The sequence below is a fragment of the Cetorhinus maximus genome, chromosome 11 (assembly GCF_964194155.1).
Source record: "Cetorhinus maximus chromosome 11, sCetMax3.hap1.1, whole genome shotgun sequence".
Classification (NCBI taxonomy): Eukaryota; Metazoa; Chordata; class Chondrichthyes; order Lamniformes; family Cetorhinidae; genus Cetorhinus; species Cetorhinus maximus.
Genome location: NC_135889.1, coordinates 110,521,417 through 110,593,505, shown reverse-complemented (window position 1 = coordinate 110,593,505; position 72,089 = coordinate 110,521,417). Strand labels below are relative to the sequence as shown.

At 41.9% G+C, this 72,089-nt stretch overlaps 1 protein-coding gene across 4 annotated transcripts; it reads left to right on the top strand.

The window, feature by feature from the left end:
• The first annotated feature begins 15,241 nt into the window (after nt 1–15,241).
• mrasa (muscle RAS oncogene homolog a) lies at nt 15,242–68,098 on the top strand. 4 transcript variants are annotated; one of them, XM_078552600.1, is made up of 6 exons: nt 15,242–15,506; nt 26,740–26,945; nt 46,755–46,908; nt 57,327–57,426; nt 62,160–62,239; nt 64,708–68,098. In XM_078552600.1, exons 2-6 carry the CDS (start codon nt 26,753–26,755, stop codon nt 64,802–64,804), a joined length of 624 nt encoding a protein of 207 aa, XP_078408726.1. In that variant the 5' UTR covers nt 15,242–15,506; nt 26,740–26,752; the 3' UTR covers nt 64,805–68,098. The 4 variants fall into 4 exon arrangements, with proteins under 4 accessions (XP_078408726.1, XP_078408725.1, XP_078408727.1 ...); XM_078552599.1 differs by having other exon boundaries at nt 15,471–16,003; XM_078552601.1 differs by lacking the exon at nt 15,242–15,506 and adding an exon at nt 26,124–26,537.
• The last annotated feature ends 3,991 nt before the right edge of the window (nt 68,099–72,089 follow it).

The following is a 72,089-nucleotide window of genomic DNA, read 5'->3' as shown; positions in this document are numbered from 1 at the left end:
ACATTGTAACTGCAAAACAGTTTCTGTTACTATGTTCAGAGGAGCATGCAATTAAAGTGGAAGAATTAACACAGAAAAAAGAAATGGGAAAACAAACTTTATTTGACGGAATTCTTATTTGCAGAGGTGTTTTTGCCTGGAAGTTACTTGAGGTGAATGGAGCTAGCTACATTTTTCTGCAATTACATTGGTCATGTCTTGAAATGTTTGTTTTAGTCTTGTACAGATAGGTGTATCTAATCTGGACTAGTATAGCTAACAGCCTGTCAATTATGTCTGTGTTAAGCCCTACTTTAGTATGCTGTTTCTAGGGGAAGATATATTCTGTTCTTCAAAGAATCATTGAAGTCTACAGTATAGAAGGAAATAATTCAGCTCACTGTGCCTGTGTTGGCTCTTTGACAGAGCAAGTCTAAACTAATCCCACACTACCTCACAATCATCCTGCATCTTTCTCTGCTCCAAATACTTATCCCAATTTTTCCAAGAAGCAATAGTCTCTGCCTCAACAGCTCCCTGTGGCAAATTATTTAATACCCCAACAATAAGTTGCATAACGAAAATTCCTCTTCACTCTAGTATTGATTATTTTAAATTAATGGCCCTTTATCACCAACTCCCCAACTGGTCTTTCCATTTTTATTTTATCACAACATCTTATAATATTAAAAAATGCTATTTAATCTCCTCTTAGCTTCCTCTGCCACAGTGGAACTAGTCCCAGTATGTCCAGTCTCTGTTCATAACTACAGTTTCCCATCTCTGCTGAATTACCAAGGTATTTACAGGCTATCAGCCCATGTTGACATTTAAGCTCTACATGAGCCTACTCCCATCCAAGTTCATTGAACCTTATCAATATATTCCTCTTCCCCTGAAATGTATCTATGCCATTCACGTCACACTGTTCCATGTTGCAGTAAATTCTACAAATGAACCACTCTCTGAGGAAAGAAGATTCTCCTGAGTTCCCTATTAGATTTAGCAGTGACTATCTTATGTTTATGGCCCGGAGTTCTTGTCTTAACCCTTTCATCTTCTTCAAGACCTCCATCAGGTCACCCCTCAGCTTTCTCTTTTCTAGTGGAATATTCTCTTTGCTGTCATGGGCTTTTTTCCATAACAGGATGTCCAAATCTATAATTTGCTTGAGACCTAACCAATGTTTTGTATAAACTCAACATCATCATTTCTTTACTCTTACATTCAATGCCCCTATTTATAACCAAAATTTTTTTTTTGGCCTTTTTTAATGGCCTTATTTATATCCACCCTTACTTGCATGGCACTAAATGCTTGAATCCCTGGATCTTTCTGTTCATCCATGCCCTACGGTGTCTTTCCATTATGTGTTTACTCAACTCTTTGTTTTTCCACCAAAATATTTTAGCCCCGACTTCCTCCAAGAGCACAATTGGGAAATTATGCCTGAGCAGTGTCCAATTACCTGAGGTGAAATTGTGCCCAGGTTTCTGCACAAGCTAATTTACATTCAACTGAATGCTCAAACTCTCACAAATCAGTGGAGTTTATTTCTTTATTCTTTCAGGAAGGGGCATCGCTGACAAGGCCAGCATTTGTTCCCAATCCCTAATTGCCCTTGAACTGAGTGGCTTCCTAGGCGCCTTCAGAAGTCGGTTAAGAGCCGGCCACATTGCTGTTGGTCTGGAGTCACATGTAGGACCAGGTAAGGACAGCAGATTTCCTTCCCTAAAGGACATTAGTAAACCAGATGGGTTTTTGCAACAATCAATGATAGTTTCATGTTTTTTTTTTCCCCAAATCCACATTTTTTTTACTAATTGAACATAAATTCCATCCATTTGGGAATTGAAACCATGTCCCCAGAGCATTAGCCTGTGAAATACTAGCCCAGTGACATCACCACTACGCCACCGTCTCCCCTAAATCAACCCACGTAATTGATTTGTGATTGGAACAGGGCCAATTCAGCCTATTTGTACTATCATGGGGTAGTAGAAAAGGTGAGTTGAAAAAATAGCCTCAGTCAGTATGAGGCTGCAGACTACAAAGTAAGCAGCACTTATTGGCCAGGATTCTCCCCTCGGCGATTTGGGGGCGGGGCCCGCTCGCCGAGGGGAAAATGACGCGGAATGAGGAATCCCCGACGTCACCCCAGGCCATTTAAATCTTAAGGAAGGCGGGTGGCCAGTGAAATCAGCTGTCTGCCGGCCGACCTGTCAATGCGAAAAAGCGCACTCTGACAGTTGGGGATTCCCTCCCCACCCGGAACAGGAAGAGCTATGCGCTTCCTGTCGGGGATGCCGCTGGGCTGGGCCTTAATTGGCCCGCTCACTCAAAATGGCAGCGGGGCCCGTTTTGGCGGCGGGGTTCGGCTGTCCCACCTGCCAGCCAAGGGCTAAATTCTGCCCATCATCTCTGTCACAGTAATTTTATACCCAGAAGGAAATAACAGTTCGGGCTAGTACCGTTAGGCCAGGATTATCCAGTCGTTGGACAGGCTCGGCGGGAGCGAGCAGGAGTCACCACGAATCGGACTGCCGCCTGTGGTCAGGCCGCCACCACCATTTCACGCTGACTGGCCAGTTAACGGTGTGAATCACGTGCTGCAGCGCTCAGCGCTGCCTGTGTGGGGGAGGGGGAAGGCGAGCGCAGGCACGGGGGGTGCGCCTAGTAAAAGCTCCCTGAGAAACAGAGCTGCCTCAGGGAGCTGAAGCTTTTCGAAAATAAAAAAAGAAGGAATTTTAAAATGCTAATAACATGCCCCCCTCGTGTCACATGGGGCAGCAATATGTCACAAATTGGTTTGAAAATTATTTTTTTTTTAAAAAACCATTCATCAAAACCTCATCCCGCCCCGTGGATGAGGTTTCGCAAAAAATCCAAAGACCGCTTGGCCTTTTCGCCCACCCGCCCACCATGAGGCTGGACAGGCAACGCAAAATTTCATTTAATTAGATCTTTAATGGCCTTGACAGGCCTGTTCAATTGTCGGCGGGCGCGCCACCCACTGACCGAAATACGGTGCGAGCGCGCGATGACATCAGGACGCTCGCCCGGCGTCATCGCGTGTCATTTCACGCTCGTTCGGGTTGGGCGCGCACCCGCCTGACTAGCGCAATATTCTGCCCTTATTTCCTAGTTTTTACTGGTGTTTCATTTTAAGGTATACAAGACCAGTTTGGAACAGTATTCTTATTTCCCGGTTTTTACTGTTTTTTTTCCCTACTGAGCAGTGACTAATTTAAATCAGCGTATGAAGTATCTTTTAACCTTTTCCTCCCTGCAGAGGAATAGCCAGAAAATGAGCCAAACGTTCATGATTTTTTTTTTAAGGTATGTGATTTCTATAACTGCGAGGTAGTTGGCGTTGTTAATTCAATGTCATCCAGCTGATTCGCATTGGATTCATGTCATCACCAGAGACTGTGCACCCGAGAATGCGGATACAGTGAGTTAATAAACATCCTGAACAAGTGCAATTGGAGGAGACCATGTTTCAGTGGTGGGGCAGTGGCCAATTTTGTAGGTGGGGGCATGTTTGGGTACAGGGTTCAATAAATGTTCTTAAAAACATCATGGATTCTTGGGTGCATTTTTTTTAATTCATTTATGGAATGTGGGCTTCACTAGCTAGGCCAGCATTTATTGCCCATCCCTAATTTCCCTTGAGAAGGTGGTAGTGAGCTGCCTTCTTGAACCCCTGGAGTCCATGTGGTGCAGGCACACCCACTGTGCTGTTAGGGAAGGAGTTCCAGGATTTCGACCCTGTGTCAGTGAAGGAACGGCGATATATTTCCAAGTCAGGATGGTGAATGGCTTGGAGGGGAATTACTTTAGTTACTGAGAAGTCGCGAATGGTGCTGAACATTGTGCAATCATCAGCAAACTTCTGACCTTATGTTGGAAGAACGGTCATTGATGCAACAGCAGAAGGTGGTTGGGCCGAGGACATTACCCTGAGGAACTCCTGCAGTGATGTCCTGGAACTGAGACGATTGACCTCCAACAACCACAACCACCTTCCTTTGTGCTAAGTATGACTCCAATCAGCAGAGAGTTTTCCCCCTGATCCCCATTGACTCCAGTTTTGCTAGTGCTCCTTTGTGCCACATTCAGTCAAATGCTGCCTTGCTCTCAAGGACAGTCACTCTCACCTCAGCTCTTATGTCCATGTTTGAACCAAGGCTGTAATGAGGTCAGGAACTGAGTGGCCCTGGCGGAACCCAAATTGGGTGTCAATGAGCAGGTTATTGCTAAGCAAGTGCCACCTGATAGCACTGTTGATGACCCCTTCCATCACTTTACCACAGCTCAGTTGAAAATATTCTGCTTCTAAGGATGTGAGTATATGATCTAGGCTGACACTTTAATTTAATATTGAGGAGATACTGCATTATGAGAGGCAGTGTCCTTTAGAACAGATGCTGAATGCAGGCCACGTCAGTCATGGCAATGAATATAAAAGAAACTGTGGGACTGCACTTCAGTCCTGATGATTTGATTTTCTTTGTACTAAGAAGTACCCAGTAGCTTGAATTAAGAAGCTTAAATAACACAGGAAATAAGCATTTCAGAGCATAAGAAATAGGAACAGGAGTAGAAATTAGGTATAAAAATATTTAATTATTGGATCATTTGAACTAAGTGATCTATGGTATTAAAAGGGCAGTAGATGCATAGATACAATATTCGCTAAGGATTGAAATCAAGGAGTACTGATTCAAAGTTATTTTTTTTGGACTGGAGGAAAGTATACTGTGGTGTTCCCCAAGAGTTGGTAGTAAGATCACTGACTTTTTGGTATATATTAATGGCCTGGACTTCCTGATGGCATGAAACTCAGAACTGTAATAAATAGTGAGGAGGCTAGTAACAGACTTCAGAAAGTCATAAAGACACTGCTGAAATGGGCAGACACTTGGCAGATGAAATTTAATGCAGAGAAGCGTGAAGTAATTCATTTTTTGGTAGGAAGAATGAGCAGAGACAGTATAAACTAAATGGTACGATTTAAAAAGGGTTGCAGGAACAGAGACCTGGGGATGCATGGACACAAATCTTTGAAGGAGACAGGACAAGTTGAGAGGGTTGTTAAAAATCCATGCAGAATCCTTGACGTTTATGACACCGGTTAGGCCCCAGCTGAAGTATTAGAACCAGCTCTGGGCATCACGACTTAGAAAGGATGCCAATGTCTTGGAGATGGTGCAGAGGAGATTTACTGTAGTACCAGGGATGTGAGGCTTCAGTAGGGGATACTGGAGAAGCTGTGATTGTTCTCCTTACAGCAGAGAGGGCCAATGGGAGATTAAACAGAAGTGCTCAAAATCATGAATGGCTTTGATAGAATAAATAGGAAGAAACCGTTTGCAGGAGCAGCATGACTGGTAACCAGAGGGCACAGATTTAAGGCAATTGACAAATGATCAAACCAAAGATGACACGAGGACAAAATATCTTATGAAGTGATATGATCTGGAGTACACAGCCTGAAAGGTTGGTGGGAACAGATTAAATTGGAACTTCCAAAAGGAAATTGGATAAAGACTGGAAAGGGAAAAATTTGAAGGGCTGTAGGGAAAGAGCTTCAGAGTGGAACTAATTGGGTAGCGCTTACAAAGCACAAACACAGTCACAATGAGATGAGTGGCCTCATTCTGTCCTGTATCATTCCACGATTCTTTAAAAGGAGTAGATTGTATTCAAAAAGCGGTTAAATCAACTGGTGTATTGGTCAACATTCTCCCTTCACTCAATTATACCAAAATAACTAGTCATTCGTTAGCTAACATTTCATTGGATATTTTCTTCAAAACTAACACCACATAAATAATACAAAAATATCAGTTTGAATTTTCTAGTTATGTATATTTTCATGCTCAACAGATTATAACAAATCTGTTATTACATTCACAGTCGAGACTCGGAATTCCTTTGGAAATATAATATTGTACTTGATAAAATATTCTGTTACTTTGGTTAGACTGATTAAAATGAATTAACAAAATGAAAGATAGACTTGCATTTATTTTGCATCTTTCATGACTCCAGGGTATCCCAAAGTGCTAAATAGTTGTTAATAGTATGTTGAAAGTGTAGTTATTGTTGTAATGTGGGAAACACAGCAGTCCATTTCCAGCTCCCACAAACAGCAATGAAATAGGTGATCAGATCATCTGTTTTAGCTGTTGGTTAAGAGATAATCATCGTTCAAGGCACAGTGAGAACGCCTCAGGTGAACTGCTCTACTCTTCTAAGAAATAGCATGTTGGGGTATTTATATCCACCTGCATGGGCAGATAGGCCCTAGATTTAACATCACATCTGAAAGACAGTTAACTGAGGAAAAATCCAAATTGAATTATCAGGCAAGAAACCAGGTGTTAATGCTTCAAAAACATGCAGGACTGGTCAAAGGGCTTGACTAGATCGGTTACTGATTCCAGGCAGTGAGGTTAACAGTGATTGGCCATCTCCTTACAAAAACTAATAACTATGTCTACAGCAACAACAACTTACATTTATATGGCACCTTTAACTTAGTAAAACACCTCCAGACTATTCGCAGAAGCTTTATTAAACAAACTTTGGCACTGAGCCACATGTGGAGTTTTTAGAACAGTTGACCAAAAGCATGGTCAAAGAGGTAGGTTTTAAGAAATGCCTTAAAGGAGGGGCGAGAGAAACGGAGAGGCACAGACACAGAATTACAGGGCTTAGGGACTTCATAGCTGAAAGCATGGTGGCCAATGATGGTGCAAAAAGAAAGGGATGCACAAGAAGCCAAAATAGGAGGAGCACAGAAATCTTGGATGGCTCTAGATGGCATTCTGTATTGTCTTCCCTTTTAAAAATACTGCTACCCAAAGCCACTCGTTGGTCTGTCAATTCAAAGAGAATATAACAGATTTTTCCTACACTTCAAAGCTCTGCTGCAATCATATAATCCTATAGGCTTCCTCTCAGTCATCCAGTTCTGACATGAAACAGAGCCTATTTTTCTAATCTTTCCTCATTGCCCACTCTCTGATGTTGAGGACTGGTTGGCCTTGTGGCTTTTCTCTGAACTAACTTCAGGGTTCGAATGCTCCTCTTCTAACTTGGTTATGAAACCAGGCCACAATATTCAAGCTGTGGTCAGGCTCAGACTCCTTTATAATTTTAGTGTACCCTCGTCAAACTTATATTACACTGGTCTGATAAAATGTTTCAATATTATGTTTGTTTTGTTCATGAGGGCTGCTATTTCAGAATCTAGACTGCTTGGTGAATACAATGCCTTTTTTTATGTTCACTGCGGCTGGGTCAAATTCCTGAAACTCAACAGGACTATGGGAGCGTCTTTGCCATAAACACTGCTGTTATCAGTTTAAGAAGAAGGCCCACAGCCACTTTTTCAGGGAAACTAGGGATGGACAATAAACGCAGCTGTTCCAACGATAGCCGCATCTTTAATATAACGTTTTAAAGAGGCCCAGATTTGGATGCAGTGCGAAAACCAATTCCTTCACATCATCAAGCCTCTGTGCTTGCCATCAGAAGTTCCAGTCAGTTCATTTGGAATTTATAGAATTTCCCGTCAAATTTTTGTGGTTCCATGCATCCAGAATATTCTCCTGTCATGGTAGCTTGGAAAGGAAAGACTGGGAGAAGGCATTGTTCACTCAGTTACCTACGCAAAATACAATGGGCTTAAACAAGAGGCCTCGTTAGCTGAATGGCTCAGCCAGAAACTGCCCTGTCACATGACCGAGACTTGAGCTGTTTGAATTGCTTTAGCCACGCAGCTTTTGGGTTCTATCTTCAGTTGCTGTTTAACCTGAGAAGAGATAACAGGACTCCAGGCCAAAGCAGCCTGCCTCTGAACTCCATCTCTCTCAAAGCCTGGTCTCCAGAAGAATTCTGTATTTCGCCTGCAAAGTGAACTAAATCCCAGAATACTTTGCTGCATCTTCACCTGCCTCAGCCTTCTACCGAGCTCCTAGGAAAATTATCAGGACTTCTGCAGAACAAAGCCAACTGAGGGAGAGACGATGGCGTAGTGGTATTGGCGCTGAACCAGCAATCCAGAGACCCAGGATAATGTTCTGGGATCCTGGGTTTGAATCCTGCCATAACAGATTGTGGAATTTGAATTCATTGAAAAAAAAAAATCTGTAATTAAAAGTCTAGTGATGACCATTGTTGGTTGTTGTAAAAACCCATCTGGTCCACTAATGTCCTTTAGGGAAGGAAATCTGCTGTCTTTACCTGGTCCGGCCTACATGTGACTCCATTCTCACACAAATGTGGTTGACTTTTAAATGCCTCTGAACACAGGCAATTTGGGATGGGCAATAAATGCTTGCCTAGCCAGTGATGCCCACATCCCATGAATGAATTAAGAAAAACTGTCCTTGGACAGTCACTTACTGGACTCACATGAAACAATAATTCTTCTTTTTCCCGTGGTCTTTGCCCTGTTCCTCTTTCTTTTCCTTATCCCTCTTTTGTTGTTTGAGTATAGCGGGGTCATGTAGCGACACCCGTCCCCTGCATTTTGAGTGTGCATAAAGTAAACTATCCCTCTGATTTTACCCTAACTCGAATTTGCTGTTGGGTTATTAATAGAGGATTGGGTCACTCCAAAACTGAGGGGATGGGGAAAATATGCCATCACTTATAAAGGTGGAAATTCAAAATCTAAAACATCTTTCTGTTTATGGACAGGTGGTGAGAGGAGAAATCAGGGCTGTTTAAATTGAACCCCTTCCTGTCCATAACACAACAAATTAGACCCAATGGACATCAACAGTGTTACAACAGGTATACCCAGGAATATACCTAAAAACTAAGTGAGCTCATAAAAACTGTTCAAGGTCACCCATAATCACCATGTAAAGCTGAGAGCCTATCATTATGTATTATATGCCCTGCATAATTTTTCTATATATTGGGCTGAATTTTAACCTACAAGATTGGTCGGGTGGAGGGGTTAAAGTCTGAAATGTCTGTTTTCTGACCCAAACCCATGCATTTCTGGCTTTAATTGATGCTGCAAGTTGGGTGGACAGCCTACTCGATCCAAAGAGGTGGGTTGCAACTTCAAATATGATACTAATGTTATGAGCCTCAGTGACCTTAACATTTTCGATATCAAATACTGTTGATTTCATTCACATGAGGATTTGATGGATCCAGGTGGTAAATGCCTTTGCATCTACCTCCTGCATCCAGATTCCTGCCCGAGAAGCCTGTGTGATTGGACATCCCTGCGCAACAATACCACCCCCCTAGAGCTCCAATCCCCCTTTCTTACCAGTTCTGGTCTCCAATCACGCCCCCACCCCCAACCCTGAGGAATATCACCCATTCTCAAGGCCTCTGATCTCCACCTCAGGCCTCCAATTCCTCCCTGCCCCTGGCCCAACATGAGACCTCCAACCCTCCACACTTCCCATCCCCCAAGCTTGGCAGCTCACCTGATCATCCCAGCCTATTCCTCAATCCCCGATTGAATCCCCACTCCTCTCTCTGATGAATCTCCCCCTACCTCCTCATCCCCAGTCAGCATGTAGCTCCCACACACCCCATTTATTCCTGGTACCAAATTGCCTGCTGCTGTGGCCTTCACTGACCAGCTGTCTGCCTGCCTGGAGGACCAGCTTATCAATCCAGCTGGCCTCTGGACAGGGAACCGCTCAGTTTAAACTCCACCACATGTGGAGGAATCCCAAATTGCAGGGTCCCCAAAAAGTTCTAACCAACCTGCTATCTGCGCTCCCAGCTATGTAAAAATTCCCCCTATCAGCCTGGATTTTCACTGAGTCAGGATGACTCGGGAGCCCTTTAAAAATGGTGGGCTGGTCTTGATTCTAGGATTCTCGACCCTATTCCCAGGCTGTCAGATTTTCAGGAGTGCATTTAAAGGGTGCAGGCTGGCTCCTGTCAAAAATCCACACCCAGCGCTCCCGACCTGGCCGGCTCCATTGCAGAGATAGGAATATTCTACTCCTTCGCAATTTTCATGGAGTCGGGCCAGGTTTTTAAAGAGTTGTAGTTCACAGTCTCTCAGGGGAGTCGTGAGCCCTAGTCTGCATGAGGGAGCCTTTTAAAGGGTGAGTTCAAAAGGCCCTATTCATGCCCCTATGCCAAACTCTGCCCTTCCACCTACCCTATCCAGCCCCTCATGCACCCAATGCCAAGCCATGGACTTCACTGTCCATTGACCCACTACACACTGTCTAGAACCCTGTAGTGATAGTAGGATGTGTAAAAAGAATCTTTGTAAAAAAAAAAGTAATTCATTCATATGTTGAAAAAAGTCACTTCACTACAAGCTAATAACAGTATCAATCATCCAGTCCCTTTAAAGTACTAATAAAAAATACCACAATCCCTTGAAACCACTTAATGTTTCGTAAAACAAAATTGTGAAATTGACAGCTGGGATCAGAGATCCTGAGCTGTCAATCAAATAAAGTTTTTGCTGGGGCTCTGGTATTTTAGCATTCTAATCATTGTCTGGGCTCTCAGCCAAGCATATATTTTAAGGTTTGGCTGAGAGCCCAAGCATCCATTAAGCTTGTTGAAACAGCCATGCCCCCAGAGAAAACATTGTTTGATTGACAGTTCAGGGTCTCTGATTTCTGCTGTCAATTTCACAATGTTTGTTTACACCAGGTTAAGTGATTTCAAGGGTTTGTGGTTTTTGTGATTGATACTTTAAAGGATCTGGGTGATAGATACTTTTATTATTTTGTAGTGAAATTACTTTTCAACAGAGGAGAAAGTTATGAATGAATTACTATTTTTCAAAGTTTCTTCTACACATCCTACTGTCACTACAGGGTTCATTGGTTATAGACAGTGCATAGTGGGTCATTGAGAATGGAAATGTCATAGCTTGGCATGGGGGTGGGGTCATAGGTGGGTGGAATAGGGGGGCATAGGTATTGAGTGGAGGGCATGAGGTGGCCTGGATGGAGTTTGGGGAGTGTTTGGAGGATGAGGGGGATGTGAAGGGTGAGGGCTGGAGGCCTCTGTGTTTTTATTTTAACTGGAACATGGTCCCATGGCACTGAGGTGGGCTTCATAAATGGTCTGCTTCCACGCCCGGCAGCCCCTGCCGCTGCCTCCAAACTTTTTTCCGGGTAGGCTGGTCCGACTCCAGCCTGCACCCGCTCCCAGGCAATGGAGATCCCGCCTTTGAGGGTACTTCCTCTCAAGACAGGCAGGCTAACCAGGGGGATTTTCTCAACTCCCACTACCCGCCTCCAGGATGAAAGTCCAGGTCATTAACTCTATGACGAGGTCTTGAGGGCGAGGCGGTGGCATAATGGCATCATGGTTATTGTCACTGACTAGTATTCCACAGACCCAGGGTAATTCTCTGGGGACCCAGATTCATATCCCACCATGGCAGATGATGGAATTTGGATCCAATAAGAAAATCTGGAATTCAAAGATTAGATTGAGAGAGTGCAGAGAAGATTTACTAGGATGTTGCCGGGTCTTAAGGAGTTGAGTTACAGGGAAAGATTAAACAGGTTAGGACTTTATTCCTTGGAGCGTAGAAGAATGAGGGGAGATATGATAGAAGTTTACAAAATTATGAGGGGTATAGACAGAGTAAATGCGAGTAGGCTCTTTCCACTTAGATTAGGAGAAATAAACACAAGAGGACATGGCTTTAGGGTGAAAGGGAAAAGGTTTAGGGGGAACATTAGGGGTAACTTCTTCACTCAGAGAGTGGTGAGAGTGTGGAACGAGCTACCATCTGACGTGGTAAATGCGGGCTCACTCTTAAGTTTTAAGAATAAATTAGATAGATACATGGATGGGAGAGCTCTGGAGGGTTATGGACTAGGTGCAGGTCAATGGGACTAGCGGAATAATATTTCGGCACAGACTAGAAGGGCCGAATGGCCTGTTTTCTGTGCTGTAGTGTTCTATGGTTCTAAAGTCTAATGATGACCATAAGACCATTGCCGATTGTTGTTAAAAACCCCATCTGGTTCACTAATGCCCTTTAGGGAGGGAAATCTGCAATCCTTACCTGGTCTGGCCTATGTGCGACTCCAGACACACAGCAATGTGGTTGACTCTTAAATGGGATGGGCAATAAATGCTGGCCTAGCCAGCGACACCCACACCCCATGAACAAATTTTTTAAAAATGTACAAAAAACTCTGGCATTGTAATCAGATGATTTAGTTAGACCTTGGAGGGAGGGAGAAGGGAGGATTTTCCCCATGTGCGATGACTCATAAAATCAGGAATGCCTTTTCCTTTGCCATTAATAATAATCAGATTAAGTGTTCCTACCTGGTTTAAAATGTATGCTGGGATCAATTTGAAAGCAATGTAGTGTAAACAGTTCACTATATTTGGATTGCTTTAGTTATAGCATACATCCCAATCCATCAATTGAACTCATTCTTTATTCTAACTTATCTCTCCCACCATGTAAAACAAAATATTTAAATGTGTATTGGCATGTAGTATTTGATGTATTTATGCAACCATGCAGCATTTACCTTGTACAAATGTGTAAACATTAAAGTGTGTGCAACTGGAAATGGTGTAGCACTATTCAATGCAGTTGGACTTTGACACCAGATTAATGGTATTTATGCATTACAGAACTGTTTCTTGATGGCATTCTGCACCAATGCCTCAGGGAAACAACAGTATTTATTTTGGTGGCTGCCACAGACTTTGGAACAATAGGGAAGTAAGATCTGGAAAGGTCAGTAAGAGCTATAGCTTTAAGTTGGTCCATTCAGCCCGCCAGCGGTCAGAGAACATGCCTGCCTCTGCTTGCAACTTTTATATTGCTGTTGAAATGGTGCCCACAAATAGGATACAAGATGCTGATTTTCAGACAACAACTTGCATTTATATGGCGTCTTTAACCTTTAATCTAGTGAAACATTTCAAGGTGCTTTACAGGAGCACCATCAGAGAAAACATAATACCAAGCCACATAAGGAGGTATTAGGGCAGGTGACCAAAAGCATCTTTAAATTGCATCTTAAAAGAAGAATAGAGAGGTCACAACGAAGTTCAAGGAGGAAAATTCACAGTTTAGGAGCAATGAGCAAACAGCCCCCAATGTTGTGGATAAAGGAATCGAGGATTCACAAGAGGCCAGAATTGGAGGAATGCAGAGCTCTCGGGTGAAGGAGGTTGTGCTAACTGGCAGTGGTGGCAACGGAGGCAGCTATACCTCGATTCGAGGGTGATGTCTATTCAAGGTCCCAAGTTTCTGCCATGGGTGTGTCTGTCATGTGAATGAACAGACAGATTCTCGATCTGCACATCTTTGGGCACAGGATGTCCCATGAAATGGTGGGATCTGGAGTACAGGATTTGCTTTTCTTTTTTTTCCTTTCTCTGCCACCACTCTGCCTCATCATTAAGACGTTTTGACCCAAAGTGTGATGCAGCTTGATGGACAAGTTGTCGCCATTTTGAACGATTGGTAGCAAGCTCCTCCCGGTCATTAATGTCAATGCTGCCACACTTCATGGAGAGCTTCAGGGTATCTTTGAAGCATTTTCTTTGCCCTCCTTTAGAACATTGGCCATTTGAGAGTTGAGTAAACAGGGCCTGGCAAGGGAGATGGTTTTCAGCCATCTGCACATAGTCCCAATTCATCGAAATTGATCTTGCAGGAGTTTTGCCTGAATGTTTATGGAGCTTACTTCAAGAAGTTTGTTCCATAGACCACTTGTTTGATGGTCTTCCCATTGAATCTGGAGGATGCAGAAGTGTTGCTGATGGAATTTCTCTAGCATTCTTATGTCAAAGGTTATACTAATACACTAACGTAAAACTTTGTCCAATTTAATGTAAAGAATCTCTATTGCTATAAGTTGTCCGTTCCAGCTGTATCCAGGATTTCAAGGGTATATTGTCCCCCCATCTAATTCAACATGCTTTCTGTAAGAGCCCTATATTTTTGGATCATACTTTTCAACAACTATCCCTTGAACAAATTGTTCAATACAAATAAGCAATTTGTTGGATGCTACTATGTTTTGCTTGTTTGCCTCAAATGAATGTAAATGAGATGTATGTCAGAGGCACCAAAAGGATGATGAAAGCTTAGCCATAATAACAATAACCCTATCTCTCTGTTAATCTGCAAAAAGGGAGCCATTTTCTCTGTACTTATCATGATGAACAATTTCACTACTGGAGGATGGAGCACTTTTTTATCCTGTGTCAGCGCTACTAAGTGAGGTACAGTGTGGGTTACGTTGGTTTGTTCCAAACCAGCGGCAGTCTAGCAGTATATGCAAAAAGCCTTCAGTTGATCATCTCGATGAACTGTAAATGGGGAAAGACAACATATGTTACCTTGTTTTTGCTCTTCAACACTGAGATCACTAAGTGCAGCATGATTGCTTTGCATTCCACAAGCTGTTTGCCATGTTGCACTCAACAGCCCATTACACCCTACTCCTTTTTAATTTCATTTATGTTGTCTGTGTGTGCTCATCAAAGTGAAGGAAAGACAGTGAACTTTTTCATTATCAACATCCAAGATCAACATCGAAATACTCCCAGGTCAGGCAAAGCACTGTCAAATGTAGATTACCTCTACACAATGCATATTAACCACAACCTCCCTCAGAAGTGCATGCCCTACTGCACCAGCATGACATTTCATGACCTACACGAGCCACCATGGTCTTCTTCAGAATATTAAATATATTTCAATTAATGAGTGCCATTTCTAAAAAGGGTGCTTTGAGAATGTGTTGTGGTGACAATAGTCGCACGTGATGCTGCCATAAACTACCCATTAATAGAAGGCTGCTTAGAATCATAAGAAAATATAACGAAAGACGATTTGATCCACCAAACCTATTGATTCCACAGGCCAGTTTACATAAAGTGCAGCGCAGATTCACCAGATTGGGAGTAAATTATGAAGACATGTTGCATATATAGGGCTTGTATTCCCTTAAGTATAGAAGGTTGGAGGGCGATTTGTCAAATGCACCCTAGGATGGAAGTGAGAGTATTGAAGCTAGGAACACTGTTAGCACAATATTATTTTATTTGTAAAAGAGATTAATTTAGTGCAGGCAGATAGACCGAATCTATTTTTTCCCCCGCTGGGTCTATTAAATCTTGGGCGAATATTAAGAGTAGTTTTAATCAAATGACACAAACACACACATATAAGGGAAATAAAGTCCCAATACGTTCAAACCCAGCCTTAAGGGTGAGAACAGGAACTACCAACAACGCTTGCGTACTTGGGACTTTATAAGTTCCAGCAACTGTTATGGTTTCAAGAGCTTTCCTTTGTAAAGGGGAGCAGAGAGGGGGGAGGGAAGGGGACTGCGGCGTGCGATCATTGTTCATTTGAAAGTATAATGGAAGTACAGAAAGAAAGAGAGAGAGGGGAAACTTCTCGACAACAGTTCCTGTGAAAGAATCATTGTGAGCCGAGTGGCACAAACCAAACAGCTCCCTCTCTCTCAGTCCACCTGACTGCGCTCTGGATCAGTCCATTTTCAAGTGTGAGTCTGGCGGTGTCAGCAGAAAGCCGAAGTGGGAAGGCGAGAGAGCGGCGGTGGAGAGAGCTACTCACTAAGGCGAAGGCGAGGGTTTCGCCTTTCCGATCCTCTCCTGACCCCCGGGGCTGCGGGCGTCCCTTTATTTTCAGACTCACTCACTACAGCAGCGCTCCTGTACCCTGCCCTTCTATTTTTAGCATCAGCTGTTGGAATATAAGGCATGGATTAGAGTACAAAGTCAGGGCAGGTTTGTGCAGTAATCAGGGTGAGAAGAAGGAAGGAAGGTCTCCTTTATGATAAAGGGGAAGCAGGGACATTCACAGCGGCTACACTTTTAGTGGCAGAGTAGATCACTGTTGGAGATCAGTGTGTGTGTGAATGGCAGGGGGGTCGGTAAGGGACTAGCCCTCGGGTAGAGGGTGGGGGGTACTCATTACAGTCTTGACATGTTGGCCAGTACCGTGTAGAAAGAGGCAGCGACAGCAACAGCGACTTGAGGGGTAAGTTACTGGGCAGGAACCCAGACTTGCCTTGTTAATTTTGCGTCAGTTTTGGATTTAAACCTTTTCTGCGGTTTTTATGTCTTAACTTTGCCCCCTTCGCCTCGCTTTCCCTCCCCCCACCCCCCAACGCTATTTCATGTCCTAAGTAACAATCTTTCACTGGAACCCTCCTCTCCCTTTCACAGCTGTCTGTTGTCAAATGCAATTCAGACATATTGTGTAATAACTCGAGATATTGTACAGTTTCAAAGCTTAATGCCCAGGGTGCATTTGACTTAATGTGACGTGCTGCCTTACAATCTATTTAATTCAAAATTGTGCATTTCAATTTTGTGGAACTTTTCCGAGGAACGATAGTGCCTTGAGTTTTAATTGCAGGACTTTTTGATTATTGATATTTTTTGTGCCTTTTGCCTTTTAACTATAATAATTAAGGTAACTTGTTCTAAGTAACAAATCAGCTGAGTTGTGAGAGGATGGCTGATTTTATGGAAGCTGGTACACTTTTAATTTCTGGCTGTTATAATATCAATCAGTTCTCAGGCCTCTGCTTTCAGGCTTCACTGAAACAGCAATGTAGTTTTTCACTTAATATTTTTGTGACTATTTAATTATTTTTTTTTTGGTGAGCTCTAAACTTCATTGCAGTTGGCTGCTTACCAAGTCCGCCAACCTCCACCCCCCCCCCCCCCCCCCCCAAAAAAAGGCCGAAGGACACTGAGATCATTGGCTGGTTCACGTTGAATTTGAAAGAGCTGTTTAAAATTTACGCTGAGAAAGTAACCCTACACCAGCACTTAAAAGCAATTTGGGTGTTAGATTTATTTTTCACAGGGTGGCTGTCACTGTGTACAATGGAGAACCACCACTGAGTTGTTGTGCAATGATCCAATATGCTTTCTGGTCTTTTCATAACACTGAGAGAGAGAGAGGGGTAGATATAGGGAATTACCAAATTGTAGTGACATTGTCAGGCATGGGGTGGGAACCTACCCAGGAAATGGGACTGTCACAGTAGTAAAAACTATAAAATGAAACAGCACTTTTTGATATGTACTGCAAGTGTGGTTAATGTAAAAATGAGTACAAGAGAGTGAAATAATCTTGGGGTTCAGATAACTGACCTGAGTAGCACAGGATTAATCTCATGGTTAATGATGTTCTGAACCCCTTGATTAGATGATTGTCTTGTAATTCACTTATGCAGTTATCATCAATTCAAGCTTCCCATTCTTTCTGGCAATTATAGTGTAGGTAGGAGAGAGAGGTTACAATTAGGTTAACTTCAATCAAGAGGAATTAACCCAGTTCTAAATTAGGTCAGAGAACAGTAATAGAGCAATTGAATATTTGATTGATTTTAAGTTGTGCTAATATAATAGTTAACCAGCACTTGAAACAGTATTATGCCATGTTCAACAGTTTCCTACCGTTGGACCACTTAATTATTGTTTTTCCTGAATTTTTTTTTAACCAGCCATTTCGAGGTATTTGAAGGTTAGTATATACATATACTACATTTTGTTTCCATTTTGTGTAACTGTCATTTAGAAGTTAATGAAGTATATTCTCAATCAGACCCATGCCGCCTTAGCTCCTATTTTTGTATCTTTTGTTTTGAAAGAGAAAAGTAGTATTTTTAAGCCTTGTTTAAATATATTGCAGCATTCTAGAACATTACATTTTCTTGTGATGCAGTATGTATTAAATTAGTCTTTCTCGACAGTCTGTCCTGATTCCCTAAGTGAAATTTAACAAGTCAAACAGTATAACTGTACTTCTGAATTAATCTATGCACTGTGTTATCACTTTCTCCTATGCAAAGGGCCAACACAAAGGAGTGAAGAAATAATTTGCATATAACTAAGCTTGAATGCACCATACCAGAACCAGTTTAAATCCACCACTTTAGTGCTCTATCTACGATAAATTTGCTTTCTGTTGAAAGTTTTCCTTTATACAGGATGGCCTGCCCCTATTATGTGGGTTTGGATGTGACTGCTGATAGAAATCAGTGATTCGCTGGCCTTGGCTCTCTGAAACCAGGCCGCACTAGTTAAGGGGTTTTGGGAGCATCTCTTCAAACTCGGGTTTCTGAATATTAACGTTGTAGCATTTTCTTTTTAACAAAGGAAAATTCTGATCCGCGAGACAAAATGTGAGATTGTTGACAATTTAGTTTTTATGTGGAGAAGAGCAGGAAACTGTCCTTTTCCGAGAATTGTTGTAAGGATGTTGATTGTGGGGGGCGGCGGAGTGGTGGGGGGGGTCAGTGTAGCTTCAGCAGTTATTTTTGCCTATATATTTTTTTTAAATCTAAAGCTGCTTTCTCAGTAGCTTGTAAGATCATTTTGGGTCATTGTGCTTTCCCTACCCTCCAGGGTAACTATCATTTTTTTTTTAAAAGCTCTTAACTATTATAAGAAATTCTCTTCTTTTTAAACATGGTGCTGTGAATCACATCAGACATGGAATGAAGCTTCAAGGCTGATGTGAATCCTCAGCTGTTTCATAACATGAGTTGTTTTTGCTTGACCAGTGTCAGATTTCGCTGTTCAAAACTATGACAGAGTGTTGAGTCATTGAGAGCTAAAGCATACAGTATATATGTACAGAGGCTTAACAAAATAATGGAACAATAGTCCAGAAAGAAAAACAATAGTTGCATTGTTCAGCAAGAAACAATCTTATTGAACAAATTCCAGTGTCCTTCAGTGTCTGCTGAGTTTCTGTGCGTTCAAAAGTTCTGCAAATGCTGTGCATCCCCTTGACTAATACAATTGTCAAATGAAAGGCTAGCTAATTCAATGCTGATCTTGCCCGTGCAACAAGCAAGCAAAACACTGCAGATGCTGGAAATCAGAAATCGAATCAGAAAATGCTGAAAATACTCAGCAGGTCAGGCAGCATCTGTATGGAGAGAAAGAGTTAACGTGACCCTTCATCAGACCCCAGCCTTACGTGAAGTCAATAGTACACCAACCAAGAATGTGAGGCTCAGCTGGCTCCAATTTTTTTTAAAAAAGAATGCAGGGGATTTAAGTTAATTCTAATGAAAATGGAATTGAGTTTATTAATGTTGAAACAGCTTTGTTTATTAATGTAGAGACACAAGATTGTGTATCCTGGTTGCTCTTTGTATCTTATGTGCAAGAATTTATTTTAATTAAATCAAAATAAGCAGAGCTAAAAAAAAATGTTAGTGCACGTTGAGGTGACAAACTGATTTGACAGTTTTATAATCCTTCTGTTTGGTTGCTTGGTCAGAACATCAAGATATAACTTCCCAAATTTAGTGATTGTGAGAGATTCTTCGGAGCTTCGGGCTCGATGCATTCCTGTAGAGCTCTGATTTTCCTTTCTGTAGTCGCCCCAGGTTTGCTTTTTTGTTGTCCAGCCTTTGAGTATATGGCCTTTGGGTGCTATACTAAACAGGAAACTTAAGTAATTATGAAACCATAGAAAATAATGGCTTCCATTTTTGGATTTAATTCATATTTTGATCTTGAGATGCCTAAACCCCTGAATGCGACCAATCCACCAGTTCCCCAAAACAATGGCAGACCAATTCCCACCATCGCATTAATTTTTTTCTCCCTCCAAGAGTCCTCCTGATCTGACGTCTCCTAAATGTTTAAGATTGTGCCTATTAAATCAATGGTATTTCTTTGGTCTGTTGCTGAAAGGAGAAACAATCTAAGAATGAATTTGGTACACTGGAGTTTCTAGTGGACTAGATTCTAAATCTAAACTTCACCACCACTTCTCCAGTGGTAATGTCACTGGACTAGTTATCCAAATGCCCAGGCTAATGCTCTGGGACTGTAGGTTTGAATTCCACCACAGCTGCTGGTAGAGTTTAAATTCAATTGATTTATTTTTTTAAATCTGGAATCGGAAGCTAGTCTCTTGACTATTGTTGATTGTCATAAAAACCCATCTGGTTCACTAATGTCCTTTAGGGAAGGTAATCTTCTGTCCTTGCCTGGACTGGCCTACATGTGAGTCCAGACCAATCTGCAATGTCATTGACTCTCTTAACTGCCCTTTGAAATGGCCTAGCAAGCCACTCAGTTCAAAGGCAATTAAGGATGGGCAACAAATGCTGGCCTCGCCAGCGATGCCCTCATCCTATGAAAGAATACATTTTAAAAAAACATCCTGTTTCCTCCATCTTTTAAAACCTACCTCTCTTTTCTGTCAACAAATATTTGGTCTTCTGTTGTATTATCTCTTTATTTGTCATAGTATCAACATTTTGTCTTGTGAAGTGCCTTGGGACATATTTTATTACATTAAAGGCACTTAATAAATGCAAGTTGGAGTGTGTGAAGTTGGCTCTAGTGTGTGTTGGTACTGTGCCCCTGGAATCCAGGAAAATCTCACTGGATATTTGCCTTTTTGGTAGGATGCTATTTCTGACTATTACCCGAGGTACTGACGTTGTGCTCCTTTGCTGTCCCCTTTTGAATTACGCTGATCTTATATTAAACATCGTTGCTGAGAAAAGCTGAAGCATTGCACAAAACTCCCAAATTGGCCAAATCAACAGTATTGGTTTTATGGGCTCTGCAAAGTGCCAATCTAAATTCCAACCTCTCAGTGCGTTACAGGTAGATATTCACTGGCTGTATTTATAAAGGTGGGCTTGATTACGTAACTGTTGTATTCAACTTAGCACTCTTGATGTGTAACAGGTCTTTTCCACCTACACATTTTAAAATGTTGTACCTCTTCAAATTGGTGAAGCAGTGCCTGTTGGTGGTTAAGCATGTGTCACAGTAATGATGTTCTTGCTGGTCCTATGAGATTTTTAAAAATATTCATTCATGGGATGTGGGCGCTGGTTAGGCCAGCATTTATTGCCAATCCCTAAATGACCTTGAGAAGGTGGTAGTGAGCTACCTTCTTGAACTGCTGAAGTCCATGTGGTGTAGCCCAGAAGGGAAATACAGTAAAAACAGGAAATAAGAGTACTGGTCCAAACTGTTTTTCTCTTTCTGGGAGATACAACCACAGTGCTGTTAGGGCGGGAGTTCCAGGATTTTGACCCAGCGACAGACAAGTCAGGATGGTGAGTGGCTTGGAGGGGAATGTCCAGGTGGTAGTGTTCCCATGTGTCTGCTGCTCTTAGTGAAGAGTGAAGAGCTATGGACTTGTAGCACTGAACTGTGTTATACAGAGGATGAGGAGTGAGATCATTCTGGAATTTTAAACATGATGGTAAATTTTAAGGCATTAGGGGAAATGGAAGCCATTGCAGATCAGTATGGACATTGACGATGGACCGAGTGGGGATGGTGCAGAATGGGTTCAGGCTGCGGAGTTTTGGATGAATTGAGGTTTGTGGAAGATGGGTCAGGAGGTTGTCACCTTCAGATTCCATTACTCCAACAACAACAACAACAAGGGTAAAGGCTTAATAACAGATAGGTGGAGCATGCAATATTAGAAGCTGGAAGTAGATGATCTTTGGAATGGAGATGATATGAGGTAGGGAACTTCACCAAGGATCAAATGGGACATCTAGATTGGTTCAGAATGGGCAAGTGTTTGGGAGGAGGAGGGAGTCCCCATGTAACAGTCAAAATCACCGATAAATAATTCCATATTTAATTAATTTAGTATTTTAAAGCATTTCTCCTTAGATTCAAGCTATTGAACTACAGAGATTGAACTATGCTAATGTGCATATCACCTTAATTATAGAATTGAAGTGCAGAAGGAGGTTTTATGGATCTTGGTACCCATACAAGATCTCTGAAAGAACTCTTCACTTAGTCATATTCCCCTGCCGTTTTCCCTGGATCCTTCAAATCTTTCAAATATTTACCCACTTCCATTTTAGAAGCTACTGTAGATTTTGCTTCCTCTATCTGTTTATGGTCAGAAATTCCACATCCTAACTGTTAAGCCACCGTCTATTTATCTTACCAAAAGCCCTCTTCGTTCAGCTGCTCTAGTGGAAAGAGCCTCAGTTTCTCGTGTCTTTCTTCATAATTAAAGTCTCTTGTCTCTGGTAAATTTCCTTTCCATGCCCTTGACATTCTTCCAAAAGAAGGTACTTGAAGCTGAACACAATATTCTATCTGTGGCATTAAAATTATGTGTATAGCTTTAGTATTCCATCCTTACTTTAGTATCTGTGCTAAAACCCAGGATGGCATATATCTTATTTGCCTTATTTAGCAACTTTCCTTCTCTCTTTCACAGATCTGAATATCCAAGCCCCTAAAATCATGATTTTTAACCTTTGGCAGGTTTGAGCCATGCAGAGTGCTCCTTGAACTCCTCGCCATGAGGCCTGAGCCATTTTAACTTCTGGGCCCCATTTGTCAATTCTGATTATGCTGTCTCCCACGCAAAGCCAGCAGGCCTGATGGTCTGTGTTGGCGGGAAGGAGGTCAATGCCGCTGGGTCCCAAGGGAATATCCCACTGCACAAGTTAAAGTGCTGGGACTGGGGGTTTCTGAAGAGCTGCCAGCGGTGGGAGGAAGGGAGTGGGAAGGGGCTGTAGCCGAGGATTCCTTTTGGGGCCTGGTAAGATTACATGGTGACTCACAGGGAATCCTCACAAAAAATATCAACGTGCCTTGTTGGCCTCTTCTGGCTATTCTGACCTTTTTTAAGTTAAAATTGTGGCATGGCATCAGTCATCTCATCGGACTACGACTTTGGAATTTTGATTAGGCCCCCCACCTACCACACAGCTAGAATCCCGGCAGTTAAAATAGCAGGAGCGCAGCTGCTATAGGCTTTTTAAAATGCTCATCCTTTCATAAGATGTGGTTGTCACTGGCAAGGCCAACATTTGTTGCCCATCCCTAATTGCCCTAGAGAACCTGGTGACAGGTCACCTTTTTGAATCACTGCAGTCTGTGGTATAAGGACACCCATAGTGCTGTTAGGGAGTTTCTGGATTTTGACCCAGGGACAGTGAAGGAATGGCAATATTGTTCCAAATCAGGATGGTGTGTGGCTTGAGAGGAACTTGCAGGTGGTGGTGTTCCCATGCACCTGCTGCCCTTGTCCTCCTAGGTAGTAGAGTTCATGGGTTTGGAAGGTGTTGTTGAAGGAACCTTGGTGAGTTGCTGCAGTGCATCTTGTAGATGGTACCCACTGCTGCTACTGTGTGTTGGTGGTGGAGTGAGGGAATGTGAGAGATGTGGAATGGGTGCCAATCAAGCAGGCTGTTTTGGCCTGGATGGTGTCGAGCTGGAGTGTTGTTGAAACCAAGCTTATCCAAGCAAGTGGAGAGTATTCCATCACACTCCTGACTTGTGCCTTGTAGATGGTGAACAGGCTTTGGGGAGTCAGGAGGTGAGTTAACTCACCACAGAATTCCCAGTCTCTGACTTGGTCTTGTAGCCACAGTATTTATCAAATAGCTGGTCCAGCCTGACTCATTTTAAATGCCCCATATTCCCAGCAGCTGGGTTAAAATCAAGCTTTGAATCTAATCTCTCTGCTCTTTTTACATTTTTTTTTGCTATTATATTCCTTATTTCTACATTGGTTTAAAATTTTCTGGTTGTGCCCCCCTACATTCAAATTTATTGAAAAGTGCAATGCTTTTGACATTAAGTGAAGAAGGACCATTGCTATTCATGTCCATCTTGTTTGAAAAAACATTTGTTAACTATTACTCTGTCTCTTGACCAACTTCCTATTGATGCTGATGCATTCCCTTTAATGCCATGTACAATTTAATTATAAGCCTCTATAAATATATGTATCCTTATCAGACACCTTTTCAAAATTCATACACAACTCAATTTGCACTTCCTTTATCGTTCTTCTCTCATGAATTGCAGTTCTTTCCTCAAAGAACTTAAATAAATTTGTCAGCAGCAACATGTCATTTACAAACCTGTGTTAACTAACCTTTGTTAACCTATGCCTTTCTAGGTGAGTATTTTTTTGATGTGTATTATAGTCACTTACCCATTACTGATGTTGGGTTGAAGAGTTGAATATTGTGGCGCTAGATTTTCCAGGTTGGACAATGAGGTGTAACCAATTTTTATAATGAATCAAATTACCTGAGAAACTTTACATCAAGGGGAGGGAGTGAATGTTGTGTTGCAGGCTGAGATAGTAAATCAATGAGCAAAGTAAATCAATTAAAACGTGATGTCGCATATAATGGAGACTTATCAGGGTTAGTGTATAATGGGTTCCAGTAGGCGCTGAATAGTGAAGACCAGAATGGTTACTTATTTCTCCATTCTTATCCATGGAACTTTGTCTTATGCTTTTGAATGTAAAAGAATCTTGCACTTGAATCCATTGTACACACTATTATAAAACCCTTCAGAAATGCCACATGCATGACCTCTGATTGATGGTATAGTTTCTCCTCAGCAAGTTCCCCCCTCTGAATGAATTCCCTAATCACAGCTGGCTGAGCCAGAGGGAGGGCAAAGTTGATGTATACCAATTTGTATGCCACTTGGTGGAACTGGCAACTTGTTCTTGAGAACAAATCCCCCTTGCTGCCAAGTCGGTGAGTTGCGAGATTTAATGAGGTAGAGAAAAGGGACTTGTAAAGTGAGGAAAGAAATGAAGACGTGACCTCATTGGCATTTGGTGAAAATTGCTTGTAACAACTGGGAGAACCAGGAACTAGTGTGACCAACTCCTATGGAACTTGAAACTTTAGGAGCAATTGGTGGTGCAGAGTTGCTGCATTAATTCTTTTTTTCCCTATTGCAAAGTATCTTCCAATTACACACTTGGATCATTAGCGCGTAGTATCTGCATGCTTACTTCAGTTAACGAAGCAAAGATTGGAAAGGAGAGAAAAGTGATCAAAAGTTTTTCTTTAAAAGTAGATTCTTAATTCAGTAAATCCTAACATGAGCTGCAATCATGGGCCTCCTATATAACCTGCATTGTTAATGGATCTCTTGTTATAGAGAAGCCGTACAACACAGCCATCTGCATAGCACAATTTCTGCCCAGCTCACAAAGACACTATTATACTAAAGTTATCCAGTGTACTTCAGACTCCTCAGTAATACTTGTGTTTCTCTCAGTCTGCCAATTTTCACTAGACCCATGAATGTGACTCTGTGAAGCTTCTGAAGTGCTCTAGTTTGTGTAAGGTTTTTTTTTCAAGCATTAATTTTAGATTACTGCCTAATGCTGAAAAGTGTAGATGTGTTGTTGGTATTTAATGGCATTGAGCAATTCCAAAGAAATTTGCTCATTGAACTGTTTTTTGAGTCCCGTATACCCCAAACACTGCATAATTCCTCAAAATGTTTTCAAAAGCGTACAGTTAAGCCTGTCAACGATCACTCGTTACCAGCAGCAGTCACTTGGCTTTTAAAAAGGGAACTGCTTTGTGTGCAATCCTTAAATGCTCAAGTGGATTTGCAATCTGTCTGAATCACAAGGCACAAATATTACCCCTAACACTTCCTTAATATCAGTAACTCTGTACATTTTCTCATGTCCAGAAATGGCTGAACAGAATTTCATAGTTTGATAGTTAAATATTTTCCCAATATTCCTGTCTCCAAAAGCTGAATGCTTTCCAAAATCTATACATTGCCATCAGGAGAAGGTAAGTTATGAATTTCTGGAGATATCTTCTCCTAGTTTAGTGGCATCAGTTGCTCCCTCAAGTGGTTCAAGCATCTTGCTTTTATGGCTGTTGATTCTGACTGCCTGATATCTACTTGTGCAATAGTGTGACTCAAGTGTGTAACAATGGAACTTCCTTGTGACTCGAAGTGGGAAAGGGTAGCCAAAATCTTATTGAAAGCTTTTAGGGAGAGTCTGAACATACAACCTATGAATTAGGAGTAGAAATAGGCCATTGGGTCCCTTGAGCCTGCTCCATCATTCAATAAGATCATGGCTGGCCTGATTGTGGCCTCAACTTCACATTCCACCTACTGCCGATAACCTTCTACTCCCTTGTTAGTCAAGAATCTATCTACCTTTGCTTTTATAAATGTTGAATGACCCTGCCTCCACTGCACTCTGGGGAACAGCTCCAAAGACACTCAAACCTCAGAAAATAATTCTTCTTATCTCTGTCTTAAATGGGAGACCCTTTATTTTTAAACAGTGTCGCCTAGTTCTAGTAAAGTGGAAGAGAGAGGTAGAGAATCATAGTGGTTTAGGGAAGAAATCCCAGAGCCTGCAGCCAAGGCCGCTGAAGGAATGGCAATGCTCAGGCTAAGGGAAGAGGGTAGGCAACTGGCTGAAGCCCAATGAGTTCAGTGGGAGTTTGTTGTAGATTATAATTGGGTAGGGTAAGGATATGGATGATTGAAACATCAGGATGAAAACCTTTTCTTAAAAAAAAATTGAGAAGTTGGAAGGTAGAAAGATGGAGCGGTTTGAGTATGGAATTCTAGAGTTTAAGGCCTAGGCAGCTGAAAGCATAGCTGCCAAATCTGGAGCAGTGAAAACTGGGGGAATGTGCAAGAGGCCAAAATTTGGAGGAGCAGAGATATCTCAGTGGGTTGAAGAACTGGATGAGCTTGCAGAGGTGGGCAAGGGCGAGGCCATGGAGGTATAAGAATGAGAATTAAACAATTTTAGATGAACATGTATCATCTTGTATCTCCCCTTTTTAGCATCTTTATTTTCCCTTTGCCTTTCCCAATGTTTGAACCCTTCAGCATTGTAAAGAAACTGCCTTTAGCAATATCCTTTATAGTTTTAAAAAAAACAGTTATGAGTTTAACACTGTTCTGTCCCTTTTTATGTTGCAGGTTAAATTAAGACATGGCAACAAGTGCGGTTCCAAGTGACAACCTCCCCACGTACAAACTTGTGGTGGTGGGAGACGGTGGTGTTGGAAAAAGTGCTCTCACCATCCAATTCTTCCAAAAGATTTTTGTGCCAGATTATGATCCGACAATTGAAGACTCTTACTTGAAACACACAGAAATCGATGGACAGTGGGCCATCCTGGATGGTAAGTTTAGTCGGAGGGATTATATATTTATCCAACTCTTAAAGTGCAGTTTTCTACTTTACTGAAAGGCTAGTGATATATTGATATGGGATGGAGCCTTGTATTCTGTACAGCAAAAGCTTTTTGTTAATATTTTAACTTATTTTCTATAAACTTATTTTTCATATGGCTTATTTCCAGACCTTTACCCAAAAGATACTGTGTGTCAAAAAATTGTAGTGGACGGACATAATGGGTCAATGAGCTTCTGGCAGAGAAATTGTTTGAAGATTTGTTCTATTGTTTTCGTCGCTGAAGCGGGTCAATCTGCTTTTGCCCGTTGCAATATTTTCTGTTTCGATTTCAAAGCATTTAGTGTTTTTCTTTTTGCCTCCAGTATTACCAGTAATGACTGCCCCATGCACTCTTCTGTAATGCTGTGATCTAGAATTGTGCCAGCAGATGTGCTTTGGATGATATTTCTTTTTGCAATCAGAGGAAATTATATCCCTTCTGTTTGAGACATCTTCTCATTTTCTCAATCATATCCTTGCTGTAGGTGTTTAAAAAGGTTGTACATTAGATTTAATGTCTTTTTTTTCCTCGACATTGCAGCTATTTCTGTAAGTAAAAAATACAATTTTTCCCCCTCCCCACAAAACCCATATCAATTATTGTTGGTTGCTAAGATACAGAGCAAATAAGAATTGTTAGCTTTTTTTTTTTTACTGCCTATTTAAAACCCCAGGTTATATCAGGTATTTTTATAGGTTCAATTTTTGCAACAACTTAGAAACAGGCACATGAGTAGTCCATTCGGCCCCTCGAGCCTGCTCCACCACTCAAACAGATCACGGCTGATCATGTATCTCTTGCGCCATTTTTCCCACTATCCCCATATCCCTTCATGTCATTAGTTTCCAGACTTTGATTATGTTAAAAGATGCTATATAAATACAAGGCCCAAGGCACTTCACAGAAGAGTTTTAAGACAAATTAGACACTGAACCACATAAGGCGATATTAGGGCAGGTGGTCAAAGGTTTGGTCAAAGAGTTAGGTTTTAAGTAGCACCTTAAAGGAGGAAAGAGAGGAGGAGAGGCTTAGGTAGGATATTCCAGAGCTTAGGGCCTACATAAAAGCAGGAATGTAATGCTGGAACTGTGTAAACTGTATAATGCTGGTTAGGCCACAGCTGGAATTTTGTGTACAGTTCTGGTCACCACATTACAGGAAGGACATAATTGCTCTGGAGAGAGTGCAGAGGAGATTTACAAGAATGTTGCCAGGGCTTGAAAATTGCAGCTATGAGGAAGGATTGGATAGGCTGGGGTTGTTTTCCTTGGAACTGAGGAGGCAACCTGATTGAGGTGTACAAGATCATGACGGGTTTAGATAGAGTAGACAGGGATGCCCTGTTTACCCTAGCAGCGGGGTCAACCACCAGGAAGCACACATTTAAGGTGATTGGTAGAAGGATTAGAGGGGACATGATGAAAAACTTCTTCACCCAGAGGGTGGTGGGTGTTTGAAATTCACTGCCTGGTTTGATGGTGTAAGCAGAAACTCTCAACTCATTTAATAGGTACATGGATCTGCACTAAAGTGCTGTAACTTGCAAGGCTATGGATGGGGTGCTGGAAAGTAGGATTAGAATGGAGAGCTAGTTTTTTATTTATTCTTTTTCAGCTGGCACAGATACAATGGGCTGAAAGGCCTCTTTCTGTGCCGTAACTTTCCTGTGGTAACTTAAGGTGCAGCCGCCAGTATTGGAGCAATTGAAGTCTGATATGTTCAAGAAGCCAGAATAAGAGGAGTGCAGATATTTTGGAGAGTTGTGGGGCTGAAGGAGATTACAGACGTAGGGAGGGTCATGTCTATGGAGGGATTTGAAAACCAGGATGAGAACAAGGATGATTTTGAAATCAAGGCATTTGTTAACCAGGAGCCAATGTGGATCAGCAAGCACAAGGATAATGCGTGAATGGGACTTTGTGCGAATTAGGACACTGGCACAGAGATTTGAATGACCTTGAGTTCACAGATGGTAGAATGTGGGAAGCTGACCAAGAATGCATTGGAATAGTCTAGAGGTAATGAAGCATGAGGGTTTCAGCAGCAGATAAGTCAGCACAGGAGCAATGTTAGAGGTGCAAATAGGTGATCTTAGTGAGGGCACAGTTGTGGTCAGAAGCTCATCTCGAGGACAAATTTGACACCAAGTTTGTGAACAGCCTGGTTCGGCCTCAGACGGTTTCCAGGGAGAGGGATGAATGCCAAACTTCAAAGGGAACTACAATTTATATTGCATGACAAAAGGGGTGCTGATTGGTTGAGATATTATCATGGCAAATGCACAAGGGAGCTATTGTCTCCCATGCTTGTTGATTGTACAAAATGGTACAATGTCTAGACATACTCCTTTTGCTTGCAGGACAGGTCCCTGCTTTTTAATAACATGTAGTCCCTAGCATATGGAAATGAACTGCATTGCTGCCCCGGTTCGTGTTCTTAAATGGTAGTTAGTGTAAACCTTGGCACACTCAGGATTGTTCAGCAAATGCCCAATCATGGAATCGCATCTAACGTTAAAAATTTGAGCAACAGTTCCCCGCTAGCCCTTCCACGCTGCCACTATGTAGTTGCAGCACAAGTGGCGTTCTCCACTCTCAGGATGCTGCCGTCAACTCAAAAAGACGTCCTGCCTATGAGTAATGTGGTATATCGATTTCGGTGCCAGTGTGATCTCAGATACGTAGGCCGTACATCCGGATGACTAGCAGATCGTATTAAGCAGCACATCCCTTCAGCGGTTTGCAATAGGTGTACTCAGCCAACTTGTGCTTGCAAATCCTAGAATGTAGTGGGTAATGTTAGATGTGATTGGGCAGCTCTTGCTGAGCAATCCCAAGTGGGCTAAGAACTACACTAATGACCAATTTAGGAAATTTGGCGTCCTTGCATCTGTCCTGATGGGTGTGAGATGAAAAGCTTCAACAGCATGTCTCTACTTTTCAGAGATACTCAAGTTCTGTATGACCAAACATCGTTTTAATGGATTTTCAATATCCCTTTTCCAAAAAAAAGAGGGACATAGGACTTAAAAGCAGGAGTAGGCCATTCAATCCTTTGAGCCTGCTCTCCCATTCAATAAGATCATTGCTGATCTTGTTGTGGTCTCAACTCCACTTTGCCATATGCGCCCATAACCCTTAACTCCCTTATCTATTAAAAATCTGTCTAACTCTGCCTTGAATAAACTTAATGACCCAGCCTCCACTGCTTTCTGGCAAAGAGAATTCCACAGACTAATGATCCTTTGGGAGAAAAAATTTCTTATCTTTATCTTAAATGGTAGACCTCTTATTCTTAAACAATGTCTCTTAGTTCCAATCTCTTCCACAAGAGGAAACATCTTCCCGGTATCTACCCTATCAAATCCCCGCAGGATCTTGTATGTTTCAATAAGATCGCCTCCCATTCTTCTAAACTCCAATGGGTAAAGGCCAACCTGTTCAACCTTTCTTCATAAAATAAGTTCCCCATCCCAGGAATGAATCGAGTGAACCTTCTCTGAACTGCTTCTAATACAATTATGCTTTTTTTTTCAAATAAGGAGACCAAAACTGTACACTATTCCAGATGTGGTCTCACCCAGGCCCTGTACAGCTGCAGTAAAACTTCCCTACTTTTATATTCCATTCCCCTTGCAATAGATGCCAACATATATTAAAATATGACTGTGGGCAAAACTGAAGTTGTGTGTTTAAAGTCAAATTTGTACAAACCTGAGGATTCTTAAAAATTGTAATTGTAGCCAATTTCCATATTAAAGTCTGTTTGGCTTGTATAATAGTGCAAAGCATGTCAAATCAGACACTTAATCAGCTGTAATCAAATTTTGCTTGAAACAAGTTCACACACTCTAAATGTATTCTTGATATGCATTGAAACATTGTGGAAAGTTTGAGCTCACCTCTGTAATTCTCAGTTGAAGTTGGAGCTGAAAATTATGCCTGTAAATTGCTTTTGTGACTGGACTAACATTGCATGTTTTGCATCATGCACGCCATGTGGAAGATGCCGTGTACATGATGACGTGAGTGTAATACAATACATCTTTGGACCCAGTTTTCAAAATGCAGAACTAGGATTTTTTTTCCACTGACTTGCCAACCCCTTTCCCCTTCACAAAGAAATCCAGGAACTGATTATGACATTTGTTATTAAAAACAACATTAGTGATGATTAAAGTTCCCTCTACTCTGTTTCTAAGATGTTTGTGCCTTAGCTCTCAACCCCAGGCTTACAAAAGCACAATATTTTATATTCGTACCAGCCTTCCTTCTACTTTCTCCAAGTAAGACCAATATTCTTATTGCCCGTTTGCTTGGACTCATAAATACTAGAACCTTGCCAGAGGCTGTCCAAAGGTTTTGGAACCAGAGGGGATCTATCAATACCAGTAGTCTATGCTTGATCTGAACCCAGACCCCAGAAATAAAAGAAAACAATTCTGACCTAGTGAACTATGCAATTCAAATATAAAACCTTAAATCTTGATCTACATCCATTTGCCACAGATTATTTTAGGCATTGGGTATAAGGTACTTTTAAGTTCTGCAATTTTGCAGACCATTGTTGTTTTAATAGTTGCAAGTATTCTCAATAAACTTGCAAAGTATAGGGAGAAGTCTGCCATTTTCAATCTTGTACTTTTAATATGGCGGACAGAAGATTTAATTCAGGAAGCATTGTGTGTTTTCCCCATTTGGATTATCTTCCCCATGTGACGGTTCCTGTAAGGAATTAAAATGTTGCATTTGTCTCCTGGCAGCCATTAGTGCAGCAGTTCTTGTGCTTGTGTTGAGCGCATAAGAAGTATCAGGAGGAGACCATCCTGCACCACCATTCACTAAGATCATGGCTCTTTGAAAGAGTCAGTGTAGATTTGATGGGCTGAGTGGCCTCCTGTACTGTACTATTCTATGGTACTGCTTTCCCATGTTCTATCCCAAATGCCTTAATTCCCATGAAAAGCAGAGGTTGGACTGCTGAGAGTGTAAGGAAACGAATAAGGCCAACTAAGATTCTTTATCATGAAGGACTGAGTAACTCGCTCCTACTTCTTATGTTCTCATGACCTGACATTTTGCAGTGGGTGGTTGGAAGTTTGTCGTTTCCCAAGTCCTCCCCGCCCCCGACCCCCATAAATTATCTGGTTTCGGTACCGGCCTTTCACCCCAGGGGCCTGGGTTTAAATCCAGCCCTGATTTGTAATGCGTTTTGAATTGTCTCCATACAGTTCCTCGTTCTTAATTCAGCAGTAAATGGCAATGTTGTTCATTGTACCCGGCAGAATGAGGGGCTCTTCTTAATTCATTGGATATATGGTTGAAAAGTTGCTCCTCAGTCAGTTGTCAATTTTCAATCTGAGATTGGTTAGCAAAGATCGATAAAGGGTATTAAGGGGTATGGAGCTAAGGTATGGAGTTAGTTCACAGATCAGCCGTGATCTCATTGAATGGCAGAACAGGCTTGAGGGGCTCCCCTTGTTCTTAAAGGAAAGGACTATGCGGCAACAAGAGTGGGATTAATGGATAGTTCTTTCAAAGGGCTGGCACGAGCACAGTGGACCAACTGACCTACTTCTGTGCTGTAAGATTCTGGGAAAGGGATGGGATCACCACACTGCTGATATTTAACACACATCAGTGCTGGATTGTGTCTGTGCTGCAGATTTTTCTCCAGAAACCTGTTTTTTCCAATTTTACACTTAAATCTCAGTTCTATTTTAAATTGTGAGAAACAACTGTTGCAACTAGAAATTATCTCCAATCACTGTACTGCAGATCTTGTCTCTTCCTTATCTATACACAGGTGTTGCAAGACACTTTTACCATGGCAACAATGCTCCTTTTTAATGCGATGTTTTGCGTTGACTTAAATCCAGAGGCAATGTGTGGTTTCCAGAGTTCAAGTATTCAGCCATCAGCTTTGCATACCATCACAACTTGCTTGCTTTTTTATGTTCTATAATTATAGTTATGGTGCACCTTTCTAAAACACCTGGTTTAGTCTCCACTGGAGCATTGTGCCAATTCTGGGCATCATACTTTAGGAAGGATGTGAAGGCATTGGAAAGCTAGAGAAAAGATTTACAAGAATTGGGATGAGGGACCTCAGATACAAGAAAAGATTGTAGAAACTGGACTTAACAAAGAGAAGATAGGTGATTTGATGGAGGTGCTCAAAATCATAATGGGTCTGGACAGACTAGATGGAGGAGAAACGGAGAACACAATTCTAAGATGATTGGCAAAAGAACCAAAGGAAAATCATTGTATCTGCTGGAATTTAGAAGATAAGAGGCGACTTGATTGAAAGGTTTAAGATCCTGATGGGTCTTAATAAGGTGGATGTGAAAAGGATGTTTCTTCTTGTGGGAGATTCTAAAACTAGGGGTCACTGTTTAAAAATAAAAGGTCGCCCATTTAAGACAGATGAGGAGAAATTTTTTTTCTGTGGGGTCGTGAGTCTTTGGCACTCTGTTTCCACTGCCTTTTTGAGGAAGGGCCTTTGAATGCATTTAAGGCGGAGCTAGATAGATTCTTGAGGTGACAGGTTATCGGGGTAGGTGGGAATGTAAAGTCGAGGCTACAATCTGATCAGCCATGAACTTATTGAATGGTGGAGCAGTCTCGAGGAACCGAGTTGCCTACTTACGCTCCTAATTCATATGTTCATATATATGTTTGAAAAACCTTTTTATGCAGCGAGCGGTTAGGATCTAGAATACACTGACTAAAGAGCGTGGCGGAGGCAGAGTCAATCGTGGCTTTCAAAAGGGAATCGGATAATTATCCATAGGGAAAACATTTCCATGCTTATGGAGAAAAGGCAGGAGAGTTGGACTAGCTGAGCTGCTCTTGCAGAGAGACACAATGGGTTGAATGGCTCCCTGTCTTGCAGCTGTTGTATGATTCTATTAACTACCTTCAGAGATTTGGTGAAACAGTATATTGTACTTTACCCTTTTCATCTCGGTGCATTGATTCCATCAAAGGATGATGAGCTGATCAAGGTGAGGGTCCTTGGGTGATTTAATCCTGTTCCTAGGTGAACATAAATTACCTATTTGTCATCTGACACAATTGGTAATCTTTCTCTGAAATCACTATGGAATAGCTGGAATTGTGAATCAAAAACTACACTGAAATCCTGTGTTTCTCTAAGGTTGGGACTGAGGTTTGTTATAGCAACAGAAATTTCACCTGGCGGCCTAAAAGAGGAAAGAAGCTCTCCGGTTAGGTTCTTCCACTGGTGAGCAACAGCCTTACAGTTGTCACACAAGCATACGATCTTTGTATATGAGCTTTGTTTTGAAAGGCTCTTACTTGAGATTTTTTTTTTTTTGGTTGAATATATGTATATAATAGTCTCAAAGTAAATTCTTTGAAAAATCACAACCCTGGTCCTCGGGGAAGCTGAACTAGTGACATTCTTAAAAATAGGTTTAATTTGCAGAATCCTAACAGCACAGAAGGAAGCCATTTGGCCCATCATGTCTGCACCAGCTCTCCAAATGAGCATTATGACCTAGTGCCATTATTGCCCTGCCTTTTCCCCGTACCCTTGCACATTGTTTCTATTCAAATAATCATCTAATGTCCTCTTGAATTCCTACTCCTGATTTAAGTGCCTAGCATTCTAATACTCGGTTCTGAAGTTTCCCTTCCCTTTTGAGGAGCTATTGAGTTTTGTCAGTCCTGAGGCAGCTGACATGTGAAGGTTGAATCAGGAAGGTTTTGTTTGATGACCTTGCAGTTGCAGCGAAGGCACATTAGTAAAGCAATTGCCATGGGAATTTGGGCATGCAAACCTTTCTAACTTTACTTCCGTGTTCTTGTTTATATTGGACACATGGCGACTTGAGCAAAATAAATCACTTTTTTTTCTTTCAAATTAAAATTATGAGGCATAGTATAGGCATCACTGTTGGTGATATTAGTGACTGAATTAATGTGCTGCTGTCACATTGAGCCTCAGCACCATTATTCACGCACAAAGGGCCAGCTTCCACTTTATGCCACCACCCTCAACCCCAATGACTACATTGTCTGGCTATTTAACTTGACACCAAGGTGATCATTTTTCTCCCTGTCGGGCAGGCCGGTCGGGAGTGGGCATGGAGCTGATCGCCGCCCACGATTGGCTGCGCATCGCCATTTTATGTGAGCGGGCCAATTAAGGCCCACCCAGCGTGATGCGTGCCCAGTAGTGCTCAGCGCTACCTGTGCGGGCGGGGGGCAGGAGGGAGAGTCGGGGCCTGCGCTCTTTTGCGCGTATGTGCGAAAGAGCGCAGAAATCTCCCTGAGGCAGCTCTTATGGAAAGTTTGAAATAAAGAAAGATAAAAATTATTCAAACATGTTCCCTCATGTGACAGTGTCATGAGGTGGGACAAGTTTATGAAGTGTGGACAAAATATTTATTTATTTAATAAAACCTTCATGAAACCTCATCTCTCCCATGGATGAGGTTTCCTGAAAAACGTGAAGGATGCTTGGGCTCTTCGCCTGCCCGCCAACCTTAAGGTTGGAGGACAGCGTTAAGAATTAGTTTTAATTGGTTTATTAATGGCCTTAACAGGCCTTTGACAGCTTGGCGGGTGCACAGCCACCTCCGGCGGGCACCCGCCAAGCGAAAGATCTGAATGGCACGTGGTGACGTCGGGACACGCCCGACGTTTTGCGCGTCGGCGTGCCGGGCTCATCCCCCGCATGCCGACGTGAAAATTCTTCCCCAAGTTATAGATGAACCTGCTGAATACTAGGAAAGTCAAAGCCATTGTCCTTGTTTCTGTCATAATCTCTGTATCCTTGCTCACTGACCTGCCTTCTCACCATACTCCCTCGGGCTGTATCAAATCCATACAACTTCAGTGTCCTGTTCAATTCTTTTGAGCTGAGGTTGCCTCCATTACCAACACTACTTGTTTCCACCTTCACACCATTGCTTATCTCTACCTCTGCCTTGTTTCATCTGTCACTGAACCCAATATCAACACCAGCTTTGCCTCTAGGTTCGATGTCTGCAATGGTTTCCTTTGTTGGCCTCCCAAGGTCCATTCTACACAATCGGCAACTTGTGCAAAGCTCTACTGTGTGCGTCCTGTACAAAATCCTGCTTGGCATCACCTTGTTCCTTTCTGCTAGCTCACAGTGGTGTGTGTCCCACCCCCCACCCCCAACACACACATACATACATACACACACACACACACACACACACACACCTCCATCCCTGGGCACTGAAATCAAAATCCTTACTCTCGTTTACACATCCCTCATGACCTCATCCCATTCCATTTCAAGATCATCCCCTAGTGCTGTGTCTCAGCTCATACCCTTCTGTCCTCCAACTCTGTCATCCTGTGCATTTATCCCGCCACTCCACAGAAATTACAGCTACTCCATTCTAATTTCTGCAACTCCCTTTTTAAAACCCACCTCTTCATTCCCTGGCTTTGGAAACCTGTCTCTTTGTCCATGCTATTAGCCATGTCTCTTAACTGATCCTCTGTAAAGCACAGTGGGGCAAGGTAAAGTTGCTATATAAATACAAGTTAAGTTATTACCACTATCATATTTCTCTGTCCAATATTAGTCAGCATTCACCCATGTAGTGGGGGTGGGTTAGCTAGATAGCTAGAGTGTGATGCAGAATGGCGCCAAAGGCACAAATTCGATCCCCACATCGGCTATGGTAGCTGATGGAGGATTGTCTCCTCACCTTGCCCCACGCTTGTGGAGAAGTGTCCCTCAAGCTATGTGTAACCAGTTGTGTGTCTCTAATGGAGAGCGATGCCTGTGACCTTTTGTGGGTTATGACTAATTACCCATCCACGTAAAATAAATGGCCAACTGCCTCAGTTAAATGTAAGAATTTTTTGTGATTTATATAGGCTTTCCACCGGTACTGGATACCTCCAAAGTTCTTTACAGTCAGTGAAACACTTTTGAAGTGTAGTTGCTGTTGTAACATAGGAAATGAGGCAGCCAATTTGTGATCAACAAGGTTCCCACAAACAACAGTGCAATAATGACCAGTAAATCTGCTTTTGTGATGTTGATTGAGGGATAAATATTGGCCAAGACATCGGCGATAACTCCCTTGCTCTTCTTCAAAATAGTGCCATTGGATCTTTTACATCCAAAAGAGCAGACCAACAGGGCCTCAATTTAGCATCTCATCCGAAAGTTGACAGCTCCTACAATGTAGCACTGCACTGGAGTGTCAGCCTTGATTTTTTGTGTTCAGGTCACAATGCATCTTGATAATGTGTTAACCGTTCAGCCATCAACATTGCAAATAGTAATAATGCTAGCTGAGAAATCTGCCAGTGGGGTCTCTACTACTGTCTACCGCAAGCCCAGCTACACTGGTCAATATAGACGTTGGGATTCCTACAGTTCCACGGGCAATAAGATTGTCCTTAGCACCCTCGTAAATAGGGCTAAGTTGTTTGCTCACTGTGCAAGCTTGATGCTGAAATAGGGCACATCAAAGGTATCTGTGGGATAATAGCTACCCTGATCAGATCATTGCTCACTGTATATTATGCAAACTCATGAAAAAGCCTAAGACCTTCGCTTTCAGCCCAGTCTACCTCTGATTACCCTGGAAGGGTGAGGTGTCTCAAAAATTTGAGCAACAGGTGAAGCTAGCTGTTTCAAGCTGCTACCATGCAGCAGCAACACGGGTGGTATTTGCCACTAACAGGATGCTGCTGTCAAGCCAAAAAGACATTTTGCCCACCAAACAAATGGAGTAATGTACTATATGCGTTTCAGTGTAGGTGTGATGCCACAGGTATATAGGCTGCAATGACTGGTGGATCGTATCAAACAGCATGGACCTTCAGCAGTTCGCAACAGGCAAAGTACTGACTGTACCCAATCAGCCTGTACTTGCAAAATTCAGAACATGGTGTCCAACGTTTGATGTGACTCTGTGATTGGACAATACTTTCTGAACAATCCTGATTGTGCTAAGAATTACAGTGACAACTATTTTAAAATTATCAATCAGACTCCCAATGTGGCTCACTTATGCGTGCTAGGAGCTAAATATATTTACACACAGGAAGAATATGTCCCATGCATTGTGCCTTTTTCAACTAAACAGAGGCTTAGGGATAGCCATTCCTTGGTTCCCTGAATAGTTTGAATTTGAACATCAGTTTCCCTGGTGCATTTTCCATGGCAATGCCTCTACCAATCGGAGTCCGCTTGCCAACCAGTCAGCACTCTCTTCTCATGCAGTGTAAATTGTTGTTCCTTTTGAGATTCAGTATTCCTGCAAATCTGTCCTGATGAGTGCAAGATGAAAAGTTTTGACAGCATGACTCTCTTCAGCAATACTCAAATAGTAATTCTAGACTTGTGTTTTTTTTTAAACTCTAGGATCAATTTTATTTACCCCATTAAAATCAGCCATAATACTTAGTAAATGTTTGCTCCAAAGATTGAGGTGGAACACAGCAATTTGTTTCAAATCTATAAGGCATTTAATTTTCTGCGAACTTCTATGCCATTGATCTCAGCAGTTTTACATTTAACTGGCGAGGAACTCAGTGCTGGAGCCACTCTTCCGGAAACTGGAGTCAATCGCTTAGTTGTAAAATCAGCGTGTGATTCAAGGTGCGCTTAGACTACGACTGCAGTGAGTGGCTTTGCAGCAGTGCTGTAGCTCTAATGTACGTGTCGCCTCACAGTTTGATGACTGAGCCCGACCTGTTAGCTGAACAACCTGCGCTTGAGGTCGTCCGAAAGGAAGGAATCAGACTGGGCTTGCACAATTGATTTACAAGTTTAGCCTTGCCTCAAGATTTGCCTCTGCACTAACCTTGCAGAATCTAAATGCCCTATTAAAGCATTACCAAGTTTCCTCAAAATGGTATAAATTGAGTGGGATTTTAAAGGGAAAAAAAATGGCCTGCTCCTGGCACATGTCAGGAGCACATATTCCAACATTGCTTCTACCCACCCATGCACCCCTGGAGCAGAAATCTGGCTTATGCATCTCTGCTCATTTGTCCATGTCAGAATGCCCCAGGAATGGAGACCAACAACATGCTTCAGTGAAGAAATTTGGCCCCTTCATTGTCGTGTCCTACCCATATCTTAAGTTGCATAACAGTATTGTACTTCCTTGCCAATCAGTGTCCAAGAGTGCCTGCACCATTAGTGAGTTACTCACCTTACATCTAGTATACTCTGTACGCCACTTTGGGCATATTTTCATACTGCAGTCAGGTTACCTGTGGCTTAACTTTGAGATACTTAATACTAATTTGTGGCAGACAGGTCAGAATATAAACCAAGTTTGCCTCTTTTCATATGCAGGAGAAAAACCACTGCATCTTTCGATTTTTTTTTTAATGCCTGCCATCAGCATCATGCCATCTGCTCTAACCGCAGTGAATAGGAAGTGGGGCTGAGATCCTTCCAGCTATAATTCCAAACTTCTGAAAAGCTCTTTTGCTTAGCAAAGTAACAAAATATTTGTTATTCCTCTGTGTCCCTCTTTCCCTCTTCCATAAATAAGAGAATTTAGGGATGTGGTCCATTCTCGCATTTTAAATATCTGTTTTTTGTGTTGTTCTATCCATCCTAGATCACAGGAATGATTACAGTTATAAGTATGTTTTTCTCTATTGAATTTATAAAATAATCTAACGTGCAGCCAAAGAGGAATTGCATTACCTGACTTCATTCTACATGGAATAAGGTAGAGAAAGTTGGTAAATTTAAGATTTTGGGTGTGGGAGTAATCACATGACAATGCAGCCTCAGGGTAAAGCATTTGCTGTAATGTTCCCTTTATGTTAATGTTGAGGGTAGATTGCAATTGTCTGACCATAAGCATTGCTGCTGGGTTTGTTTCTCCTCATAATGAGACATGGTGAGTCTGATTTGAACACGAGCTGTGTGCAGTACGTGGTAACTTTGAATGTGTTTCACTTGAATTCTTTCACTTATCAGGCAAAAAATCCTGTGAAATTAAAAGGGAGAAGATCTTTGACTACTCCTCATCTCTTGTGAACACTGGTGAGGGGAGAGTGTAGCAAACTTCACAACCACTTTCTTTGTAAATTGTTTTCAAAATGAGAACGCAAGCAGCACTAATTAACGGTGTTGGTTGAGGGATAAATATTGTTCAGGATGTCAGGGAAAACTCGCCATTTCTTCGAGGGATAGAGTTGTGGGATCTTCTACATCCACGTGAAGGGACAGATAGGGTCTCTGCTCAATGTCTCTTCCAACGGGCTGCACCCTCAGTATCGTACTGCAGTGTCCGCCTCGATATTGTGCTGAAGTCCTGGAGCAAGACAACCGTCTGACTCACCACATCTGACACTACATATCCAATGTCACTTAATATGTTGGCAAATTACTGGTTGGCTGTGGGGTACTGTAGTCACCTTGTTTGACAATGCAGTGAACTCTATACACTAGGGCTGACCTTCTCCAGCTGAAGGGTGGAGTGGCTGGCTGAGGGGACATGTCACCTATTGACTGATCACTGACTCCTGTGTTGCTCCATGGTTCAGCTGTCATAGCATGAACTTCCATGACCCCTGTTTGTGTTCATTTGCTGGGCAGTGTATCAAGCTTGTCAATTGATTTTGGTGCTCTTTTTTTTAAATAGTACACTGGATTATGCATTGAAATAGTTTGTTCATTGTATAATTATGAAGATCCAATCCATTTGCTACCTGATTCTGAAAACTTATCATTAACCCTTAAAATTGCTGGCGGGCCCAATGGATTCCAGTCACTCAGCTGCTTTTAACATTGAACTGTATTGCAGTAATATTAATCCTACACCCTTAAAGGCTGAGATCATTGATTATTATTTAAAATTGTTTCAATATTCTGTACCCTCTACCTTCCCTTTCGTCCATTCAGCTTCCTCATTCCTTTTGGTTTTACGTTTAATGTTTAACATCGCCATGTGATAACTAATGAAGTGTTTTATTTCATTTGTCCATTTTTTTAAAACAATTGCAGCGATGCTACAAGTTCCCGTTTTCTGAAGACTATCTCTCTACCAATAGCAATTGCATATTGAAAATGTAACTATGGAAACCTTGCCAGTGTGACAAACACTGCCTCACTCGCAGGCTGTGTTGATGACTTGTGTGCCCACACTGTTTCCTGCAAATGACTAGTGAAATATCCCCATATGAAATGAAGCTGCCAGACGTCCTTTGGAAACAGTGCAAGGGGATAATGCTCAGTCATACTTCCTCACTCCCATCATTCACTGCTCAGCTAAAGTGGAGCTTTATGCAAGCTAACTCATATGCATGAAGAGTTGAACTCACTGTTGTCTCAATACTGTTCACTACCATTAAAAATTTAAGAGCAGCCCAGCAAAATGCCAGGGGACTCTAATAAAACATTTATTTTTCTTCTATGGCTGCCATAACTTCTGTTAACCTGAATTTATGTGAAATTACCCTCATCTAGGAATATAAGAACAGGAGTAGGCCATTTAGCCCCTCCAGTTCATTCCATCATTCAATGAGATAATGGCTGAGCTGCAACCTATTCCCATATATCCACCTTTGCCCCATATTCCATCAAAGCTCTGGAATGCTTCCACCGTTCGATGGCAGGACAAACTCTCAAACAATGAAGCTCTTTCTTCATGCTAGGCTCAACAGCATGGAGACCAGCCTCCAGAAAAATTCAACTTAAGACAGGTAGGCCGTGTTTCCCGCATGCATAACTACAGGATCCCCAAGCAGATCTTCTATGGGGAACTGTCTCAGGCCAAATGACAACAAGATGGTTCGCAAAACAATACAAGGACACCTCTAAAAAAGAGTACATTGCAGACCACTTCAGTTCAGAAAAATACTGCAGCCAACCACATCATGTGGAGGCAAGCGCTAAAATTTGGTTCAGCAAGTTTCAAGGATCATCTACGCCAAACTCGCAACATCCAACATGCCTAGAGGAAAGCCAGAGGTGGAGCAGCTGCAGAAGTGTTCTCTCTTCCCACCCCTCCCAAGCACCAACAATAACATGAGCTGCCAGTTTTCTGAACATCCATACCAATCTTGCATCATATGGACATACAAGTCAGGAGCAGAAGTAGGCCAATCAGACCTTGAGCCTGTTCCGTTACTTGATAAGATCATGGCTGATCTAATTGTGGCCTCTACTTTCCTGTCTACTACTATACCCCTTGACTCCCATGTCAGTCAAGAATCTGTCTAACTCAGCCTTAAAAATGTTCAAATGACCCTGCCTCCATTGCTCTCTGGGGAAGAGAATTCTACAGACTAATGACCTCCTGAGAGAATAAATTTCTATTCATCTGTCATAAATTGGCGACGTCTTATTTTTTAAACTCTGTCCCCTAGTTTGGTCTCTCCCACAAGGGCAAACGTCCTTTCAACATCCACCCTGTCAAGTCCCCTCAGGATTTTGTGTTTCAGTCTCATTCAAACTGCATTGGATACAGGCCCAATCTGTCCAACCTTTCCTCCGTAAGACAGCCCCTTCATCCCAGGAATTAGCTGAGTGATCCTACTCTGCACTGCTAATGCAAGTATATCCTTCCTTAAATAAGGAGACCAAAACTTTACACAGTATTCTAGATGTGGTCTCACCAACTGAAGCAAATTTCCCTGCTCTTATATTCCATTCCCCTCGCAATAATGAACAGCATCCCATTTGCCTTCCTAGTCACTTGCTGTACCTGCATTACTAACTCTTGTGATTCATGTACCAGGACAGCCAGAACCCTTCGTACTGCAGAGTTTTGCAACCCCTCTCTATTTAAATATGCTGCTTTTCTAATCTTACTGCCAAAAGGAGAAGTTCACATTTTCCCATATTATATTCCATTGGCCAATTTTTTGCCCACTCCTTGAGTCTATATCCTTTTCCAGACTCCTTATGTCCTCTTCACAGCCTACTCGCCTACTATCTTTGAGTCATCAGCAATTTTAGCAACCGTACATTTCAGTCCTCTCACCCAAGTTACTGATATAGTTTGTTAATAGTTGAGACCCCAGAACTGATCCCTGTGGCACTCCACTAGTTACAGCTTGCCACCCTGAAAATGACCCTTGCTCTTTATCCTGTTAGTTAACCAGTCTACTATCCATGCTAATATGTTACCCCTTACACCATGAGGTCTTATTTTATATAGTAAATTTTGATGTGGGACCTTGTCAAATCCTTTTGGAAATCCAGGTACACCACATCTACAGATTCCCCATCTACAGATTCCCCTTTATCTGCATGGCTTGTTACTTCCTCCAAAGGGCTCTAAAAACATTAGTCAAACATAATTTCCCTTTAACAAAACCATGCTGTCTCTGCCTGCTTGCTTTAAGATTTTCTAAGTGCCCTGCTCTAACCTCCTTAATAGATTCCAGCATTTCCCCTGTGACAGATGTTAGACTAACTGACGTATAGCATCCTGCTTTCTGTCTCCCTCCTTTCTTGAATAGGGGAATTGCATTTGTGATTTTCCCACCTGATGGGACCTTTCCAGAATCTGGGAATATTGCAATGCATATCTGAGTAGCCACTTCTTTGAAGACCCTAGGATGAAGTTGATCAGGACCTGGGGACTTGTTGGCGTTTAGTTCTAATAATTTTATCAATACCCTTTCCTTAAGTTCCTCCCTCCCTTTCACCTCTTGATTTACAATTATTTCTGGGGTGTTATTTGTGTCTGCTACAGTGAAGCGGGACACAAAATATCTATACAATGCATCCGCCATTTCCTTATTTCCCATTATTAGTTCGCCAGACTGACTCTCTAGTCGACCTACACTCACTTTAGATTAGCATCGACCGGACTCTTCAGTCATTGAGGACCCACAGCAAATGATGAAGTCACTTACAGCTTGGACATTCTCTAATAATGAGTCTCCCTTAATAAATTTGGCTAGCATAACTCTATTAATCTCAGATTTAAAATTAACCAGTATTCTAGTAACAAATGCCATTTGCGAAGAGTGTTCCAAATTCTGCCACCCTTTTGCATGAAGAAATATTTCCTAATTTCACTCCTGAGAGGTCTGGCTTTAATTTTAGACTATGCGCCACCCCCCCCCCCCCCCCACCCCCCGCCCCCCAGTCCTAGCCTCCATAACTAGCAAAAATAGTTTCTCCCAATCTGCCTAATCTGTTCCCCTTAATACCTCAAACTCAAGGTAGCCTCCTATCAGTGGCCAGAAACTCCAGGACCTCTTCCTTTATTTAGAAAGAAGTCAGTCATATTGCAAGGTCTGGATTGTTGCACTGTGAAAGCACCACCAGATTGCCTTAGAAGTGTCCTTTTAAAAAGAAACCGAAGCATTGGAGTGGAACCCTCTGTAACCAGTCTGCTGAAGGGATTTATTCAAAGCAGTGAAATTCATTTTGGTGCAAAGCAGGTTGAGCAATAAGCTGTTCCTTTGGGTGATGTGAAAACGAAAGATCTCCCTTGCTGATAGCCTCCTTCAGCAGAGGTAACAAAGCTTAGGGGACACTTGCTTCAGTTTCGAATGGCTATATTTGTGCAGAGTTCCTGTTGAAATAATCCTTGATAGGGAGGGAATGTTCACAATTTTAGCCTTTCCCTCAGAGTTTCACATGAGGAGAAGCATATATTGTGGAGTTTCGACGTAGAGCGCATTAATTTTCCATCCATTTAAAATCAGAGGCAATGGACTTCCCATTCTCATTTCCCAATCAGCACCAGAAATGTAATTTAGATTTTTTTAAATGACAAGTTATGTGAGACAGAATTGATAACTGGCATGCTGGACTCGCCTGACACAGTCTCTGCTTTGAAGATGACACAGCTCCTTTAACCTGCTTAAGTTATCCTGTCTACATCAGAGCAGACTTGGCTTAAGTGAAATACATGGGGAGGGGGTGCGTTAGTCAGTTACAATTTTTAAAGAGACTCCACTCTTTTTGTCAGCAGATTAATGCACAATGCACAACATGGATGATTGTTTCATAAGGACAGGAATACCAACTTGCTGTGAGCAGTACTGGGAGATCTGCTAGTATTGTATTAATATAATTTACATTTGCTTTTTCTTTAATTTCGTGCTTGATATTTCTTCAGTTCCATGGGGAGTCTGACAAAGATGTTATGTTTGTTTTAAGCGTGAGACACACGAGAACGAATTGCTTTTTTTAAATCAATATGCAAAGAGCCTACATCCAAATGAGAGATTTTCTGGTCTGAAGATCAGGCAGGCCTGAAGACAGGAGATATACTTTACTTTTCACTGAAAGCTATGTGTGGGCAGGTAATGCAAATTTCATCTTCACACAAAGGGAATGCAGGAACTCTCTTCCACCTCCTCCCAAACTCTCCAAAAAAATACCTTTTAGAGGCTTAGGTCGGTTGAACGTTTTTAAAGCCCAGATTGATGGATTCTTTTTTTTTTGGTCAGGAACCAAGGTGGATAGGTGGCGTTAACATACAGATTAGTTATATATCTAAATGGTGGAACAGGCTCGAGGGGCCGAATAGCCACCCTCTTGTTTCTAGCTGTACAATTCACCACCGATCCATTTGGACGGGGTGAGTAACTTCAAGTTGTGCTCTTCAGAGAAAGACCCTTATGGTAGCTGTGACATTCAAGAGCTATTTCCTGAAATAAGGGAGATTGCGCTGCAATAATGTATCATGCTCATCATTCTTTTTCAAACATCCTAGGGGGCCTGTGGCTCCGTTTACGTGGAACTTGGGCAACAGTGGTTCTTCTGAACTAGGCCATGTATAATTTGGTGAAAAGGCATATCCCAAACGCTGTAGTTATGAAATCCAGTTGCACAAACAAAATATGCATTCATTAGAATGTACTGACATTTGTCCAGTTTTGTACTTTTACGTTCAAAAATGCTACAAATGTATTCACATTGAAACTGTGAATGATGTAATTACTATAAATATCACTGAAAAGAGACACTTTTTTTTTTGGTCGAAGCTTTTCATTTCACACTCATCGGGGCAATTTGCAAGAAAATACCAATATCAGGAGAAACAAGATATTTACGCTGTATGAGAAGAGAGTTGCTTTGTGACGACAAGTGGAATCTGAATGTTGGATTCTTGCGAATTTTTCTGATGAGTGCGAGACAAAAAAACTGACAAAAAATGTCTTTTTTTCAGCAATACTCAAGTTCTGCCCTACCAAACGACTATTCTTATAAATATGTTTAAATATTTACATCTCTGATAGAACTTGATAAAGAACTAAGTGCAACCGTTACTCTCAGAATTAATGAACTTATTTTAGGATCTTGATTGCTCGAGGGGAAAATCTTCACTTTTGGGCGTGAAGTTCCTTTCTATTTCTCGCCAGTGCTAATCTATTGCCATCTGACTGTCCGTCCGAGTGACGGCCACTGCAGTGAATTGAGAATTTGCAAGCTTTGTTTAGAGTCTTGTTGCTAATTTTCCTTAAAAGTGTTTTTGTCCTTTTTTTTTTCTTATTTTGAAGTTTTACGTATTTTTGTCTTTTGCTTTTGAACTCTATACTAATGTCAACAGGGTTACCAAAACAGAGCAGAGGTCTCATTCTGTGCAGCAACTGTATTAGTAACTTTGCAGTTGAAAAGAAATGTTTTATTCTTTTAGCAAACCGCATTTGCACTATTGAGACTTCAGCACAAGGCTGAAAAGTGTATTTAAAAAATGGCAAGTCCGAAGTGTGGCTTTCACAAACTGCTGTAATTCCAGTTGTGTGATTTTTCAATAACAGCCTTTGTGTTCTCTCACCATGACTGTAGTGCTTGATACTGCGGGTCAAGAGGAGTTCAGTGCCATGAGGGAGCAGTACATGAGGACGGGGGATGGGTTTCTCATAGTGTATTCAGTCACTGACAAGGCCAGCTTTGAACATGTGGACAGGTTTCACCAGCTGATCCTACGGGTCAAAGACAGGTGAGTGTCTGCAGATAAGTGTCGCAAGCTGCTTTTCCTCAAACTCTGCCTACTTTCTCTCTCTCTCTCTGTCTCTCTCAACACTGCCTGAAAGCTACCGCTTGGCTTAGAATTAAGGCTTGAAATATTAGCATTTCAATGCTTGACACATGTTGATATTCCTTTACCATTCTAACAAAGGTGTTAGCCCATTCACTTTAAACTGATTAGTTCTTCCTTTAAAATGCAGGGGAATGTTAGCCATGCATGATAGATGCATATATCATCACACCAATAGAGAAATCATATCCTAAAGCGGAGCAGGAGCAAGCCATCGAGCTTGCTCCGCCATCCGGTAAGAGCATGGCTGGATCTAGGAAGTAATTTAATTTATATAGCACCTTTCATTAGCTCAGGACATTCCAAAGTGTTTCACAGCCAATGAAGTAGTCTTGAAGTGCTCTCTGATATGGGGGTGGGGGTTGCGGGGAAAGCAGTTGTTATGCGCACAGCAAGATCCCACAAACAACACTTCACTAAAACAGATTGCTGGTTGTTTAGTGAAGTACGTTGACAGCTAAATGTTGACCAGGACATCCTGAGAGCTTCCTTGCTCATTTTCAAGTAGTTCCATAGGATGCCTTACATCCACCTCAGACAGAGGGGGCTTTGGTTTAACGTCACATCTGAAAGGGAGTACTTCTGACAGTGCTGCAGTCTCTGGAGTAGGGCTTGAAGCCATGTGGGAGGGTGGGGCGTGGTGAGTGACAGTGCTACCACTAAGTCACAACTGATAAACACACCATTATTGCAAACAGTGAATTTCTGGGCTATAGCATTGAAATTGTCTCCTTGGAGACCAATAATGTGAAAGAACTGAACTTCCCAAATGAACCTAATGGAAAATCCAATGGATAAGATTTCACTTTTTAAAATTTTTACTGTAGCAGTCAAACCCAAAATCAACATAAATTAACAGGAAAATTGCAGTCGCTTATAAACTATAAATTACACATTAAGTAGCATATATAGCTAAGGCAGATCTCTCAAATTTACCCTGCAGTCCACTCAGCACATATGTCATCCATTTGAGCCCCAAAGTCCTTCAAAACTCGTTCTCATGAAGAATTTCAGCTCCTATTCTTCCAGGATCTAACCTGATTTCCCAGTAGTGCACAACCAATCCGAGATCCAGGGGGCGCTCTTCACCAAAACACCACACATCTGCAGAACCTTCTCAACTCTGCTTACAGTGATCTTCAAGGAAGAGAAACAGCTGCAGCAACTGTATATTTGCCTATACCCAACTCCTAGGTCCAACCTCCGTCTTCTTCAGCCTGCCTGTACTGCCTCACTGGGACCTAAGCTTGGATGGCTGTGACCTTTTATATCTGGTTTCAGCCAGTTTCATTTTCCCCAGAAATTTCATTTCCCAATCTCGGCTTCAGTCTTCGTTTCCCAAGAAACCAGAAGTTTTGATTTCCTTTTTATTGGTTTGGGCCTGTCTCAAGAAATAAAAGCAAAGAACTGCGGTTGCTGGAAATCCAAAACAAAAACAGAAATACCTGGAAAAACTCAGCAGGTCTGGCAGCATCGGTGGAGAAGAGCACAGTTGACGTTTCGAGTCCTCATGACCCTTCAACAGAACTAAGTAAAAATAGGAAAGGGGTGAAATATAAGCTGGTTTAAAGGGGGAGGTGTGTTGGGACAAGAAGAGCTAGGTAATGGGCCAGTGATAGGTGGAGATAACCAAAAGATGTCACAGACAAAAGGATAAAGAGGTGTTGAAGGTGGTGATATTATCTAAAGGAATGTGCTAATTAAGGGTAGAAAGCAGGACAAACAAGGTACAGATAGCTCTAGTGGGGGTGGGATGGCACCCCACCAGGTATTTCTGTTTTTGTTTTTGCTCAAGAAATAAAATTTTGAAATCAAGGATTCCATCACAGCATGAATGCTTAATTAGTCAAAAACCTCAGGAATATTTTTATTATATGCATTCTTTTGGAGGCTTTTTTTTTGACTGGTTTTCACTGTGCAGAGAATTGGCAATGTTAATATTGAAAGCTAAGCACTAACTTGCTTTGATTACATTCCTTTACCAGCTTTTTTAATGCAGTTGTTAGTCTAATTCTAAATGGGCTAATGCCTCCATGTAAAATAGCAGACAGTGTTGTTACAATAATGTGTCAAGTGTTCTCATTTATTATTATTAGGAACTTTTTTTTGTCCTATTAAGCCCTTTAATAAAAGAACGGTGAGTCTGGTCTGGAATTATTGGCTTGAAGAAGTTGACAAAGTAGCCTGCACGGAGCTGAATTTTTGTAGTGATACAGTTGGAAACTCAGAATGACAGAGCATCAATTGTGCTATGCTAATCCAACTTTCTTGCACTGTCTGGCTCAGTATCTCTCCCAAGCCAGTGCTCTGAATGATAACAGTTGCCACTCATCTTTTCAAGCTCGGGATAATTGGAAAAAAAGTAAGAACGGAAGCACGAAGGTTAACCTAAACACAGATTCTGGGAAGTGCATGGCAGGGTCAGTCTTCACCCGACAGGGTAAACGTAGATTGACGTTTTTGAGGTGGAACCATTATCAAAATTTACATTTTTATTTCGGATTTCTAGCATTTAGGAGCAGGAGGAGGCCATTTGCCCCCTCGAGCCTGCTCAGCTATTCAGCTAGATCATGGCTAATCTTCTACCTCAGTGCCATTTTCCAATATTTATCTTTGATATCTAGAAATCTTTCAATCTCTGTCTTGAATACGCTCAATGACTGAGCCTCACAGACCACTGGGATAGAGAATTCCAAAGATTCACCACCCTCTGATTGAAGAAATTCCTCCTCATCTCAGTTCTAAATGGCCTGCCTCTTATTCTGAGACTCTGTGCCCTGGTTCTAGATGCCCCTCAGCCAGGGGAAACATCTTCCTGCATCTAGCCTATCAAGCCCTGTAAGAATTTTATTAGCTTCAATGAGATCACATCTCGTTCTCTTAAACTCTTGAGGCCTAGTCTCCTCAATCTCTCCACATTGGACAATTGCACCATCCCAGGGATTAAGTCTAGTGAACCTTCATTGCACTCACTCTATGGCAAGTATATCATTGGGTAAGGAGACAAAAATTGTACACAATACTCCAGCTGTGGCCCCACCAAGGCTCTATACAATTGCAGCAAGTCTTATTTGCTTCTGTACTCAAATCCTCTTGCAATAAAGGCCAGCATACCATTTGCCCTCCTAATTGCACTTGCATGTTAGCTTTCAATGACTTATGAACAAAGACACCCAGGTCCCTTTGGACATCAATACTTCCCAATATCTCTCCATTTAAGAAATACTCTGCACTTCTGTTTTTTCTACCAAAGTTCATAACTGTCTAAATGCCCTTGAAGCTTCTTTCCATGCTCCTCACAACTCGCACTCCCACCTAGTTTTATGTCATTCATGAACTTGGAAATCTTATATTTGGACCCCACATACAAATCATTGATATAGATTGTGAATAGCTGAGGCTCAAGCACTGATCCTTATGGTACCCCACTCGTCACAGCCTGCCAACCTGAGAGTGACCTGTTTATTTCTACTGTTTCTTGTCCACTAACCAATTCTCAATCCGGGCCTGTATATTACCCCCAATCCCATGGCTCTTAATTTTTCTTACTAATCTCTGTGTGGGACCTTTTCAAAAGCCTTCTGAAAAGCAAAGTACACTACATCCACTGGTTCTACCCCACCCCCCAATCTATTCTGATAGTTACATCCTCAAAAAACACTAACGGGTTTATCAAACATGATTTCCCTTCCACAAATACATGTTGACTCTCCCCAGTCTTACCATTATGTTCCAAGTGTTCGGTTATCACATCCCTTATAATAGATTCTAGCATTCTCCCTACTACTGATATAAGGCTAACAGGTCTGTAGTTCCCTGTTTTCCCTCTTTCTCCCTTCTTAAATAGGGTGATTACATTTGCTACATTCAAATCTGCAGGAACCGTTCCAGAATCTATAGAATTTTGGAAGTTGACCACCAACGTATCCACTATCTCTTAACTCTTTTCAACACTCTCTTGCAGATCATCAGGTCCAGGGGATTTGTCAACTTTCAGTCCCATTAATTTCTCCAGTACTAATATTTTACAAATACTAATCCCTTGGTTCTCTAGTGTTCCTGGGAGGTTTTTTGTATCTTCATCCGTGAAGACCAGACACACGCGCATTTGTTTAGCTCCTCTGCCATTTCTTTATTCCCCATTATAAGTTCTCCTGTCTCTGCCTGTAATGGGCCCAGATTTGTCTTTGTTAATCTTTTCCTTTTTATATACCTATAGAAGCTTTTATATTCATACAAACATATGAAGCAGGAGTAAGCCACTTGTGCCTTCAAGCCTTCTCTGCCATTCAATAAGCTCATGGCTGATCTGATTGTAACCTCAACCCCACATTCCTACCTACCCCCAATAACCTTTCAGCCCCTTGTTAATCCAGAATCTATCTAGCTCTGCCTTTTTAAAAAAAAATACTCATAAGAGTCTGCTTCCACCACCTTTTGAGGAAGAGTTCCAAAGACTCATGTCCCTCTGAGAGAAAAAAATCTCTCTTCCTCTCTCTATTCTGTTTTTGTTTCTTGCTAATTTGCTTTCATGTTCTATTTTCTCTTTCTTTCAGTTTCTTGGTCCTCTGCTGAATTTAACAATGTTCCCAGTCCTCAGGCTTAGTACTTTTTTGGCAATGATTGGCAATTTAGGATTCTAATTTATATATTGTTACCTACATTAAAATCTAGAGTCACCCCAATGATCAGCTTCTCTGCTGAAACTAAGTAGGTGCTAATGGAAAATGTGGTCGCTTATTAAAATCTAGCATTCTGAAGTTGTCAAATGCCTCTTCTCCTCCCATTAGTTGAACTGTTGGTCTTAAACTGAAGAGATGTTGTACTGCACATCTTTATAAATCCACTTGAAAACAAGTTAAGTAGGAATACGTTGGCAGAGTTTCTGTTCTTCAAACAGAAGTTGACGGCGCAAAAGGTGACCATTAGCCCATCTTGTCTGTGCCAGCTCACTGAAGGAGACATCCACCTTATTCAATTTTCCTGTCCTCCTGTATTTCCCAACTTTCTTCTCATTTAGTTTTGAGGTTTGTTTTCATTCTCTGCATACAACTCTCAAATGATTTTCAAAAAAAAAAAGCTATCCCAACTGTATAAATGTTGTTTTACACACACTTGGGTTGTGGCAAGGCTGGCATTTATTGTCCATCACTAGTTGCCCTTGGGAGGTTGGTGGGCTGCCACCTTAACTGCTGCAGATAGTGGTTTGACACAGCTTGCTATGTTAATGTCTAGTCAATTACATTGTTACGGTCAAGAGAAACAGGTGATGGGCTTTAATTGCCTTTGAGCACATATAAATAGAGGATAGCTGGAACACTGGGTATAAGAGAGGAGAGCTGGGAGACTGAACAAGTCAATAAACTTTCTCGGCGAAGAAAAGCTCTCGGTTTTGTCTTCGGCTTCACCAATCAGCTTGGGTCCTACTAATATGCTGGGCCACTTCAGAGCGTACCTGAGAGTCAATCTCATTAGCGTGGGACTGGAGTCACCATATAGGTCAGACTGGATAAGGGGTGCAAATTTCCTTCACCAAAGGATGTTTAATGAGCCAATTTAGGAGCAATCTGACAGATTTGGGGTTACTTTAACAGATACCAGCTTTTTACTAATTTTTCAATCGGAATTCAAATTCTCAAGCCTGCATGATGGGATTTGAACTTGTATTTATATGCATTGCTAGCCTTGAAGCACCCACAGCATTATGGGAACCCCTTCATCACACAGAGTACCGCAATCAAGAGGACAACTCCCCATTACGTTCCCAAGGGCAATTAGGGATAGGTGATAAGTGCTGGCCTTGCTAAAAAGGCCCATATTCCAAAAATGAAGGAGAAAAATTTTACGACCCGTTTAATGTCTATTTTATTAAAATGTCTCTTTCAAGATCCTCATTTGGGAATCTAAATGCACTGGTTTTAAAATGACTATTTCTGTCACTTCTTTTGTCTAAACTAATCTACTGGATGATAACACAAGCTGAATAGAAAACGTGTGGAGCATGTCTAATGCTGGGACTGCAGCATTGTGAACTAAATAATCCTTTTTAGTATATTCCAAAATTAGTGTGCACTGAAAATGAAGTGTAGCACCTCATTATATCTCTCAGCAGCTTGTCAAGCATTTTCCAGACAGTTGAGTCATTTGTTGGAATCCTGTTCGGTCATATTTGGAATATGGTTCGAGGACCTTGAACGAGGGATTTTAATGCAATAGACATTAGCGGGTACAAGTAGCCAAGTTTTTTTTTCATTTTTGAGATATGGGTGTCACTGGCAATGCCATCCATTATTGCCTATGGTTAGTTGCCCTTGAAGGTAAAAGTAAGCTGGCTTTTTGAACCACGTTAGCCCTTGTGATGCAGGCAGGTATACCCTTTTGGTGAAGGTACTCCCACAATGTTGTTGGGTAGGGAGTTTGAGTGGTTATATTACAGGGCTATTAATTCAGAGAGCACAAGTTTAATTATGAGCAGTTTAATTTATTTTTCATTTTCATAAATTCTAATGTTACATAGTCATTGACATGAATGATCATGTGTAGCAGCTCTGAGCAGAGAAGGCAGGCCGTCAAACTTGTGCCAGTTCTCTGCAGCAGTTGTAACCATTGGTAGGTAGTTTCTGCAGGAGCTGAAAATATCTCTTCTATGTTTCTTCAACCCAGAAAAACCTAAGTCATCCAAGAAGCATAGCTTTGATCAGCTCTGTTCTTCTCTGGCAAACCGGGGTTGGTTCTGCCTTTTGTGTCCTTTACAGGCCCACTCTCCTGGCTGGACCATGAAAGTGACTCCCTCAATTTGGACAAGGTCTGGGTCACCCAATATCAGGATCTTGGGGTCCCAGATACTTAATTACGTGTAGGTTTAATGTATTTTTTTTTTTGGTTTTCACCGTGAGTTTGACTTCTATTCTTGCCCACATTTGTTTCCAAGATGAACTTTATTTTCGAAACGTTCTCCCTACCAAAATCCCCTTTTGGGTTTCAGGAATTTTGTGGAACTTGAGATCACTTTCTCACTTAATTAAAATCCCCCCCAAATTCCTCACTTTTCTGCATTGCTTATTGTGTACTCCGAAACCTGGAACTAGCAACAGGCCTGCTTTTGGTTGACCCTGTGTATTCAAATTTTTAAGTGTAAATTTACAGCCGCTCACGTCAGTCTCTCTAACTGCCAGCAAATTTTGACCATCGCAATAAAATTTCAGTGAAGTTGTTTTTAGTTTATACTTGCATGTCACTAAAATTAGCTGTTCCAGTAATGTGCTTGAAAACTTATATTTTTTTACTTTGAAAAATGTTGCTTGCCTGTAGATGGAATTAAGTGGCAGCCTTGATTCAATGTCTTTTGGCTTTAAGTCTGAAGGCTGCTTGGTAGCACAGAACTTGAGTATTGCTGAAAAAAGAGATATGTCAAAGCTTTTCATCTTGCACTTAACAGGACACTTCAAGAATCAATCGCAAGATATAAGGCGAAAACAACAATTTATACTGTATGCGAAGAGAGTGCTGATTGTTGGCAAATGGACTCTGATAGAGATGTTGCCATGGAGATTGCATCATTGGTGACTGACAGTTAACTGCCAAGCATTATTTGAAATTGGCAGATAACTGTCGGTCACACTGTCGGTTACCATCATGAAGCTTTGACATGTCCCTTTTTTTTCAGCAATAGTCAGAAGGTTGAGAGCTCGAACCCAATTCCAGAGACTTGAGCATTTAATCTAGGCTGTCAATGCAGTCTTAAGGGGGTGCTGCATGGTCAGAGGTGCTAGTTTTCAGATGATTGTTAAACTGAGGTCCAATCCACCTTGTCAGGTGAACATAAAAGATCTGGTGCTACTATTTGAAGAAGAGCAGGAGAGTTGTCCTGGTGTCCTGACCACTATTTATCCCTCAACCAAGATCATTAAAACAGATTATCTGGTCACGGGACTCATTGCTGTGCAGATATTAGCTGACACATTTCCTACATTACAACAGTGACTACACTTCAGATGTATTTTATTGACCATGAAGCACTTTGAGACATCATGAAGTTGTGAAAGGCCCTATATAAATGCAAGTTTGTTCATTCTTACAATGTTGCAATTGCCCAGAACCCACCTATTGACCACCCACTTATCTGATGGGTAAATGAACAACTACCCTGGTTATGGCACTGAGATATACCCATCAGAGAAGCTGCACGTTTAATTCCCAATCTGCTGAGTTAACTGGTATCAATTGGACAACAGTTAGTCATTGCATTCAATCTTGACCTTCCATGGAATAGCTTTTTTTTAAAAAGCAGTAGGAATAGGAGCAGGAGTAGATCTATGGCCTTTTGAACTTGTTCTGCCATGCAGGAAGATCATAGTTGATATCCTACCTCAACTTCGCTTCCCTAGTCAATCCCCATGTTCCTTGATTCTCTTAGGAGTCCAAAAATTTATTGATCTTTGTCTTGAATATACTCAACAACCGAGCATCCCCCTGATTTTCTGGGATAGAGAATTCCAAGGATTTATAACCCTCTGAGTGAAGAAGTCTCTCCTTTTCTCATTCCCAAGTGGCTAATCCCTTATCCCGAGACCATGATGTCTTGTCCTAGACCCTCCAGCCAGTGGAAATGTTAAAACCAAGTGACCACAACTAACACTTTATTGTCGTCTTCAAGTCAAGAGTAGGATTAACTTGGCTATGATGTTCCACGTTGTCAAATAGACAACAGTCTCTGTCCAGGATTATGTATCAAGAAAGGTGCAGACTGTACCTTGTATTAGTCAGCTTCAGGGGAAGGGGGGATTGAAATGGGGATATAAAGAAGTCATGCAGCAGAGAGAATTGAGGCCTATCCGTCAAAATTTCCACCTGGAAACAATTTGAGGGCAAGAATACAAATAAAACTTTCGACAGAAACAAAAGACTTATCAAGGCTGCTGATCAATTTGGTTTAAATGATATTGGGAATCCGTAGGGTAGCGTTGGTTTCCCATTGACGACACCAGCCATGTTGCAGAGCCACTTGGTTGAAGGCAGAGCGACACTGACACAAGCCTCTGCCTGCTTGTCTTTCTGGCTGATGCTTTCAGCAGAAAGAAAGAATTCGGTTTGCTTTTAATGCAGTGTGATCTGACAACAAACTAACTAAATTGCTTTGATAATTTGGGAGCTCTGCTGAAGATTTTACATTTTGGTATTGTGTCATCAGCTCCCACTGTGCAGATCCTGCTTGGCCAGCCGTATTTCACAAGATAAATGCACGGCCACACAACGCAAATGCAGCAAAAACTGAAGCGCAATATATTTCTTGGGTATTGCCAGTAAAGGGTATGGATTGTAAAAACTGGTGCTCAGCTGGTTAATTGGAAATGGCGCTCAATTTTGCCTTTGGTTTCAGTTTGAAAGACAATTTTAAACTTGTTTGGTGGCAGTTTTAAACAAAGGAAACGCTCTCAAAAAGGGCACTGTTAAACTTCAATATCTTGTGCCTAGGTCAATGATTTATGGTTATATGTCCAAATAGAAAGTATGTTCTGATAATGTATATTTGTTTTATATAAATTGCTCCAACTCCATGTTATTGGCTATTGCTGTGAAGGTGTGTGGTTTTACTGATGTGCAAGCATTTTTTTCCCTCCTTCTGGTTGTCTGTTCACAAACACCACCACCACCCCCCCCCCCCCCCCCCCCCCCCTCCCCCCAACCCCACTTATTCATTCTCCCCTCTCTCTATTGTGGTATGTGCTGATTATGGTTCCGTGTGTGGCGTCTGGTGCCTCACTAGGTATTCTTGCCGATGACTTGAGAATGGAAGGGAAATGTTTACGGGGGTTAGTTGACATTGGTGGTCATCCCTGATCCTCTTCTAACCCATTTTCCAAAGACACAACTTCCATCTTGGATCACGAGCAGCAGGACAATCCGCTGTGATTTTCATCTACTCGAACAAAAAATGGTGTCACCCCACTCAACTGCTTCACTTTCGATCAACCTACTGGTCTGCATGGTTCAATAGCACTGTAAATGGTGAAGTAAGCTATTGTTTGGAGGAAGGGCTAATTTGTTTTATCAATTTAGAATGGATTGAGGCCTGAGACTGATTTTTGCCTACACCAGAGTCAGTGTTGCATATGCTTTTTCACTTTGTAAAATGCTTTTCAGATACTTTGATGTGAAACAGGCTCTATAAATGCAGAGGTTATTTTTTATTGACAGTTTGTTGCTTTTGTTTGTGAGTGGAGGAAAGTCAATTAGTTTCTATGTGACTCTTCTTCCTGAGAGTAGTCGAGCGTATGATGCTGTTGCTTCAGTTTAATCTGTGTTTATATTTATTGCAGAGAGTCTTTCCCCATGATTCTGGTGGCCAATAAGGTTGATCTGATGCACTTGCGAAAAGTCACAAGTGAACAAGGACGAGAGATGGCTGCTAAGTACAATGTAAGTCTGGAATTTATCAAAGGGAGCTTCATTTTCAATTCTTCCTAACTAGATTAGAAATTTTGAATTTAGTGTTTTATTAATAACAAATTGCTACTGTCTCAATCTGCATGAGAGGTTCTTTATGTCATGAAACCTGTCAAGAAGATATAATACTGTTATTGGAAATTATTTTTTAAACAGAGTTCTAGTGGGGTCTGTGTCTGTGTGTCTTAATTGGATTAAAACCAGCTAGTCTGGGTGCTTTGATGTATAGTAGTTATGAGATGTCAATTAGATAAACATGAGGGTCGAAGGTAAAATGTAAATTTGCATTTGTTAAAAGAAATCATTCGAGACTATGAGTGAAATCTTATACCTAGCTAGAGGATGCCAAGCAATGTGTTTATTTTTTTCAGCTTACTAATAAAATTGGTGGGATGAAAGGATGTTATTTTTAGAAGCGGTAAAGTTAAAAGCCTGGTGATACAATGGAAAATTTACATTCAAAGAGAAAGATGTGTAGAAAGGAGATTGTGTGTAAGGTGAGATCTAACAAGTGTGAGAAGCCTCCAGCCTGTAAGTCTCAAGCTGCTGTCTGGAAGGACCCAGAGCTGAAAGAAACTCATTTTGAATGCAACTGTCCAGGGTGTGCTTTGCCAGGTGTCTCTTTTAAAATCTGAGATTTACTGTTGCCTTAACGGGGGTGTAACTGAGAGTCAGATTAATTAGGGGATTTTTGTAGTTAATATAGTAATTTTGTAGATGTATATGTTTACAATCTTTATTGTATTAATAATGTTTAATTTAGTTTTATAACAACCTCTTGAGACTTGGTAGTCTTATTACTACTGAATTCAAAGCCTGCATCTCAACATTCAAATTGCAAAAATGGGTTATGGCAGTTGTTTCAAGTTTCCCTCTGGGATTTTAACCATAGAACCATAGAGCCACAGAAAAGTTACAGCACAGAAGGAGGCCATTTGGCCCATCTTTTCCATACCAGCCCGAGGACATCCAGGTGCCCTTTCCAATCCAACCTTCCTGCACCCGGCCCATAGCCCTGCAGCTTACAACACTTAAGGTGCAGATCCAGATACTTTTTAAAAGAGTTTAGAGTTTCTGCCTCTACCACCAACTTGGGCAGCGAATTCCACTGTAAATTCCTCTGTGTAAAAAAAAGTTCTTCCTCATGTCCCCCCTACACCTCCTGCCACTTATCTTGAATCTATGTCCCCTGGTTCTAGAATTCTCCATCAAGGGAAACAATTTTATCCTGTCCACTCTATCTATTCCCCTCATAATTTATAAATCGGCCTTTATCATCAGCTGTGTCATAATAAAGCCCAAGTGATATATTTTCCAGCTCTGACCTTCTGTTTATCTATCATTTGTTTATGAACATTTGTTTGAATGGAGAGAGCTTTTGACACTTTGCACGATGGATGGGAACTGTTGGTATCAACACCCCAGAGCGTAATTTGCACCAGACTTGGCAGCCTGAAATAACAGAAATAGGGACTATGCCCTGCCTCAGCTGATCTAATGCTGAAACTCATTCATACCTATAGACTTGACTATTCCAAAGCATTCCTGGCTGGTCTCCCACATTTTACTCTCTGTGAACTTGAGATCATCCAAAACACTGCTGTTTGTGCTCTAACCCTCGCCCAGGTCATGTTTCACCCCTGTGCTTGCTGACCTACATTGGCCCTTGGTCAAGCATTGACGTAATTTTCAAATTCCCATACTTGATTTCAAATACTCACATGGCTTCACCGCTCACTGTCTCTGGAATCTCCTCCAGTCCCAGAATCCTCCGAGATATCTGTGTCCACCTAATTCTGGCCTCTTGAGCATCCTCTGTTTTAATTGCTCCACCATTGGTGGCCCTGCCTACAGTTGCCCAGGCCCTAAGCACTCGAATACCTTTCCTACATTTCTCTGCCTCTGCTTTCCTTCCTTAAGACACTCCTTTGTAACCTAACTTTTGATCAAGCTTACGTATGTTTATAATGCTCCTGTGAAGTACCTTAGGAGTTTCAGTACGTTAAAGGAGCTATATAAATATTTTGTTATTTGTTCATTCACGGAATGTGGCTGTCGCTGCTAGGCCAGCATTTACTGACCATCCCTAATTGCCCTTGAGAAGGTGATGGTAAGTAACCTTCTTGAACCACTGCAGCCTGTATGGTGTAGTTACAACCGCAGTGCTGTTAGGGAGGGAGTTCCAGAATTTTGACCCAGTGACAGTGCAGGAACGGCGACGTAGTTCCTAGTCAGGATGGTGTGTGGCTTGGGAGGGGAACTTGCAGATGGTGGTGTTCCTATGCATCTGTTGCCCTCTTTCCTTCTAGGTGATAGAGGTCACAGGTTTGGAAAGTGCTGTTGAAGGAGACTTAGTGAGTTGCTGCAGTGCATCTTGTAGACGGTACACACTGCTGCCACTGTGTATCAGTGGTGGAGAGAGTGGATGGGATGCTGATCAAGCAGACTGATTTGCCCTGGATGGTGGTGAAGTTCTTGAATGATGTTGGAGCTGCACTCATCCTTGTAGATGGTTGTTGCAATATTGTCTTCAGAAGCAGCACTTGTCCTTAAATGTAGCTGCATACATGTTTTCGAAACAACCACATTGCTCTGTACCTTTGGGCAGAGTAAATGAGATGTTACTTGTTAATGGTGCCACCATCTTGTTCTGATTTGCATGCATGCTGAGCTCCCAACCTGCCTGTTCAGCACAGCACTGTGACAGATCAACATCCAGGAAGGTCCACAGCCAAAGTCATTGAGTGATGATTTTAAAACCACTGCGCAGCCTTTGTGTTGTTTAAGTGTTGCCGCCAGTTCCCTAAGTCTGCCCGACAGCACAAACAGTGAATTTAAAACACTGGCACCTTCATCAGCATTGAAATGATCTACCCATTTGCAGCACTATTTTACTGAACAAAAGATCACTTAATTATTGTCGTGCAGTAGATTCAGTGTGCGAGTTTTGTGCAAGTTTCATCACATCAAAGTTGCATTGTTGCTATGGCCACCAATTTATTTCAACACCATGCTATTTTTAGCTGCCTAGCTCAGTGCTTTCACTTGTGCTCATGCTCCCTATTTGAATGCAAAATCCATCTTGTGGTCACAAAGTTTGAACTTGACTAGAATTAGCCTGCTTTCCTTATTTTTCATTAATTTCATATGTGAATGTTAAACAGAAATATTCTAATCTCTTGGGCACACTAATCTATGTAGCGTCTCAGAGTCATCTGTAACTAATGCATCTCCTCGTTCTGCTTTTGGTGAGTCTGTGCGCTTGCCAATGTGAAGGATGTCACTGCCAAAATTTGGAGCACTATATACCATTCCTGGTACAGTGTCAGTATCAAGTACTTCCAGGTTGGGGTACAGCATGGCTTAGATATACAGTAATATATTCCTCTTTTTGCACTAACAATGTACGTTATTTTGTTTGCCTGTTTCCCACAGCGGTCTTCATAAGTTTCTCCCCATGAAATTGCCAACTTTAGTGCTAATTACACTCCCACCCACTTAAATCAGCCACTGTGGTGGCCATGGCAACAATTTCAGCAAAATTGAGTTGAGAGTAGGTGGGTCACTTCAATTCTGATGAAGGTAGTAGTAGTGATCTACCCAAGATGGGTCATCATTCTCTTTATCCCTCATGATTTACATCCCTCTAATCTTCCTTCAATTACAACCTTCAGTAAGTTCTCATGCCTTAGCATATGGCCAGCCTAGTCTTGTTGCCTTTTCTTGATGATACTCACTACAGTAATGATCTTCCCTCCACCACCATCCTGAGACCTATTACTTTACTCCCGTGTTCTCTCCAACTGATGAAGGTGCCAGTGTTCTAAATTCACCCTGTTTATGTTGAGAGGCAGATGTGCTACCTTGGGGACACTTTATTACATTAAAGGCCCGAAAAGAGATATAAGTTGTTAGGCCAGCCATCTATATTGATAAATGGCGCTAACCATTTGTCATTTCAATTGAAGTCAATTACAAAGGCATTGCTTATCTCACACTGGCTATTTCAGTCAACAGTGGATGAAGGTTGCCATATTGCACAGTATATCAAACAACATACCTGGACCAGGAGCTTCAAGGTAGTTACCCCTTTCATTTTTTTTTTTTGATGGCATCCTACTGGTTGAGGCCCACCTTTGATTTCTTCGGTAGATTGGCCTTGCAGTCTCAGGATTCTTTACCTTGGAGTGCAGTTAAAAGACCATCCTGGAAAGAGATGCAACAGGCGATGCTGTTTAACCCTCTCTGGCAGGCACCAGTTTGCTTTTGTGGCTCCCCTACTTCCCAAAGTATGCACTGCCTCCCTCCAGCCTCCAGAGTGTTGCCATTAGAATAACCAGTAGTAAGTATGCCGTATTACTATCTGCCTCATGTAGTGGAAAAATTGCTATTCATACCATAATATAAGTGGTGGGGGCTGTATTATCAAATTAAAAGCTGATCTGTTTTGTGGGTCCTTGTTTCCAGTGAACTGGACAGAGATGTGTTTTGAAATTCTATTTTGAATGTCATCTGTGACCCTGGAAATCATCAGATCATTTGTGTGCACATAAATGAATTTAATACCGTCCTCCAGGTGAATTTTTGACCCACCACACCAGCTAGCTGCAATATCTCGACAAGATTCAGGGTAAGAATGGCCCCAGTAATCATGCTCTTGTTTTGGTATTCACCGGTAATTTGTTTTTTTTTTTCTTTTTCTCAAGATACCTTACATAGAAACTAGTGCCAAGGATCCACCTCTGAATGTTGACAAAGCCTTTCACGATCTTGTTCGAGTCATAAGGTAGGTACTTGAAATTTGTTCAGTCTAGAGTAACGTTCATCTTTTCCGTGTTCGGTGTGATTTCCTTCTAATGCAGAGACCCCTTGATGATGATGTATAGATGAAAGATAGTATTTATACAATGTGAACTTGGGTGGATGGTGTCTCCAGATTTAAAAGAATAATTGAGGGAAAACTCACATTAAGTTCAGGCCTTTGGGCCTTTCCTTATGAGCTACCAGTTACAATGAAAAACCAACTTCACTTTCTGGAGTGTTTTGTTTTATTCTTCAACCTAAAATCATAGAAATCGTCAAAAGTTTACGACAGAGAGAGGCCATATGTCCCATCATGCCAGTTGACAAAGAGCCACCCAGCCTAATCTCACCTTCCTGCACTAGGCCCGTAACCCTGCAGATCCCAGCTCTTCAAGCAGACATGCAAGTACTTTTTAAATGTGGTGAGACTTTCTGCCTCTACCACTCATTTTTTTCAGTCAGTGAGTTCCAGGTCCCTATCCTCCTCTGGCTGAAAAAAAATGCTTCCTCACCTGACCTCTAAACCTTCTACCAATTGCATTAAACCCATTACCCCCTGGTTTTTGCCCCCCCCTCCTGCTCAGGTAAATAGAGTAAATGGGGTCGGCCCATCTCAACCTCTCATTTTTATACACAATATAAAACTGGGAATGCTGTCTACTATCATTGGGTGCTTGAAAAGCATTTGAAGACAGTGAAGTTTAACTTTTTTCTAAAAAAAGTTGTTGCTATGGTGATGAAAGCTTTCATAGTTTGACTTGTCCATTTGATTCCAAAAAAAAGTAGAGCAATCAGGCATGGAGTAATTCCTCTGCCGCACCTTGATTACTCTATTGCATGGATTTTACAGTACAGAATGGGGGCCAATTGGCCCAACAGGCCTGTGCCACTGTTTATGCTTCATATGAACCTCCTCCCATCTGCTTCATTTAACTCTCCTTGCACATCTTCCTATTGCTTTCTCCCTCATTCATCCTTTTAAATGGGGCATCAAGGAGCCCTAGCAAACCTAGAGCCAGTGAGAATCAGGGAAAACCCTCCACTGGTTACAGTCATACCTAGCACAAAGGAAGACGGTTGTGGTTGTTGGGGGTCAATCATCTCAGTCCCAGTACATCTCTGCAGGAGCTCCTTAGGGTAGTGTTCTAGGCCCAACCATCTTCAGCTGTTTCATCAATGGCCTTCCCTCTATCATACGGTCAGAAGTGGGGATGTTTGCGGGCGATTGCGTAATGTTCAGCATGATTTGCAATTCCTCCAGATACTGATGCAATCAGTGTCCATATACAGCAAGACCTGGTCTACGTTCAGGCTTGGGCTGAAAATGGCAAGTAACATTCACGCCACACTGCACAAATGCCAGGCAATGACCATCTCCAACAAGAGAGAATCTGACCATCGCCCCTTAACATTCAATGACATTACCATCACTGAATCCCCCACTATCAACATCCTGGGAGTTCCTTTGACCAGAAACTGAACTGGACCAGCCATATGGATACTGTGTCTACAAGAGTAGGTCAGAGGCTGGGAATTCTGTGGACAATAACTCACCACCTGACCCCCCAAAGCCTGTCCACCATCTACAAGGAACAAGTCAGGAGCATGATGGAATATTCCCCACTTGCCTGCTTGAGTGCAGCTCCAACAACACTTGAGAAGCTCAACACCATCCAGGACAAAGCAGCCTGTTTAATTGGCACCCCATCCACAAACATCCACTCCCTCCACCACTGACTCTCAGTGGCAGCAGTGTATACCACCTAAAAGGTGCACTGCAGCAACTTACAATGGCTCCATCGACATCACCTTCCAAACCTACGAACTCCACCAGCTAGAAGGACAAGGGCAATAGATGCATAGGAACACCACCAGCAAGTTCCCCACTAAGCCACACATCATCCTGACCTGGAACTATATTGCTGTTCCTTCCCAATCACTGGGTCAAAATCCTTGAACTCCCTCCCTAACAGCACTGTGGGTGTACCAACACCACCATAGGCTGCAGCGGTTCAAGAAGGCAGCTCACCACCACCTTCACTTGGGGATGGGAAATAAATACTGGCCTAGTCAGTGACACCCACATCCCATGAATGAATACATTTTTACAATGTATATTGAAATTTTCTTGATTACTCCATGTGGTTCCATATTCTAACCGCACTCTAGGTAAAGCAGTTTCTCCTAGATCCTTTATTGGACTTGTTACATATCACCCTTCTCTGGCATTTAATAAGAGCAGGAGCCAAATTTTCTTGTGTTCCCCCTACCGTGCACCATCCCACCACCCCCCCCCCCCCCCCCCACCAACCCCTCTTCCCCCAACCCACTTCTCCCCAATAAGAGAACAAAGGAGCCCATTGACCTGAAGTATGAGAATAATGAAACAGTTGGCAAAGGCAGGGCATTAACTCAAGATGTGCTCTTTCTTTTGTATCTAATTCCAAACAGGCAACAAATACCAGAGAAAAGCCAGAAAAAGAAGAAAGCAAAATGGCGTGGAGACAGGACAGCTGGCTCTAACAAACTGCAATGCTCAGTCATGTGACCAAACTCTCTGCCTACTTGAAAGCTGCTATTGTTCAATTCAATAGGAACATTGAAGCCAATGCTAAGCTATGTACTGCCTGTGTGCTACACAAGGACCTTTCAGACTGTGTGCAGTAAACTGTAGCAGTGTTATGTATGCGACAGGGTGACTGTGGGGGAACACTCTCTCCCTCCATGGGACAGGTTTGCACTCTGGATAAGGACCCATCTTGTGAAATGCAAAGGCACCTCGTCTGACGTCACTCGAACTGAATTTGGCAGAGATTGAGCCACTTTCATTTTTTAACTTTAACATTTTTTTTCACCTTTTTCACTTTATGGTGTGCATCAAACTAAAACTGCTGCACTGAACTGAGCTGTCATGTGTCCAACTCCACGCGCGACGTGGCACCTTGCCTCATTTTCCAAGATTCAGGGCGAAGTCACAAAAACCGCCTGGTGGAGAAAGGAAAAGGGATTGGAATGTGAATGAGAGAATTAAATCCATCTGCAGTTGTCTCCTGGACACTGCTTCAAACTTGGCACACAGCAGACTTACAGTCCATAAATTGAACAACTGCAGTTCTCTTTTTTTTCTCTTCCCCCAACCCCATCCAGTTTTGTTTTAAATATAAAGAAAAGCTTCACATTACTTGACCCATTCAATTGTGGCTGCACAATGGCCCATAGTCTGCAACTACTCAATGCAAAATGGAAGACCTTCACAGAAGAGGAGGGGTTTGAAACAGCTCTTTTGTCTTGATTTTTCTTTATGTAATTGTTTAAAATATCTGCACTTTTGTTGGGTTTACAAGCCCATTTTATACTCTCTGTTAAAACTGCACTGCAATTTAATTTGTTTAAAGGAAGTGTTTGTATAAATGGCACCTTTTCTGGTACCAGACATGTGAAAAGGATATTGTTCGAACTGATCAAGAGGGAAATGTTCCCTTTCCCAAGAAAGCAAGCAAACGACAGAAAATAGTCTTTGTTCTCGTGTTGTTTCCCTCTGGCGTGCCGTTTACTGTAGCCAGAGAAAAGGAGCAGCAAGCCACAGACTTGAGCAGCTGGAGCTGAGCTCAGCTCATGAAAACAGACCAGGTGGAATTATCCATCGTTAAGTGGGTAATGCACGGATGGGAGGCAAATTGTGTTTGAAGTTCTGTTTCAATTGCTGCAATATTAGCAGGGAAGTCTGACGTTGGATGCATGTCAAGAAACGTGCAGGAGCTAGCTTACACATGGAAAAGCCAACTCGCCCTCTGAGATCTTTACAGTGGCCTCCAAGTGAAATGGAAAGTGCTAACTTAGTCTTTTGAGGCCTTTCAACATCTTATGGCTTTCACACTACTATTTAGGTCCATGCTTTGGTCATTTTTTTTTTCCAATGAAAGTTTGTTGACCCATCACAGTGAATATTCTGTTACAATTGTTAGTGACTTTACTAACGGCTTAGGGCATTACTCGAGATGTCACTACATTAATGTTATGTAACCAGGGCTGTATGAAACTTCTGCCAGTGGCTGTCATCACTCCAGTGATGTCCAGCTTCTTCCCTTGAAGTCATTGATGTCCAATTGGGAAATCATGCAATTGCTACTGAATTTGGTCTGAGAAAATATAGAATTACAAGTGTTGTTGCCCTTTTTATAAAACTCTGGCAGTTTTATCACATGGATTCGGTTTCAGTTCCAGGCCCAGCCCTTAGCACCAGAAGATTCTACCAGTTGAGAGCTGGGAAAATTCACACTGCTGCAATCTAATTTTACATTTAACTGCTTTTGGCTGAACAACTGTTTCTATGCCTTGCACAAGAGTACACACTAATTGCTATATGACTGACTGTCCATTAATGCCCATAAGAGGACAGACATGAAAATGCAAAAGTGGGAGGTGCCCCAGAGTGCTTCTGTCGATGAAGCATTTTGAAGTGTAGTCACTGTTGTAAATAAACATGGCAGCCAATTTGTGCTCGGAGAGGACACCAGAGAAATTAGGTAAATGACAAGCTAATCTGTTAATGATGTAGTGGGATAACTGCTGGCCATGAGAACGCCCCTGATCTGATTGCATAGGATCTTTTACATCCACCAGAAAGGACAAACTCTGCTTAACATTTCATCTGAAGGTTTGCACAACTGACAGTGCAGCTGTCCCACGGTACTGCACTGGCCTGTCAGTTGAGCTTATGTGCTCAGGTCACTGACGTAGGTCATGTACCAATGACCTTTAGACAGAGGTGCGAGTGCAATCACTGCACGAGGGCTGCCACCGTGCTGGCCTTTAATCTCTGACAGCGGTTCAAATCCAGCCCAGGCCGACAAGAGGAAGTTTGCTTCATGTTGGCTGGCAGGATTTTGATTTGAAATAAGTTCGAACAGACTAACCATCAGCACAAAACTAGCCCTAGCTTAGTAACCATTGGCAATCTCACTCCAAGAGCCCACAGGTTGCTGTGGGGAATACAAAATGATGGCTTACATAACACTGTTTTGATGTTAGGGTAGAGCTGTGTTGTTGGGGCACAGTAGAGTTGACTTGCTCTAAATATGGTAATTGGATCTTTCTGCTCAGTTGGCATTTTTCTGCCAGAATAATTTATTAAGATTCATGATGTTGTGGCATATCTTTGTTAACACAGTCCCTGTATTACATAGTAGGATTGGAAAAGTTGCCTGCAGATTGCGTGATCACAACCAAGCTTTTCCTTGTATTTCGTAATTGCTGCATAGTTACCAAGTGACATGAATTGTTGGCACCAGCTAATTGTTGGTTGCAGTATACCAGTGAATTCAGTAAGTGACACAGTGATGTCTTTAGAACATCAGTACCTTTTTAAAGTGCAATTTGGTATCTATATCCATTCATTAAATTGTTTACACAACAGTTTAAAGGGATGACGACACCCCTTCAGTATCTGGTACCAGAGAGGAAAAAGGGCTTGGAATTTTGGACTACACCTTAACTGTTTGAGTACCACACTAGTGGAAAAACCCACAGAAGGTCATGTTTCCAACGCTTTGACTCCACTGCCATAACTGTTCCTCGTAGCGGATTGTCGTTCTAGTGAAAAGTGACATTTAAGGGTTAACCATGGCATCGTGTGCATTCATTTGTAAGATGAATTTGAACAGGTATGAAGACAACAGCCATCTGAATTTATTGGCTACTGCTGTACTTCCAAGTTCATTGGAGACTTAGAGGTTTTGTGTGTGGTATATTGAATTTTGTGACCTTCATTGCAAAAAAAAAAAGAAAAAAGGTTTTAAACAAGCGATGTAATATTTTAATAAAATTCTAACTGGAGAAGTGGTATCTGTGAAATTGTTTTGAGTAATTTACATGTGCAGTTATGAGTAGACTGAATCAACCAATTCTTATTTCTGTCAAACCTGTTCTTGGGTTTTGACATGGGATATTTTTCTTCGCATGATCTATGTGAATTTAATCATAATACCAAACTAATTGTCTAAACTGTCTGGGACTGAAGTTCTGCTGTTGGTATATGCTGGAGACATGGGAGTAGGAGTAAGCTATTCGGCCCATTGAGCCTACTCTGGCATTTAAACAGATCATGGCTGATCATCTACCTATATACCATTTTTCCACACACTCCCCAAATCGCTTGGGCCAGGATTTTCCCCCCGTTGGGGGCGAAGTTGAAGGGCAGGCGCGCTTCCAATCGGCCCGCCCAATCGGGGGCGCGGCGCCATTTTACGTAGGCAGGCCAATTAAGGCCTGCCTAGCGTGATGCTATGCGCTTCCTGTGCGGGAGGGGGAATCCCAAAATCAAGAGTGCACTCTTTCGCGCATGCACACAAAAGAGCGCACTCATCTCCCTGAGGCTAAGTGCAGCCTTGGAGATTGGCTCTAAATGTAAAAAAGCCAAAAATAGAAAAATAAAATTTCCCTAGCATGTCCCCTCATGTGATACTGTCACATAAGTTGGGGCATGTCCATAATTTTTACAGAAACTTTAAAATTTTTAAAAACCTACATGAAACCTCATCCCGCCCGTGGATGAGTTTTCATGCTTTTTCTAATTCCCGCCGGGGCTCCTGGTCTGCCCACCGACCTTAAGGTTGGATGGGCAGGTCCATTAATTAGCTAAATGACTCTGTCAATGGCCTCAATTGGCCATTGACAGGTCGGCGGGCGGGCAGCTGAATTTACTGAGTCCCCGCCTACCGGAAAATCTAAATGGGGCGCGGTGATGTTGGGAGCTCCGTCATTTTACTCGTTGACGAGCAGGCCCCGCCTCCCACTCGCCGACGGGAAAATCCTGTCCTTGATTTCATTAGTATCCCAAAATCTATTGATTCTGTTTTGAACATGTTCCATGATTGAGCTTCCACAGCTCTCTCGCATAGAGAAATCCAAGGATCCACCACCCTCATGAGTGAAGCAATTCCCCCTCGCCTCCATCTTAAATGGCCTGCCCCTTGTTCTTAGACCGTGTCCTAAGACGGTTGGCTAAAGCATTTATGTTTATCTGAGAATTCTGCCCATGTCTTGCTCATGTCTACCTGCTATATCTAGGGATCGATGGGAATAAATCAAGACACAATAGGGTGCTGACTCTATCGCCTGTTTTCCACTATCATACACTCCAGGGTGTGAGTCTTGACTTTGTAATAAACACCAAGTTCAGTTGTTTGTCTTTCATTCTGTTTCTTCTGGCACCAAGTCTCTGCTGTGGCTGGAAAAGATCCACTTTTAATGGCACGTGGCAGGTCTGCCTTCACTCAACTGCTGAGCAAGTGAGAGAGTAACACTTCATTGTTTAGCTTGAAAGTAGATATTTCACTCTTGTGAGAATATTTTTTTTTTAAAAAATGAATTAAAAAGTTGAACTGCTTATTGCTTAGTCTGCAGAGGATTCTACGTTTTTTGTTTGGCCTAGTGCCATTGTTACCCAGCTATGCCCTCCGTAGTTCAGGCAAAGTGCCAATGTAGACGGCAGACTCTATCACATCTGTTACTCCGTTGCAGATGGCCTGGGAAACTAGCCCAGGTTCCAAGTGTAGGACTGTGCAGCGGCTGTTTCTGTTCAATGGGCGGAGTTGGGTAACAAAAACATAGTTCCCAGGTTGTTGTTAGAACTGTAGCAATTTTGACTGTATCATCGACCCACTTCAGTTGTGGCGCACTGTTCCCTTTTGAGCTTCAGCTTTAACTGCAAGTGACATTAAGTAGGAAATTCCTTCCCGTCTGGCATTTTCTCCCATACCTGCCAGCATTTGCTTTTAGTCATGCAAAATGCTCTTTTTTTTTCTCACCAGTTTCTCATTAAGTAGCTTTCATGTTGGCATTGAAATAAAATAGCACGAGACTGGCAAATACTATTCATCATCTGCTAAAGATTTGTAAATGTTGGTGAGTCAGTGAATGTGAAATCTTAAATTCTCTGAGGTTAATGGGAGCATGGTAGTTTATTTAGCAGAATGCACTGCATTGAGAGCATGGATCCATTACCAGAGCAGGAATGGACTTTGCTTGTTAAGATATTTAGCATTTTTGCATCAAGATGGTTTACTATTTGTTTTTTAAATTATAGTTAATTGAGTTAAAAATGACATACCGACAGTCTGCTGAGCATGGAATAGTGATGTAATTGGAAGCTATTCAAATCTATGACCTTCACATGCTCTTGCTAGCTAATAGTGGAAAGGCCAAATGGAGGAAGAATTTAAGGAGATGTGGACAGTTAAATACTGAGGATAAGTTCTCTGCACTGACTCTGCAGTTTCAGATGTGGAGGAAGAGGATCATGAAACTGTACCTCCCTCATGGCTGATACAAGGAGGCCTGATTAGTTGATATGAATTAATATCCTAATCTTGCTTTACAGCTTAAATACAAATCTTAAAATGCACAACACTTGAGACCGTGTTGTGGGGTTGATGGTTCAAAGGTTTCTGTTCGCTGGCTTCCTCTCGGGTAAGGCAGTAGGAATCTAAAGTCTTTGTTCACAGAGCATTTAAGCACCAGTGTGGTATCTGAATGGAATGTACCCCTCCTTCATGTGTCTAAATAGACCATAGAACATGACTAACAACCTCATGTCTCCTGTTGTCTGGATCTCTCGGCAGCTTTTCCAAAAAGGGCGTGCGCTGTCAACTGATTTTCTGCAGCAGGTCCAATATAATTAACTCATTAGCTTAGGCAGTATTCCTGCACCACTTTCAAAATATATTGCAGGATCACAGTTTCATTTTTCTCAGTCTGCAATCTAAGCAAATATGTATTTAAATAAATGTATATTTGTGTACGTTTGTTCAGCGATTTTTTTTTTAAACCTATTTACTACTGTTTAGATTCTGTCAGAATACCCTTAAAAAAAAAGGTGCTTCAATGTTGTTTCCACTACGTAGTGCACACAAAGACAATGATTCAAAATAGGTGAAGGGGCAGCAAGGGGCAGGGCTTCCCTATCGGTAGAGCAAACTTGGAAAATTCATGCTAATATTCAAATGTTAACTCCTTGTAAAAATGTTCATATAATGGTTACAGCACAGAAGGAGGCTGTTCAGTCTGTCATGTCCATGTTGGCTCCCTGCAAGAGCAACTAAGCTAGTCCCACTCTCTTGCCATTTCCCTGTAGTGCTGTAAACGTTATCTCTTCAGGTGCTTATTAAATTCCCTCTTGAAAGCCACAATTGAAGGTGCCTCCACTCTCATGCAGGACATTCCACTTCCTAACACTCACTGCACGAAAATGGTTTTCCTCATGTCACCGTTGGTTCTTTTGCCATGCAACTTAACTTGGTGCCCTCTGCTTCTCGCCCTTTCTGCCAATAGGAACAGTTTCTGTCTACTCACTCTGTCTCAGCCCTTCATGATTTAAACATCCCCAAGAAATCTCCTGTCAAAACAAAAATAAAAATACCTGGAAAATCTCAGCAGGTCTGGCAGCATCTGCGGAGAGGAACACAGTTAACGTTTCGAGTCCGTATGACTCTACAACAGAACTAAGTAAATAAGTAATAAAAACAAAAAACTGCGGATGCTGGAAATCCAAAATAAAAACAGAAACAGAAATACCTGGAAAAACTCAGCAGGTCTGGCAGCATCGGCAGAGAAGAGCACAGTTGACGTTTCGAGTCCTCATGACCCTTCAACAGAACTAAGTAAAAATAGGAAAGGGGTGAAATATAAGCTGGTTTAAAGGGGGGAGGGGAGGGGGGGGGGGGGGGGGTTTGTTGGGACAAGCAACCAGTGATAGGAGGAGATAACCAAAAGATGTCACAGACAAAAGAACAAAGTATTGAAGGTGGTGACATTATCTAAAGGAATGTGCTAAT

Bases quoted from the DNA above. Each gene is read 5' to 3' on its own strand.
- mrasa (XM_078552600.1), top strand. From the start codon at position 26,753: ATGGCAACAAGTGCGGTTCCAAGTGACAACCTCCCCACGTACAAACTT. The intron at 46,909-57,326 runs GTGAGTGTCTGC...TATTTATTGCAG, and splicing joins ATCCTACGGGTCAAAGACAG to AGAGTCTTTCCCCATGATTC. The intron at 57,427-62,159 runs GTAAGTCTGGAA...CTTTTTCTCAAG, and splicing joins AGATGGCTGCTAAGTACAAT to ATACCTTACATAGAAACTAG.